General features: G+C 38.9%; 1 protein-coding gene and 1 long non-coding RNA gene across 2 annotated transcripts; one reads left to right on the top strand and one right to left on the bottom strand.

The window, feature by feature from the left end:
- The first annotated feature begins 12,987 nt into the window (after positions 1 to 12,987).
- LOC105446024 lies at positions 12,988 to 18,057 on the top strand. Its single transcript, XR_004065637.1, has 3 exons — positions 12,988 to 13,203; positions 13,766 to 13,931; positions 16,115 to 18,057. It is a non-coding gene; the product is annotated as an uncharacterized LOC105446024 (long non-coding RNA).
- Positions 18,058 to 26,582: 8,525 nt separating this feature from the next.
- On the bottom strand, positions 26,583 to 59,994 carry LOC115918884 (double-stranded RNA-specific adenosine deaminase-like). Its single transcript, XM_030993328.1, has 10 exons — positions 59,541 to 59,994; positions 36,212 to 37,771; positions 35,361 to 35,644; positions 33,848 to 34,004; positions 31,638 to 31,812; positions 30,552 to 30,645; positions 29,443 to 29,714; positions 28,602 to 28,784; positions 27,936 to 28,182; positions 26,583 to 27,555 (listed from the first exon to the last, which is right to left on the bottom strand). The coding sequence occupies exons 1-10, from the start codon at positions 59,541 to 59,543 to the stop codon at positions 27,321 to 27,323; spliced, it is 3,210 nt and encodes a 1,069-aa protein (XP_030849188.1). The 5' UTR covers positions 59,544 to 59,994; the 3' UTR covers positions 26,583 to 27,320.
- Between the last annotated feature and the right edge of the window lie 12,095 nt (positions 59,995 to 72,089).

Here is a 72,089-nt window from a genome sequence, read left to right as displayed (position 1 = left end):
GGAGAAAAAAATATTTTGATTTCATATGTCATGTCGATTGTATCTACAAAGGAATGTGGACTTCAAACAGCATTAAACTACTTAAATAATTATGTAAAGTGGAATTTATAAATTAATACGGGAATGACAAAGATAAATATTTTTAATAAGGCAGGAAGAACGTCTAATATTTTTTGTTTTAACTTGATTACACCCGAATAGAAACAACGAACGAATAGAAATTTGTAGGAATTATCCTCGAGCCATCAGGCACGTTTACACGCGCAATAGAACCTAATCAACAAAGCCATAACAGCCATATTTAGCCTACGAACATTCTTCACTAAAGAACGAATATCCATAATAACATACTTAAAATTGTCGATACCTGTATAGCAAAATCATTCTTTTTAATTCTAAAGTATGAGGGCTTGAATATTAGGTAAATGATACGAAAGAATGATACAAATGCTACAAACATTCCTACCCGAGTCCCAACAATTGAATGTTTGTGTAAAGGTCTCATTCTTACCAAAAGATCAGCAATGAATAGCGCCATCCTAGCGGAAACCGGGCGATTTTCCCCTTGCACTTTAGGATTAAAATATGTTGTTTACTGCTGGCATCCCTTGATAAACCCCTCTGAAAAAAGGCTTAGCAAATCATAAACATCAAATATTGCGTACACATACAATCCTTTATAAACTCATTAGCCTTCTCTCATCTGGTAAAACTATGATACATTTTCTATCAAAAGGTTAAAGAAAGCTTTACTTAACAAAAACCAAGATAGGTATATAAAAGCCTGTAAATATAGTCTATCTAATGAAGACCATACTGAATACTTTACACAATTTAGGACATAAAATCCTAAGATCAAATATCAATTTGAAAAATATATATTTAATACTCGATATTGACGATTCAAATATAGCTAAATAGTAATATTTTAAAATCCACTCCAAATTTTATTAAACCTAAAATGGAAATTCTTTTTGCCCAATTGATCGTGAGCCGGGCAGCCACTGAGCAGCGCCAGATCGACGTTGCTATATCCCTTATTGTTGAACGCCAAACAAGTTAGCAGCAACTCCCGTCTTTAATCTTTAAACGTCTTTTGGTATGCGGCCGGGGTTCGAACCCACGACCTCCCGTTTATGACGCGGACGCTCTACTGACTGAGCCAACACATCGGTTGACGAAATACACGATAATCAGAATAAGCACTAGTAACCTCATGACTGAGAGCAAGGGTCGGACATTGCAGGCCTTATGTAGCACATGAAACTGTTGCACAAAAGATTGATTCACTGTCAGATATATAAAGCCATATGAAATCTGACATTTCTCCACTCCTTCCTAGTAATTGGGCACAAATTAGTCTTATCTACATTGAAGTTTCAATACATAATTGATAAGGCAGGCTCCTGATCTTTTTTGTTAAATTTGATACATACAGAGATGGGGTCCAGGGATCCGCCTTATTATGGTCCATGTTCTGCAAAGGTGATGTGAGATTTTAGCAATTAAAGACGTTTAAGATAGAAACAAACTCTCTCGTAAGGATTAGTTTGTACAATAAAGGGTTGCCTTGGGAACTGCTTTCATCTTTACGGATGGGGTCCATTTAAACGCCCTTCGGTCCCCCGTGGGTTACAGAGTCAGAACCCCTTGCCGGCAATTTAGGGACGGAACCCCCGAATGCTCTCGAATTTCCCAAATAAGAGGGTGTATTTCACAAACATTACATCCGCTAATTGAGGATTAGGAATCGATTATTCACGAAAGTTCTTGCAACCGGAATACCCGATAAAACAAACTAATGTTCCTTCAATTTTTGGCAACTTCACCAGTCACATTTGATAACATATGGATAGATTTCGAAATGGTAGAGGAAAATCAAACACAGACTTTGGTATGAAATCAGGCATCCTTTTTCCTCTCACAAGGCAGTTATCCTGACATAGATTCAACGTCCAGAGGTCTTTTCTAGCCTGTAGGTTAAGTTTGCATCTCATAAGCAGATATTACTGGCATTCAAACACACATGATTGTACTTCAAAAGCGCATATATTTATTTGTCAACATCGCTTGTATTTTTATAACGCACATATTTCAAATAAACATCGAATATATTTTAATTGCGCGTATATATTGCTTTATAAACATTGAATATATTTTGATAATGACCCATATATTTTGGAAGGATCGAATATGCTTAGTTTTTCCCCTATGGCTTTCCATAGTAGACTGTCTGAGTCAAAATTCAGTCATGTTTGAGTTGTGTCCGCACTTTCCAGCATTTAATAGGAACGTTAGTGTTTCTATTAGAGGTATACGAATGACCGGAAGAACTTTTGCGCAAATGGCATCCTATGTTTCGGACCCTTTAGCTTTCATGGAAATCACATCCGTAACTTCAAGGAAAAGAGAACCACCGCTCTACATGCATATTCATGATAATTGAACTAAAGGTAACATATGACACCGACTAGAAATGTGTTTTTTATCGAACGGGTTAGAAATAAGGAAAATTAACTCAATAATATGTAATTTGGAAGATTAATTCGAAAAAAAGTTTGGCTTTGATTGATGGTTCATCATGAGAGCGTGCATTTGTTAATTTGTGTAAGGGGCCTGTTCCATATAAAATGAAACTATTATATGAGGGGATTTGCCTTTAATGGTAGCCAGGCAACCAGACAATTGAATACATATCTCTTGCCTAGTGAGACGGAGAAGGCATATATTATGTGCTTTGCAAATCATATATTTTGCGTGGGAATATTAGACTTATGGTACTGGGAATGTATGAGAGCAGGCGCGGATCCAGGATTTCTTAGGGGAGGGGGCCCAACTTTTTTTTTTTTTTGCTCCCGAAAATTTGAAAATCGCGCCGGCCGAAAAGTCGCTCAGTGGGGGGGGGGGGGGGCGGGTAAAGAGCAAATTTTTTTTTTTTTTTTTTTTTTTTTTTTTTTTTGCTCCCGAAAATTTGAAAATCGCGCCGGCCGAAAAGTCGCTCAGTGGGGGGGGGGGGGGGGGGGGGGGGGGGGGGGGGGGGGGGGGGGGGGGGGGGGGGGGGGGGGGGGGGGATTGGGGGGGGGGGGGGGGGGGGTAGTGAGCACATTTTTTTTTTGATCCTCAAAAAAAATTCAATTTGCACCCCCCTTTGAGCGCCAGGGGGGGGGGGGCCCAACCCCCAAAAAAGGTAAAAATCACGTGATTTTACATGATTTTTTTCTCAAGGGGGGGGGGGGGGCCGGGCCCCCCGGGCCCCCCCCCCCCCCTGGATCCGCCACTGTATGAGAGAGGGTGTGCATGGGCATGAAAAACAGTGTGGGAGAGTAAGTGTGTACGTGCGTGTGTGTGTGCGTGTGTGTGTGCGCGTGTGTGTGTGTGTGTGAGAGAGAGAGAAAGAGTTAGAGAGGGGAGTGATACCAGGAAGAGTGAGATAGAGAGAGAGAGCAATACATAAAAGGGAGAGTAAAAGAGAGATAGGAGAGAGAAAGAGAGAGAGACAGACATACAGAGAAAGAGGGAGATAAAAGGGGGAGGGGGAGAACAAGAAAGGGATGGGCTATGCCTGGACAAGCTTTCATTCCAATATGTGTGTGTGTGAGAGAGAGGGATACCAGGGAGAGATACAAGGCAAGGGAGAGTGAAATAGAGAGAGAGCCCGACATAAAGAGGGAGAGTAAAAGAGAGATAGGAGAGAAAGGAAGAGAGAAAGAAACAGAGACAGAGGGGGACAGAAGGGGAGAGGGTCGAGAGGGAGAGGGAGAGGGGAGAACAAGAAGGGGGTGGGGGCTATGTCTTTCATTCCAATACGTCTCTGGTATAGTCTATAAAAATATACCCATGCAATTATTGAAAGAAGTCATTGCAGGTTTCGAGTATAATGTAGTATAAAATTCTGGGGTGAAAACTACATCAAATCTGAGGATTTACAACTAAATGAAATCTGACAAATGAGTATGGAAGAAAGAAAATTAAAGCAGATATATTGTGGATTTAGGTCATTAGGGCATCAATTCTAATTTATACGATTTAGGAAAGTTTCTGTTTCCTAGATGATCTGCTCTATCTGTCGAGAAACACATTCTTAGAGGCTTTAAAAAAGATAAAGAAAATTACCTCCATAATAATGTTAGTTATAGCAAGATTGGTAAGAAAAAAGTTTGACTTTGATTTATGGTTCTATGTTAAAAAAGCTGGAGTCATGATAACTCCAGGAAGCTCTAACACCGGCGCTGGTGTTGGAACTTCCTGGAGTTAGAGTCATGAGAGCATGCGTGGGTGACTTTGTGTAATGGGCCTGTTTCATATGAAAAATAAACTATTATATGAGGGGATTTGAATACATCCATTTGAATTGAATACATACCTCTTGCCTAGTGAGACGGAAAAAATCGACGCTAATCATAAATTTTGCATGGGAATATTAGAGGAGTATTTATGATACTGGGGAGTGTATTAGGGTATGTTTATGCTCAACTTTTTCTGGCCAGAATTAGGCATCTGTTACGCTTTTAGTTCAAAACACGGTTGCGTCCTTTCTCATTTTTGTAGAATCACCGAAAAACGGCGATCACGATCGCCGATCGTAAACACACAAAAAGGTGCGTTTACGATCGGCGATTCTGGGAAGCATAAACGCACAATCATTTTGTAAACGCGTTTAAATGGGGTCAACGCACTGACCTCTACTGGGTCTTCGTAGGTTTGCGAATCCAGCTGCAGGCCACCCAGCCAGAATTGCCTGGAGGAGCCAGAAAAGTGAGCATAAACAGTACACCGTGGAACTGCGATTACGATGAGCGTTTACGGTGAGCGTTTCAGATCGCTCATTCTACTTTCAAAATCAAGCATAAACGCACCCAAAGAGAATGTGTGCATGGGCACGAAAGACAGTGTGAGAGAGTATGCGTGTGTGTGTGTGTGTCTGAGGGAGAGAGAGAGAGAGAGAGAGAGCAAGGAGAGAGCGACAGAGAGAGAGAGAGCAAAAAAGGAAAGGGGACAGTAATCGAGAGAAAGAGGAGAAAGAGAGATAGGAGTCAAAGGGAGAGAGAGAGGGAGAGAGAGAGAGAGAGAGAGAGAGAGATTTGGGCTATGTCTGGACATGCTTTCATTCCAATAGGTCTCTGGTATAGTTCTTGAGCACGTGCCCAGGGATTGAAAGAAGTCACACTAATTTTAGAACCACTGCTCTACGCTTTCAATATCATTAATGGTATGAAAGCATAATCATGAAAATCCCACTTAAGGTGACAGATGACACCGAATAGATTTTTAATGTTATTGAACGGGTTAGAAATAAAGAAATGAACTACACAATATGTAATTTAAAATATTAGTATAAAGAAATAGGGTTTGGCTTTTATTGATGGTTAATATATGCTCAAAGAGCTAGAGTCATGCGTTAGTTACTTTGTGTATTTAGGGCCTGTTCCATTTGAAAACGAAACTATTATATGAGGGGATTTGCCTTTAATGGTAGCCAGGAAACCATACAATAATAGAATACATATCTCTTGCCTAGTGAGACGGAGAAGGCATTATGTTTATCGCAAATTTTGGCATTGGAATATTAGAGGAATATATATGACACTGGGGAGTGTATTAGAGAGGGTGTGCATGGGCATGAAAGACAGTGTGAGAGGTAGGTGTGTGTATGTGTGTGTGTGTGAGAGAGAGAGAGAGAGCAAAAAAGGAAAGGGAATAGTAATCGAGAGAAAGAGAGATAGGAGTAAGAGAAAGAGAGAGAGAGAGAGGTTGGGCTATGTCTGAACACGCTTTCATTCCAAGAGGTCTCTGGTATAGTTCTTGAGAATGTGCCCAGGGATTAAAAGAAGTCACACTAATTTACAGGTTTAGATTGATAAAAAATGTATTCTACAATTTCGAGGAAGAAAACTACATCAAATATGAAGAACTACAACTAAATGGAATCTGCCAAATGCAGGCGCGCCGAAAGCAGTTTGGGATTGTAGGGGGGGAGGGGGGGTGGGGACATTCCAGGGGCTCACCTTCCAGGGGCAGTGACGTAATGAGCAAAAACGTTTGGAAATGGGGGGGGGGGGGGCAGAAGAAAAATCTGCATCACCACTACTCTTACACGTTACATGCAGTTCCGGCGCCTATGGCCAAATGAGTATAATAGAAAGGATAACAAAAGCTGAGATTGTATGGCATAAGGTCAATAGGGCATCAATTCTAATTCGCACGATTGAGGAGATTATGTTTGCTATATGATTTGCTCTATCTGACACGAAACCCAATATGATAGGATTTGCATGTAGCCAGAAAACTAGATAATTAATATCTCGTGCCCAGTGAGATGGGGAAATCATTGTTCATGTTTTAAATCATACATTTTGCATGACAGGGGTAACGAAGTGTCTTTCAAAGGGGTGAGAGTTACAGGCAAAAATGGGGCATTTCCTGGAAAATAAGGAGCCCCATAAAGGATAATCTCAAAGCGAAAAATTACAAATTTTAGATTTGTTATAATTTATACCTACATTATCATGGATGATCTTAAATATTTTTTCTTTGCGTGGTCTAAGACATTGCTTCAGCACCATGTGACGGTCTGAATATATTGGAAAAATCTGGATAATTATGGTCACAATGGGCGTCAAGGTCGATTTTGTGGTGGACACCCATTTTTGCTTAGAACGTGAAAATCTACCTGTGTGCACGATTGCTATGCCGCCGAACTAACTGTGATTTCCTTTTAATCTAAGTCAGCCATATCTGTAAACCCTCAATTATCACTCACCTCATTTATGTTATGACCTGAAAATACTTGGTATTTAATCAGCGTATCTATGCAGGGTTTAAATAATAATCATATGTGTCAAAGATTTATTGATTATATTTAATTTTTTGATCATCCTCACAATACAAAAAACAGATAAAAATTGTTGGAAATATCAATACTTATCTAGGAAAAAACATGAATGTCTGGTTCTGGTTCTGGTTCTGGTGGGCTACTGCATAAACTCCTCAGCTGGGATGTAACATGCAGGCGCAGTCGACTGAGGATATACTTAATTTCTGAAGTGGGCTCTACCAACTATTTCGCCCATGCTGAGCTTGTGTAAGTTATCTTTAAAGGCTCCAAGGGTGGGGATATATCTAACATGGGTCGGGAGAAAGTTCCATTCGGGGAATGTCCTAGGATATTGCATGGGATCGAGGTCAACGACACAGGACGGTAGTTATCTGGTTCCGAACGATTACCTTTCTTGTACAGGGGAGTGACATTTACTCGTAGCCAGTCTCTTGGAAGTTCACCAGTATATATTGATTTCTGATAAATATTGGTTAAGATATAGGTGCAATGCTACTGAATCATTCTGTTTCGGGACCTATTGTATGGAACAACCTTCTGAGTGATATGAGAAATAATACAAGCCGCAGAAGCTTTAACAGAGCATTACGAACATTTCTATTGAAGGATTATGTTTAACTGACTGACTGCAATACGGATTATTTGCGGCTATAAACTAAGGGGAATCATGGAAAGAAAATTAAACTATTTTGGACACGTTGTTAGGAGATCTGAAGGTGTTGAGAAGCAAATATTGCAAGGAGCAGTCGAAGGATAACGGGATAGAGGTCGTCCACCAATATCTTGAACTGATGATCAAGAAAGTGTCTGGACCAGGAATGAAAGGTACAACACAAATGGCAGGTGCAAGCGTTGCATGGCGTGCTCTCGTGAAGACCACAGCAGCGCTTTAAAGCGCCACATGAAGTTGATGATGATGATGAAACTAAGCTAAACGATTTAATTGTAATTTGTTGTAATTAGTGTATATACGTTCCTTGAAATAAATCAATATCAATTTGCATATAGACCTACTAACAAATGTCGTGACTGCATTCAAGTGAAATAATGAAAGATTTACTCTGGGTAACCTCCATTAGCATGTTGCTATTTGTTGGCTCCAGTTACCAAATAATATGTATGTTTATTTTATTGACTCTAGAATGAATGTGTAGGCTAGGCTAATTTGGTAATAAAAAGCTATTATCTGGATGACCATGCAGTAAATTTTGTCATCCTCCCTTCATCAGTATAATTTGAGATTTGGTTTATCATATTTATAAATGACAGTTTCGTGCTGCATCCACGTATAAATCCATGTTGACGTTTGTTAGTAGACCAGCCAAACATAACATAAAAGGCTCTAGAAAAACATTCCATGGTATTTGTGATAGAGCATGACACCTCATTGTGGGGATTGTGGGAGTATTATTTGGATGAGGTACCAAGTGGCAACTTCCCATGCTTTACGTACATGTATGTGTCATGCTGTAATCTTTAGGGATAAACAATATTAGCAACAATTGTTAATGACTTTGAGCAACGTTTTGCCGTTGGTGCTCTTTAATACAACCATAGCATGAAATGGCTAATCACTCTTTCGGGACTCAAAATGAGGGATCACTTCGTTTTAGAGTTGATTCTACTACACATGAAGTAGAATGCACGCAAAGTAGTTATTTAAAATACTCTTTTGAGAGTGAACTCCTATATTTTGAACGTGTTTTCCGCTTTAAAAAGGTGATTCTTAGTATAATGAAACAACATAAAACAGATGATTTGTTTATTTTTCCATAACGTCTTTTGGTTTCCACAATGTAACAATAAACACCAACAATAAGTATGATTACCTCAACGTGAACATGATTGGGAAGAAGAGAACATTTTCATGAACAAAATGTTGTCCGTTATCCTTATCAATTCTTTACGGCAACACTGAAAAAGAAATTTTCTTTAACCGTATTAACAGTGAAATGTAGGATGAGTCGATATCACATGAAAAACACGATGTACTGATAAAACAAAAAATAATTTGTAGTCATAGCGGTTGATACATCTGCATGCAGTTGTTATTTCTCCATAGTTGCCAGGTACATCTTGGTCGAGAGGGAATATGTAGGCAAAACACCTCTCCGAAGGATGTAAGCAGTATCAATGATATGGGGTGAAATCAGTAGCGTACGCATGTTTTTTTCAAGGGGGGGGGGTTAACATTTTAAAATCGGGCCGAAAATTTCGCAACGGCTCAGCCGGCCGCTGAATAAGCGGAGGGGGGGGGGGGGGTAATGAGCACTAATTTTTTTTGCCCCCTGGATCCGTCCCTGTTATCATTGTTATTGTGATGATAATATTAGTACTGATAATGATAATAATACTAATGACCATGATAATAATACAAATAATTATATCTTTTAATTAGTACTATTGTTTTTCATTTTCATTTTTGTCTCGTCTGCGTAGCAAAAAGCGAGACATAGGCGCCGCTTTACCGGTGACGGCGGCAGCGACGACGGCGGCGGCGTCAATATCGAAAAATTAACCTAAGGTTAAGTCTTTGAATTTATGGTATTATTTTGTGAGTATATGTTCTTAGTCAGTGAAACTTGGACTATAGGGTTATCAAGTATCCCCAATTATTTGTGTAGAATTTCAGGTCACGAAGTCCAGGTTAAAGGTCATTTCAGGTTAACAAACTAATTAGACTTTGTTGTGGTATCAACATCAAGATTTTGAATTGTTAGCATAGTTTCAAAAGCGTTTGCTCAAATTCAATGAAACTTGTAAGTTATCAAGTATCACAAATCATATGACACGAATTCCGGGTAACAAAGCCGAGGTCAAAGGTCATTTTAGGTCAGTAGATTTCATAACTTAAAACGAGAATCAATAAAAAATATATTTGTTCATATTTCATTAAAGTTATCAATCTTGGTACAATTATAGTAAACATTTCTTCTGGTGATTCTTAGTCAATATTCACTTCAAAATGCAGATTATACTCAACGTATTTCATTTTTTTTTTTTTTTTTTTTTTTTTTTTTTTTGGGGGGGGGCCTTCTAATATGGACCACCCTGCCTGTAAATAATGTCCCAACCTCAATAATGAAGGCGAGACCGCCGAGAGCCTTTCCACCAAGATATGAAAATGTATACTATACTCACGTCTTGTGTATAATCTACATGGGCCTTTAAGTGCAGGTAGATGACGTCATTCGCCGCCTTTAGTTAGGTGCACAATGAGTTGTTTCGATGCATATAGTGATTGAGGAATAATCAACTTTAAACTGCTGGTTAACAAGTCTAACGATATAGTTCTAAGTGCATGTAAACTGCTGAATAACAATTCCAGCTTCCAGCCGCATCTGTTGACTGTCCGGCTCCGATTGCATTGGTATCACCTAATTTGCCAAATCCGATACAACTTGCTCGAGTTGAGAAATTATATAGGAAAGTTCTCAAATGTCGACTCCCCGTTCTAGACCGACATGTAGGGCAAACAAGGAAGTAATAAAAAACATCGTCAGGATTCTATAGTTGAAGGTGATCAAGTTGAGTAAATAACAGAAATGAAAGAATGCCTCGCATGATCGCACGTATAGTTATCACATTATCACATTATAGTTGATATGTATTTGTGACGGGTTTCATTGTTGCAAGTGGGGTCTTTCTACTGGTTTTTTTATATAAATATTTTTTCAGAAAGAAAATGGTTTCGATCTACCCAGACAGAGAGAGAGAGAGAGAGAGAGAATAAGTGATTAGGTGGGCGAAGGAGAGAGAAAGAGATTGGATAAGTGGCCCGGGGGAGCCCCCCCCCCCCCCCCCCCCCCCCCCCCCCCCCCTCCGTGAACGGAGGGATACCATGCGTGTTACCAAAATGTCCGGTAAAGGGTTACTTTTTACGCACGAAAGTCTGGCTCGTATAGTACACAAAAAGCCCAGCCCGTATTGACTTTACACACCGGACTTAAGGGGTGTTTTCAAAAGGAGGGAACATGCATAATTATGCGTACCCTAAATAACATGAGTGGGGGGGGGGGGGGTGCCGGGGGTGCCGGGGGATGCCCGGGGGGGGGGGGGGAGTAGGCCTACTCAGATTTGGTTTCGACGGGGGTGTGCCGCTGTAGCCTCGAAACCCCTACCCATTTATTAGCGTCATTTTGGAGGATATTTTCCGAAGTAGGCTAGAGCCCATTTTTCGCAATTTTCCGGTGTTTGCCATGCAAATTTGCCATGCGAACACCCGAAAATGTTGATATTTTGAAAATAACGGACCCATGTTTAGGGATATTTTTGTTTAAAATGGGACCCATGTTAAGGGATTTTCGGTGTCAATAAAGTGACCCGTTAAAGCGGCACACTCCGTATGTCTTAATAATTATTTGAGTACCCCCGGCCGCCCCCAGGAAAGAATTGTGTCAGAGTGAGTGTGTGGGAAATAAAAATAGAGTGATCGAGTTGAGGAAAAGAATAGAGAGAGAGAGAGAGAGAGAGAAAGAGAGAGAAGAGAGAGAGAGAGGGGGAGGCGATCGAGGGGTATAGGGATGCACGTTATTAAGATAAAGAGGCATTGGGGGAATTAGTGTGGATATGAGCTAGAAAGGGTTATGAAGAGATCGAGAGTGAGATATATATATATATATATATATACAGTGGCGCAATGAGCAAAAACGTTTTTTTTTTTGGGGGGGGGGCAAAAAACAAATCTGCATCTTAACCACTCTAACTTTTTACATGGCGCCCCGCGGAACGTTTTTCAAATATTATTTACGATCAAGTAGAACGTAACAAGCGAAGCGAGTGGAGCGTAAATTTGAATGGGGTCAAAGGGCGGAGCCCCCAGAAGCTCAGGGGTTTTAGGCATTTAATTACGGTCAGATGAGCATATTTTGATACCTTATTTGTGACACCTGCGGAATGGGTCACAAATGCCATTACGAACTACGAACGCCGTACGAACATTGACAATGGAAATTCGGGAAGACAATTGAAAAACAGGGAGATTCGTACGAAATTATCGATCGTACGAAGCTTTGTTACCGTAGCATTACTAATTGGCTTGGGAGCACCCAGAAGTTCAGGGGTTTTAGGCAATAAATTACCGTCAAATGAGCATATTTTAATACCTCACTTGTGACACCGGCAGGTCACTATTCTTTCTTTCTATTTCTCTTTTTCAAAAAAGTGAGGGGGGCTCGGAGCCCCCCCCCCCCCGAGTTATGAATTTTATGAATTATAAAAAAGTGAGAAACAAATCTAGAAAATTATGCCCCCCCCCAAACAAAACAAAAAAAAACGCACCCCCCCCCCCCTCAAAAAAAAAAAGCAGTAAAGGGGTAAAGATGGTTTGTATTTTTAAAGGTAATACAAAGTTTTGGGAAATTTTGAGAATTGGGTGGATAATGATTGTTTGCAAATTTGATATATTTGGATGCCCCTGTGGTTGTATTGTAGCACTAGAAAATTTAGCCCCTAAAACAGTTCTGCTTTCGAGAAAAATTGAATACAAAAATTTACCGGTGCTCCCGGTAAATTTTGATGAATTTTGAATAGCGCCTAAGGTCAGGTCAGGGGTAAGGTCAGCTTTTTGGGGTCACCCAAATTTCGACAATTTTTTTTTTCTTTTGATTTTTTTTATAAATTAAAAAAGAAATTGAAGGCGGACTTTTCCCCTCTAAAACACACACATAAAACAAGGTTTAAGGGGGGGGTTCACCCCCCCCCCCCCCCCTGCTTCGTACGCGACTGTTTATATGTGTGATCACCACCTCCAGTCAAAACTCTTCTTCGGAGTATTTAGGAGGAAAACAATCCAATATCTAAGATCCAAGATCAGAGAGATATTTATGAGGGGACAAACTGAGAACTTCACACTTTCTAAGCTCAAACAGAAGTCGCAATATTATCTGCATTTATTAACAAAATTACCGATTTTCGAATCACCTTTCTTAGCTAGCTCCCTCTCCTCCTTCCCTTTCCGTAAAAACAATATTCAATTTTTGATTAGCACTCGAGCTCGAGCCTTTCGAATAAAGAATATCCAACAACAATTTGTTGCTTTTTTAAATTGCACTTAGATTGGCAACTCTGTCGGCCGCGTTAAACTAATTGACTTGAATATCTGGCTGCTAAAGTCAGCCCGTCTAGCTGCAGTGCTAGCTTTATATATACGTGTTTTATGTATGTGTAGCGCGCTAGATAGAAGTAGCACAATTAAAAGAAAAGGGCGTTGACCAAAATTTAGAACGAGAGATTTTGCATCATTTTTCGAAGGAAAACAAACTGAAAATGTCAGGTGGAGGTAGCGACATGACTCTTAGAAAGACTGTGGATCAGCTGAGAAGAGAAGCAAACATTGATAGATGTAAACTTTCCCAAGTAGCCGCTGAGTAAGTACGCTGAATTATTGTGATACAGAAACGAGAGAGTGGCGGTAGTGGTATGATGGACGCCGGGCTTACTCGGCCCAGCCGCCCACGGCACTCGCGTCGTTATCCACCGGCATTAGCCAACTAATTACGGTACGGGCGTAGGGGTACGGCATTTTGGGTTAAAAAAAAGAAGGAAGAAATTAAAGCCAAAGGTAAGGAAAGAAACTAAAGATAGAGAAATTGGAGAAGAGATAATGAATGAAGTGAATTTAAAGACAAGGAAAGAAAAAGGAAGGAGAGAAAAGGAAGCCAAGCGCAAGCCAAAGAAAGAAAAGAGTCGAGAGGAAGAACGAAGGAAATGGAAGAGGAAGATTCAAGAGTGATATGCATCCCCGACAGATGGCAATATTAAAAGAAAATTATGTGCTATTTATCTTTAAATTGGCTTAGATCTAATTGCAGAATACATGTATCCTACCATATTAACAAGTCTCTCTCTCTCTCTCTCTCGCTGTCTGTCTCTCTTTCTGTCTCTCTCTTTCTGTCTCTATCTCTCCTCTCTCTCTTTCTCTCACTACAGACTATTGAACTACTGTGAGCAGAATGTTGGCAATGACTACCTTCTGACGGGGATTCCCCTCCCTGGCGTGACTAACCCATATAAGGAGAAGAAGATTGGATGCAGCATCATTTGAGATTAAAAGAGACTGTTACCCTTTTCTACACTTTGATAGCCCACAGTCGAGGTACGTATGGTACATGTTTCTTTGTCTGAAAAGTGGTAAATGTTGCTCAGTCTCTGTTTCTAAGAAATCTCAATCTCCTTCCTCATTCTCTTGATGTTTTTTAAAATTATTTCTTTTCTTCCTCTATCAAGATGCGTGATCAAGGGTGCCACGTGGAGCTTGCGTAGTGCTGCACACAACTTGCGTAGCTGTTGCACCAAAATTGCATAGAGTAGAGTCTCCGGTTTGCGGCATAGCCCGGTTTGCGGCCAGGGGTATCACTTTTCAAAATAAAATAAAAATGACTCGATAATAATCATTGAAACCTACCGTGGATTCCCCGGTAAGTTCTGCGCTGCCGAAAACGTCCGTAGCAGATGCTCCTGTCGGTACGGAGTATCCGTCAGCGATGTCGGAAATCTACGGCACCAGTCGGCGATGAAAATTCCAGCAGGTGCTTACTTTTAAGTTAAGAGATCGAGGCATGACTAGATCAATATTGTAACTCTATTTGTCCGATATTTGTCCGATTGGAGGTGAAATTTGATGTTTTTGTGGAAGTATGATGGCTGTGGTCTGTCTCCTATCGCAGATATTTTGATTGTGCCACCGCATGGCCAGTTGCATGGGGTGGCCGCAAACCGGCACGTAATTACGTGATTTTCTGGTTTGCGGCGGGGGGTGTTAATACACACATAACATGCGGGATCGTGTATGATGGTATGTGTGCTGATGTGTGTACCCGCTGTGACCCAATAGTTTCTAGTAGTACGTACCCCCGTATGGGATGATCCATTCAGTAAAAAGGTGAAATTGTTTAAAACTTGAAAAATTTACCGTAGCAACAGATAAACATGAAAATTTGGGTTACCCGTAGTAATTTGGTATGCTTTGATCGTGACGTAGCGCATAAAGCTTTGTGACGTACGCGTGCCGCAAACCGGGTTACGCACGGCCGCCCACCGGGCAACTTTTACGTCTTCTAAAGTGGACAGTACTGACCACGCTGTGGGTCAGTTACGTTATTTGTGCCTTCTATTTAATAACTAAATATATGAACTCTCCATTGACGGTATTGAAGCATTCTGCGAGTAATTGCATAAAAAATAAAATCGGCAATTCGCACTGGACGGCCGCACACCGGAGCCGCTACTCTATGCGGGCGCAATGGAAAAACATATTAAAGCAAAAACGCATGACTTGAATAGAGGTTTGCCATTGCCTGCATTCTTGAACCAGTCTAATAATACCCTCCTGTTTTTATTGTGTAGATTGGTACCTGGTATTAATTGCTGGGGTATCAATAATTCTCGCTACTGCAACTATTGTATTTGGCCATAGAGGGCAGCACATGCCATGGGTATTTTGGCAAAGGCACTTACGATTCCCATACAAATACAATGGCCCAAATTCACAAAGGAGGTTTGTCAACAAACCTAGGTTTATGTGCGTCATATGACGTGTTTTGTTGCGTTTTGACGCGTTTTTACAAACCTTTGACTGAAACGCTTCAAAACACGTCATATGACGCACATAAACATACCGTAGGTTTATCTACAAACCTTCTTTTTGAATCCAGGCCATAGGGTTGAGACTTGAGAACTGGAAAGACCGATAGAAATCAGTTTCGGAACCAACACACTTTCCATATCATACTAAAAATTATTGAGGGAGTTCATGAAACCTGAACAATAGTTTAGTAATGTACGGAATCAGTTGACACTGCTGTACATTCTCTATGGAAGCCGTGAGAAACCGTGTCTTATCGTCTACCCCAATATTGTTTCTGCGCATGTGCTGACCTGCGCAGCATGGGTGGAAGGGCGCCATCTCCTGTCGAACATCGTATTCGCGGTACTAGTGTCAATAGCAGGGCCCTTGGGAAGAATAGCACCGAATCTGTTGGGGCTTCCTCGAATAAACACAATTATTATGGGTACCTGGCAGGAATTAATTCCTTGAAATGCTGGAGCGCTGTATAAACGGCAGCTAGGCTAAAGGGATAATAATAAATGCGCCTTGGAATAGAATTATCTAGATAGACGGCGCTATAGAAATGCCTATTATTATTATTATCATTTTTATGGATTAATTTCAGACACTAGACATTTGCACAGCATCCCGACTGAAATTTGATTGACGTTTTAAAACTTTTATACCAACCAGTCTTAATAATTTCTCTCCTCTTTCTTGTTCTTTTACAGTCTTATTTCGTTTTTTCTACGCTTTTCCTCTGCACGGAGCTAGGACAGAAGAATAGCGCTTGTACAACTCGCCCCACGTCTATGATGCTGCTAACCGTCTGAAGAATGAGTTATTTATTTCATATATAGACATTCCCTTGTGTAATCTATGGTTGTGTTCATACAGTTTGCTACTCATGTATGACTGCTCTCAAAGAAGAACTTGATTTATGTAGCTAGTTTAGTTCATATGAACGCTCCCATGTTTTATTTATGTCTGCGTTCATACAAGGTTTTGTATGGATGCTACCATTAATTTGTTGAAAGAATTGTTTGTTTGTTTTTAATATAAGAACTCCCATTTATAACTGGCTGTGTTCTTCATACAGATTATTTGTATGGGTTTTCTCACTACTTCTTAAGTGGAAGATTACGTTTATTCAAAGGATACGAACACTCCCTAAATGTCAATCTTTTTTTTACAATATGAATTAAGGTACTCTCACAATCCTTTAAACAAAATATGAACACTCCCATTTGCAATATGTGGCTGCGTTCAACTGGTGATCTCCCTACGGATACTCAAGGAAAGTTTGATGCGATAGACCCACACTTATTTTAGTCATCTATTGACCAACTCTTGCCACAAATAGACAAGCCCCAAGACTAGTTGAATGCAATATTTGTTTTAAGATGTCTCGTATTTGAGTGGAGAACTTTGGAGTTGTTTAGAAAGTCAAACCAATGTTTTTTTTTATGACATGATGGCTGTTATTTTACATCCAAAGACTTGTTCAGATAATTCACAATAAATTACCGCCCCAAAAATTGCCACAACTGTTCCAGGTGTCGATGAATGGCATCTGCACAACAAAGGATTTGGGCGTATTCACTGAGCTTTGTATAACTAGTATAATATACAGAAAAGGGAAGTCAATTACACCTTACGTTGTCATTAGAATAGACGCTGCGTTTTTTCCAAACGAGCCTCGAGTGTAATGTTTGGTCCAAAGATGATAAACATGCATGTACACCTGTGTGTGTGCATTGCCGAATAGTGCAATTTTTTTTACTTTTAATGTCAAGTTTAGTCAAATTCTTGTAGTTCTATTTTCCATAGACCGTTGTAAGTGTACAAAATGCAGTATCTGTTTTCTTCTGTTTACACAATACATGTGTTACTCAAAATATGTTCAAGTATAAAATAAAAAATGCCTAGTTTTGCCCAGAATCGCATGTACATGTATACTGTATTCACATTACAATGTAAATGTGTATAATTGCTTCTTTTCCTGACATGGTTTTCAAAATCAAAATCATTGTCAAAGAATACTATCTCAAAAATTCAATTTTATTGTGACGTATGATGTCTTAAAAAACTTTATGTTTACATACATTCCAGCATGTGCATGTAACAATCAGTGTTAACACAAAATTTACCTGTATACATTTACACACAAAGATCAAGTAAATTTGTTATACTTTGATGAATCCAAAACTTAAGACCATAATTCATTTTTTTCTAATGTAACCCTGCATGTCGATATAATTTTGTTCATTCACTTGTCAAAAATAATTGTGTTTCAAGAGTCAAAATGTTCGGTAGGGCAAGCCATGCGTGTCCTATCTAGCAACAATTAGTGTACATGCAATTCACATTGTGCGTACCTTAAAGGTAAAGACCAGTTTTGGAAATGCCCCCCTCTCAAAAAAAATGAAATGGAAGCTCTTATTACCAATCATGTGAAAGAATGCTTTGACTAATACGTGATGATACAAATTTGACCGGGGAACCGCCTACGTATTGATATACAGTGTGTATTTGGTAAATTATTATATCTATTTGGACCTGCTAGATATCGCGCACATGTCGCTTAGTCCCATATACATGCATACCGTATAATGTAGTATTTCGAGTATGTATATGTAAGGCTATAGGGGCCAGTTAAATCATGGTTTCGTTAATTTTCTGATATCTTATACAATGTAATCCTGTACATGAAACACTGCAAAACAATTCTATTCAATTCTATTAGTTTTCATTGGCTTATGTAATTCTAATTTTTTAAAGTGTTGATAGCAACCACATCCCTAACGATGGACATTTTGAATTACATGTATATTTGCACTTTTAGTTAATGTGTCACCTTTTTTGCAGTAAATATTAATATTAAACATGGTACATGTATTTGTGTTAGTTATAGCAATGTAATGATGCAGTGAACTCATTTTTGGCACTTGGACCTAAAAAGCATTTTCATGTTGTTTCACTGGCATGCGTTGTTAATTTGTTATGTAATATGATTTTGGTCAGGTTTGTAAGTGGGCCATGAATGAAAATCTTGTGATTACAGGCCCGTCAATAGGATTCTTTTTTGTATTTTTTAGAATTTTATTTACTGGTATAAACAATATCCTGTATATATATAATTTTTTTTTTTTTTTTTTTTAATTTATTTATTTTATTTATTTATTTTATTTTTATTTTATTTTTATGTATTTATTTATTTATTTTTATTTTTATTTATTTATTTTTTTGGGAGGGGGGGGGGGAGAGGGGGTTGCAGATATTATATGAGGTGGACCCTTTTGAGGGTGCAAAGTAACCAAAGGTTTGGGAGAGTTAAGGAAAAACTTGTAATTATTCTGTCTGAAAATGAACATTTAGGTACAATTTTCAACACCAAAATGGTTTCACTAAGAACCATGTCCTACATGTACCTACCGGTATGTTGTTTGCATCGTTTCCATCAAACAGGTTAAAGTTTGTCTTCGATTGTGATTACAGACCAATAAAAACACTGATAGGTCATTATGTAGAACTTGCAATTATACTGTATACTGTTTGTAGTATTTATGTATTATGACTTTTGAATTCATGTCATTAAATTTTACGAAACACAATAGTTTGGTTTTGAATTTTTGTTATATTTCTCTTTGTCTCTTGTTTCTCTTGTATAGTTTACCTTCTCCCCTGTCTTCTATTCATTGTTTCACTTTCTTAATCCCTTTCTCTGATTTTTGTTTCTATCTCTCTCTCTCTTTCTCTTTCTTTCTTTCTCTTGCTCTCTTTCCCTCTCTCCTTTCTTTCTCTCACTCTTTCAATCATTCTCATTCTTTCTCTCTCTCTCTCTCTCTTTTGGTCCTCTTCTTTCTTTCCTCTCTCTCTATCTTTCACTCTCGACCTCCACCCAGGTGAAGTAAATGGGTACCTGGTAGGAACTTATTCCTTGAAATGCTAGAGCGCCAGGAGAGTCAAATCTGACTGACATGAGCGCTATACAAGAACCAATTATTATTATCATTCTTATTATTAACAATGATCATGTACATGTATTAAGAAAAATCATTGGATTGATAGGCCCGTTCTCTTTCTCAATTTCTTCCTTTCTCCATGCTCTCACTCTCTCTTTCTCCCTCTCCCTCTCTTCACCATCTCAGAATTTACTGTTCCTTAGTTTCCCTCTCCCCTCTCTCTCTTTCTCTGTCTCTGTCTCTCTCCTGCTCTCCCACTCGCCGTTCACTTTCACTTCCAAACTTTTTGGTCTTTTTCCCTCTTTTTGTATATCTCTTCATCGGTCGATTTCTTTCTTTCGTCTCTTCTCATTTCCTACTCTGTTTCGATCCTTTTTTCTCTCTTTCTTTCTTTCTCTTGCTCTTTCCCTCTCTCCTTTCTTTCTCTCACTCTTTCAATAATACTCACTCTTTCTCTCTCTATCATCCTCATTCTCCCTCTCTTTCTCTCTCTCTCTTTCTCTCTCTCTCTCTCTCTCCCTCTCTGAAGAAAAGCCATCCAACACAGAGCATGGCATTCTTTATACATATATTTTATTACTTTTTTGTCACACTTCATTGTTTCAAATCTTACATTCAACTTTCACAGATTATTCCATACACTGGCCGTTCACTTGAACTTGTAATATATACCACACATAGGACCAGTAAGTGTCTACATGTTGTACTATTATCTTGTACACAGAAGATATTAAGTTAATACATGTCCAAGTAAATGTACATACCTACAATACACTGTCAGTATGGTATCTCCAAATACTTAATAACAAATGAAAACCTGGGACGTTCTTAAACCAGCAAATAAAACAATAAAAAGTATTATGACTACTTTCAAAACATCAATTTTTTTTCCTACTAATACATCTACACACTGATTCAAAACAAAACATTCTCTTGCTAATTTTCAATGAGTAAAATGAACAAGTCTGGCGATTCTACTAACATAAAAATGCTCCACAAATTTCAGATAAATGTATCACGATTTCTGGAGAAGAAAGAAAATTGCATTTCATCTATCTTGCTCATTTACAACCACAGGTGTAATTCTTAACCCGTTGCTTGCCGGAACCGGTTCATCCCTGTGTTACGCCTATAGGGATTTTAGACAATTCGGTAGTTAACTGGTTAATACATTTCCAGGTAATAATAAAGTGAGACAAGCATGACATTTAAAACACCATCAAACACCTGGGCCCCATTTCACAAAACTTGTCATCAGTGACAAATGACAGTTTTTGTTATAAGCTACTGAAATCCTTGCTTCTGATTGGTCATCAGCAGATTTGTCACCGACTATTCTAATTTGTCATTGAAAAAAGTCTTTGTGAAACGGGCCCCAGATTAATCAAATACAAGCCTTGATTATAGATTAGAATCACAAAGTTATCATCGACACGTAAATATATTCTTCAAAACACATTATGATGTAAAAATATTACACTGTAGGTAACTTGTTGACTGCTGTATTTAGTAGTACTTTGCATATATTGTTCAAACTGCTGGTTCATCATACACAGTATCAATTAAAGGTACTACTTAATGTATATACATTATTTCAAAGATTCTATGTGTAATGAATAGCGAGATATACTTAGAAAAGAAAGAAGAAACCGTCTGTTTGGAGCCAGAAGGTCGTTGACCCCTGGAACCCGGTATCCCATGTATTAAGCCTATGGCAATGGATGAGTTAACCAACCCCCTCTGGCTTCAGACAGACGTAATAGCAAATTAAATATTTCTCCACAAAATGCAATTTGCAGATACTTCAAGACATCAAGAGACTTTGAAAATGAAAAATATTTTCTATACATGAAGTATTAAAGGTATAGACCAGTTTTGGAAATCTCCCCCTCTCGAAAAATGAAATGGAAGCTCTTATTACCAATCATGTGAAAGAATATGTTTTGACTAATACATGATACAAATTTTGCCGGGAAACCGCCTACTATTTGATATATTAGGTAAACTATCATATCGATCCGGCCTGGATAGATATCACGTAGTCCCATATACATCTTTCTGTGTACAGTGCTTGTAACTTTACCAAGACTGGGCCAAATTTCTTATCATGTGATGATTCCAGAACCTTGCAGTACACACCAATACTTACATGCTTGATGATCAACCTTTTCTGATCAATTCCATGTTTCTTTCACAATGCAATTGCATGACCAGAACTGGTCTATACCTTTAATCACTATACTTTCAACCCCCTCCACTTGTTTTTCAAGCTCTGTGGAAAAGACAATTCTACTATCAAAAGTAATATATTTTTCACTATTAAATATTAAATAGTACCTTTAAGCATTCATGTTTTTTCTACTATTAACAGTGTTTCATTCATACTTTTGAACCATCAAATATAAACACATATAACAAGGGATCAACAAGTAAATAGTACTTTGATATTTCATGATTAAATTCACTATGACCCCTTTTTCAAAATAGAAGATACACTTGGTCATGAGGAAAAGTCTTGCACAATAATAAATGTCTAAAACTCACGATTCATGATTACATCCCTGCCTGATAAAGGCTCTAAAATACATGTATATGAGCCCTGACAATATCATATGCTATTAATATTTTCCTTTTTTTAATCATTCTATAAAAAAATGATGGTCAGTCAATCTTCTGCTCGTACTGTTTGGCAGCAAGGAAATATTCAACCGAGTTTAGAAAGTAATACCTACATCTCCATAGGAATGGTGTTGAATCACAAAATCATTTCAACAAAAACAAAATGACTCATGATCCTCCAAAGTAGGCGCAACTTCATCAGCTCGAGATTGCCAAATAGCCTGCTATTTCTGATTTGGGAAATAATCCTGAAGTTACAAATCGCATCTTCATCAGCTCGAGATTCAACCTTGAGACTTGAAACTTGACCTTGAGAAATTAGCTCGAGATATTTTGCTCAGCGTTCGCGCATAGTGCGAGTCTTCGGTCTGGTGAAGACGCACCGGACAAACAGCTGGATATTTTGCAAACTATCCCAAGATATCTTGGGATAACAATCCCGACTAAATATCCCGCTAATTGCAACTTCGGGCTGATGAAGACGCAAATTAGCTGAATCTTACATGAATCTATCCATCGAGTGGAGGATGAACACCACACGCAATGCACCTGGTGGGGACTTGAACCCTAAGTCTTTTGATTGAAAGTCCAGTGCACGAACCACTGAACTAGAGTCATTACATGAATCTATCCAGTCAAAGAAACGGTCATCTGCCGTTGTATGAAAGATGAACACCACATATATGCATCAGATGGGGACTTGAACCCTTAATATCCAGACTGAAAGTCCAGTGCACGAACCACTAAACTACAGTCAAACATGTACCTCTTCAGTCAGATAATATAATCAAATTAACCCTGTTCCTACTGATTTCTTTAATTTTCATTTGATTATAACATGATCTACGCAGTTCCCTTGCGCAAAGGGTTAATCAACAGGATTGAATATAACAAATTCACAGTCTGAGTGAGTATACTTGGTTTTCAATATAACACACAACGTTCTATATTCTACTCGTATCATGTACCCTGTAAGATGAGACTGATTGATAAAAATAGATGTAATCATAAAGAGAAAGAACATAGCTGATCGTAGTATTCAAATATAATCAAATATAATCAAATATAATCATATATAATCATATATAATCAAATATAATTACGATATATTGATTATTCAAAGTCATAAATATAGATCTCCTTTTATTCACACAACGCAGCAAATGTTACAATTTTTTGTTAATGATTTTGATGCCTCAACTTGAAATAAGAAGAAGGTTACTCAATGTTAATCTATGCTTAGTCCAAGTAAATACAACATTGAAAGCTACTCTATCATTGCCCTTTATAGCATACTCTGTTTTACATCATGTACACTTCCTGTTCCTAAGGGTAGATTTGATGCAATCGTGTTGGCTGAAATGCAACGTTCATTCTGTTCTTACTCTCACAACCCAAGAGGGGGTCAAAAGGGTGATTTAATCTTATCTTATCTTACTTTTGAGATTAACTATGAACCGCATTTTACTTTTCTTTTCTTCTTCTAAGTTCTAATGGTCTTTTGGCTTAACCTAAATATTAGGCCTTTTCAAATATTTGCATGTTTGGAGTCAAGACTTAAGTTAACATCATAAACATTTACAAGAGAGTGAATTGATGATATGATTCCATTAAACTCTAAGCATCAAATGAAACATTTATCTACTGACTATCCACAAAGTGTTTAGTACTCTAATACCGTGATCGATTTCAGACAAAACATATTGCATAGTCGTCTGGCAAATTTTGCCTTTTTAAAAGATCTTTGTCAATCTCACCTCATTATCTCTCCCTCTCTCTCTCTCTCTCTCTCTCTCTCTCTTTCCCTCCATTTCTATCTTCCTCTCTCTTTCCAAATCTCACTCTCAGTATCTCTTTCTTTGAGGCTGTCATCCCGCTTCTCTCTCTCTCTCTCCCTCCCTCCCTCTCTCTCTATTTCTCTTTCTCTCACCCTCTCTCTCTTTCTCTTTCTCTCACCCTCTCTCTCTCTAGACCCTATTGGAACTGAACATCCAGTTGTGACTATATTATTATTACTACACAACTATAACTACACTACCGTCTTTCCTTACTAATATCAAGTAGAGTTGGCTACATCAACATATCCAAGGAACTCTGATTAACATTGACATCCAATATTCATCTAGTCATTATACAATGATAAAATATAGTACCATGGCATCGCTTTTTGAATAATCGTTTTTACATCAAATGGGGAGAGAATAACAATTGCGCAATAACACAGCGCAGGCAAGCTGTAGCATTCTAAGGAGTTAAGGAGTGCAACTGTGCCGCAGAATAGTGCGCCCTCTCTAGCCAAAGTTTCACCAGTCATACTGATAGGACCTTAAAGAAATATAGTACCAAGTTTTTTGAAAAATCATTTTCCATCAAACGGATAGAAAATCAAGAACACAGGAGTGGCAAGTTTTACAGTCAGGACTCAACTCACACTGAGATGCAAAAAGGGGTTTTCAGGTGATGGCCCTGTTCATACGTTACTATAATTATCACAATTACTTTCCACATGACAGGTTCCAAATGGCTATTCTTGCGCGTACGCAGGGCATGGCAAGCTTGACAGCCATCGGAGACCAACTTAACCATTGAGCTGCGGTCAGGGCAATTACATTGTTGCCATATATAATATGGCATAATATGGCATAAAATGGCAAAGTTCCCCATATAGATTCATAGCATCAATAGGACAAACCTTTAAGAAAACAAAATCATTTCTTAATTCCACAGGGTAAATTTTTACAGAAACTAAAAATATAAATCAAGCTACATAAAGCATTATGACATGTACAACTTGAATTAAAAACACGGATACAAACTAAACCTTTTACTGCAGGAATAAACGGAAATGAATAAAACAATTGAATACTGCATGTTACATAATTCTCTTTGTATACAGCAATAATTATCTTCTCACTGATTAAAATACAGTACATGGAGAAATATTAAAAATGGAAATATTTGCACATACCCCAGGCGAATATATAAAGAGCAAAAAAAAAAAAAACCCAAACTCTCTTTCATACAGTTTAATGTAGAGGTACAAAACAGGGGCATTTCGAAGACGGAATATTTACATCTAGGTATTTGGCTTTGTATGCCAGTTATCTACAAAATTTCAATTTCACCTGCACGAATGGAAATTTAAGAACTAAGCAATAAGAAAAGGAAAGGTACACACTCTGTCAGTAGAGATACATGATTCCAATCTCTTTCTTTCAGAGACCATATCATTTGAATAAACACCAATGATATGCCGTTAACAACTGAATTATTTATAACCTTGCCAAGTTATGTCATTTTTAAAGCATGTGAAAAATTAAGTTGTTCTAATTCATGTTTCTTGAGAATGTGACATGTTAAAGCTTATATCTAAAAGTAAGTACTGTATGGCCTTAATTCAACCAGTCCTCATTCGCGAGTTACTAAAAAATACCAAAACACATGAAATTTACAAGAGGTATGAATAATTTAGTTGTTAACTGTACTACCGGTATGTATTTTGAAAGAAAAACAACATATGGTATGTATGGTTTAAAATAACAAATAATAAAATCAACAAAATGGCGTTTCTAGTTCTCTGTTAAAAAAACCTAGTCTGATCAGTTGAACTAGAGAATAAATGGAAGTCAAAATATTTTATCAGACATCCTCATTGTGTACTCATTTAATTTCCATTGTAAGTACCAACATTGATTGACCCGTACCTGATGAAAAGGGTTTTGGTTTCGTTTTCATTTTAACAGGAAGTGAAAATAGTATTCATCTAATTTCCATTTCCAGTACCTACATTGTAACCCTGACCTGGTTCAACAGGTTTCGTTTTCGTCTTAAAAGGAAATAAGCTTCAAGGGAGCAGTCAAGAGGAAATAGTTTGCTGATTGCATATATCCTACATTTGCTGAAGTTATCTTGGTACACCAACACTAATGCCAGGCGAGGAAAAATGTCATTATATGCTATTACTAGTTCCTCATGTACCAGTGTACCTTTTATTTAGAATAAATGTATGATGGGGGGTTGGGTGTCGGGACACCTAACCAACATCAAGACTTCTCTTTTGCCTTTGGATTGAACAAGAAATATCAATAAAATATCACTAAAACCATCATTAATGTTATACAGTAGGCTTGCGGGTGCACCATGTGAGAGGTGCACCCGCAAGCCTACTGTATATCTACATCACCATGCAAGCCGACACTTACAAGCAGTTGTTGTTCTTTATAATATTGTCCCACATAGGTCTTAGAAAATTTATGAAATATTGCTTGTAAACTTCTTCAAATTGCTGTTTTATATCAACTGCCCAGACACAAATCGTCTGGGTATATACTAAAGCCTCAGGGAGTAACAGCGGGTGTCAAAGAGTGACAAGCGCGCTATACAGGAACCTACCTTATTTTTATTGATATTATCATTATTGCATCTCCATTTCTTCCTTAATATGAAAGAAAGAAGAATCATTAAAGTAGAGTATGCCAAAGGAAACACAAGACATCAAATAAGTATGACCTGGCTCTCCGTAGCTTACTTCGATCGCAAAACAGAGATCAAATCTATCCCTTTGTGTTATTATATATGAATCAAACATGGTCATGTAAAATAAGAACTCAATATACTGCCTGGCAATTTAAGGTACATGGCACATACCAACTTAAAGGTTGTAAAAATAAACTTCTTCAATCAAAATTGCACTCTTATTGATGTTTGTCGGAGCTGTTGTATAGGGACAAGATAAAATAAAAATCAGGTGAGTTGTTTACGTATTTTAAAGAAGATTTGTAACCATTTCTGGACAGTTTGCGGAAGAGGTAGAAGAAGAAGAAGGAGAAGTAGAAGAAGCAGCAGAAGGAGGAGGAGAAGAAAAAATTTCAGTTGGCAAACAGCTCCTCCTCATTAAAATGAAAGCTTTTCCTCCATCAGACGGACGTGGGTCAGAGTTCAGAGGTCGTTTGGCAAAAAGAGCTATTCCTTAATCGACTGAATGAATGTCGGTCAAACTTGAGGTTCAATTGGTAACAAAGTTTTCCTAAATCGAAAGGATGATTTGTAGGTCAAAGTTGAAAGTTTAATTGGCAAATAGCTCTCCTTCTATCGGCCTCTCCATTAAAATGGATGAGTTGTAGGTCAAAGTTGAAAGTTAAGTTGGCAAATAGCTCTTCTTATATTGGCCTCTCCATTAAAATGGATGAGTTGTAGGTCCAAGTTGAAAGTTCAGTTGGCAAATAGCTCTTCTTCTATTGGCCTCTGCATAAATGGATGATTTGTAGGTCAAAGTTGAAAGTTCAGTTGGCAAATAGCTCTTTTTCTATCGGCTTCTCCATAAATGGATGAGTTGTAGGTCAAAGTTGAAAGTTCAGTTGGCAAAGAGCTCTTCTTCTATTGGCTTCTCCATCCACGACCCATAGTTTGCTTGGTGGAGGATACACTTGAGATATTGCTTTGCCGTGTAGTAGCTCTCCGCGCTGAGCTTGGCGTCATGGTAGGTGCGCGACTCCAGAAGGTCGGTCCGGTCAAAGAGGCGGCATGTCTGCTGGTACTCGCTGAACATCTCCGCCTTGCACAGCTGGGAGTGAAGCACACCCTGAATTCTATGGTGGAGGAAAGCAGACAAATGAAGAGAGAGAAAGATAAGAGGACTTGGTATCATGGTTTTATTTTAGCAAAGGAAAAAGATAAAGGTACGGTCAAACCTGTCTATAGCAACTGCCCAAGGGAAACACAAAAAGTGGTCTTTGAAGACAGGTGGTCTTTGTAGACAGGTTCCTTTGGTACATGTTTCGATGAGAAACCATTTTTAAGGGAAACAAAAATGTGGTCTTTGTAGACAAGTGGTCACTAAAGCAGGTTTAACTGTATGATGTGAGGTGATGAGATGTGTTGACGAGGTGGCATCTCTGCTTGTACTCACTGTTATAAGTTGCTGCACTTCAAAGAACCCACAATCAACTGAATGATCCATTTGACCTACCTTCCTTTGGTGCCGTCGGTGACCTCTGGTTTCTCGCACCCCCGGTACCAGTTGATACTGAGTGACTTGGTCTTCTCCGTACCCCTTGGGGGATCGATGGCCCGGACACACCCAAGCTGCGGATGGTTGACGTGGTACTCCGCAGGAAGGGACAGGTTGTCCAGCTCGGTCGGGGTGAAGTTGTCGTGGGCGGATGATACGCGGCAGCACACCGCCCTCGCGAGGTGGCCGTGGTGGTATAATGAACCTGCATGAGCAAGGAGAAAAAGAGATATTTAGGCCTCGTATTGGATAACGTAATTAAGCACATGTCTGTGATCCTTAGACATTCATATAAATATAAATATACACGAACATACCTTCTCTGTGTATTTTTTGGTTGTTTTTTTGCTGACTCCGTAGGTAGCAAGTCAGGTCCATGTTCTAAAACCCACGCGGGAAAGGACCTTCATTTTACTGCAAGGTGCAGTTGAAGGCGCCAATTTGTGCTTGTAAAATTGTTACAAATATCAGCAACAATGTCGTTTTTAAAACTAAAGATGACAGACAAATTTTCCTCAAAGTGTGATTAAGTTATGATAAGATAATTCTCGGTTTCGTTTTTTCTGGGACGCACTGTGGATTTGTTTCCTGAAAGATTTTTAAATACTTTGTATTAATTCCTACCTAGTGATATTGAGCTCAAGTACATGGGCTCGATGAAATGAGACAACAGCGCCCCCTGGAGGCCAAGCAGGTTCCAGCTGGCTACTTTATCACTGCATGACATGGTCCGTAGCCTCTCTCCTCTCATGATGCCGTCCCAAGTCTGAACTGACTCTCGGGTGGTCACTGGAATAGTGCCTTCCCCTATGAAAGAATAAGACACAGATCCAACATTTATTTCAATATGTGGGGCAGTGCAGGTGAGAAATTAAGAAGAAAGAATAAGACATGAATCCCCTCTTCATCTGAAAAAAGGAGACATATCCAACATTTTTTAAATATCTGTATATGCCAGCAATGCATTATAATGCAATCTCCAAAATTGGCACAGAGGATAGAAATAACACAACACATATTTGTGTGTACAAATTGGACAATTTTGGTTGCATTTTTAAAACTTTCATCCACAATGGTTCATGGTTAACTTGTCTTAAAGCCCCCACTGCCCTACTTATAGCTACTTGTGCCCTCTTTATACCAAACAATTCCTAAATGGTGAACGTTGGTCCCCCATGGTCCCCTTTGTCTTATGTTAATTCAGAGCTGATTTGATGATATAACCACCTGCCAGTGACCCCGCAGGAGGGGTCTAATCCCTCCTGGCCAAACTAGTGCAGATAGGCTTTAAAATATGTCAGAGTGAAACATGGAAATAATTTGTGAAAATTTGGGAGGCAAAGCTGATTCATTTGTAAAGCGCTTAGAGACATCTGTAATAAGCGCTATATAAAAGCTAAATATTATTATTATTATTATTATTTAGACCAAAGTAGAAAATTGTGAGCTGCATTTTTTTTTGTACCTTGTTCCATTTTGGTCCTGAGTAACCCCTGACTGGTTTTGCCAAACGTTGGTAGATGTTTGGCAAAGCCGCAGAAATCAATCCCGTTTGGCCCCTCCTCGTTCTCGCCCGCGTCCGTCCGCGAGAACTGCGCCCCGTCTCCGCAGGGGGCAGTGCTGATGTAGAGATGAAGGCTCACGTCCGGTAGGAGGCGGAGCTTCCCGTTGGTTCCCTGAGTGAGGATGGTTTCGTTGGGGGTCTTAGCGTAAGCCTGGAGTTGATTGTACAGATACCTACAAGACAAACATGAAGGATGTCACCGTCATAGAGGGCGGTGTACATGAAATACAAAAACACCAGGGGAGTGTTTCACAAGGACTAATATCGACTATCAGTTGGACTTATAACTATGGCAGGCCGTTCATGCCACTGGTTGCTCTCACCATTATGATCTTTACATAAATTATTTTCCTTCAATAATAAATTATAAAATATGTAAATTCTGTCGATTTGTGACTATGATTTGTACATCCCATGAGATACCAATGCCAGCAAATGGTGAGAGCAAAACATTGGCATTAAGGGCCTGCCGTAGTTAAGTCCAATTTACAGTCGATCTTAGCCTTTGTGAAACACCTCCAGAGGTATCAAATTTCAACATTCTTAATTATACTCATTAAAAAGGTTTTGATTTTGATACATCAAACATATGACAGGGGCTACCAAACAAATTTTAGTACCGGTACATTAAAGGCTTGATCAGATATGACACAACGAAATCGCATTTGTAGGGCACAATATTTTACCTTGGGAAGTGGTCTTACTAGGCCTGATAACCCACTATTTTCAGAGTCTACTATTATCCCGAAGCTCAAAATTGCATCTTTACCAGACCGATACACTCGTCACAAACTAGCTCAGACGGGCGCAAATTAGCCCGCTATTTCCCAAATACCGGGATATTTTGGAAACAAGACCAAGATTTCTCAGGATAGTTTTTCTACCAAATATCCCGCTAATTGCAACTGCTGGCTGATGAAGACGTCAATTAGCTGGATAATTTGCCATCGGGTTAGTTAAAATAGCGGGTTTTGGGGCAAACTCGAGCTGATGAGGACAGGCCTACTTACCTCAAGAAAGCCCTTCTGGTGATAATCTCAGCATGAGAGTCGTTCACTGTTCGTCCTTCCATGCTCAGTTTGTCGCCTGTCACACACCGATTCCCTGAAATATTAAAAGATTACACATCGTTAAAGGTAATGCAAAATTTGGGGAAATTTTGAAAATTGGATGAATAGTAATTCTTTAAAATGTTGATACATGTATATTTGGATGCCCCTGTGGATGTATTATACGCACAAGAAAATTTAGCCCCTAAAACAGTTTGAGAAATTGAATAATCAAAAATCCATTGGTGCTCCCGTTAAATTTCAAATATTTCAAAACTGAAAATCATGAAAATCTCAGAATATGCAGTTCTGATATATAATTTCCAAACAGGAATATCAAATCAATCGATTTTAGTCATCACTACTTATATCATCATTACCACCACAATCATCTCATCATCATCAGCAGCAGCAGCAGCAGCATCATCAGCAGCATCAGCAGCATCATCATTATCACCACAACACTCATCATCTTCATCATCATCATCATTATCATCATCATCACCATCTCCTTCATCACCATAATGTCCAATATCACCATTCTCATTCTCACCATCACCATCATCATCATCATCATCATCACCACCATCACTGAAGTCATCACCATCACCATCTTCATCACCACCACCACCACACTCATCATCTTCTTCATCATCATCATCATCATCATCATCATCATCATCATCATCATCATCATCATCATCATCCTCATCACTATCAACGTTATCATCATCATCATCAGCACCATCACCATCACCATCACCATCAATGTCATCATAATCATCATCATCACAATCATCACCATGACCATCACCATCATCACCATCATCATCACCATCACCATCGCCATTATCATTATCACCATCGCCATCACCATCATCATCCTCATCACCACCACCACCAATACCATCACCATCATCCTCATTAACATCATCTTCATCACCACCACCACCATCACCACCACCACCATCACCATCACAGTCACCACCATCACCATCATCACCATCATCTCCACCAGCGTCCTCACTACCACCAACATCTAATTACCTGTTCCTAAACTTATGACCATTCCCTCATCATCCTCTCCCTGCTTCATGATGAGTGCTGCAAGAACCTTTCTACCGCTGATGGAGTCCGGAATGCTGGCAGCCAGAGAGTTGAACGTCTGGTGACTTAAGGCAGCGATGCGGTCATAGAACGTTGTTTCACCGTTGGATGAAGTCTGATCATACAGAAAACAAAAGACGGAAAATAATATACAACTTTCAATGCTAAATTGCTCCTATGTGTAAATTGTACATTTGATTATAAGTTAACCCCTCTAATATCGATCATACTTGACTTTCCACATTAAAGGGAGTTATCAATTAAGAGGAATGGAAGACCTTAAAATAAGTATATAAAAACAAATTAATTATTATAAATTTACATTGTGCATTTTCTACACAACTATACCGGTACTCAACTGAGCATACCAATTTAATTCCCTGGAGTATAATCATGCATAATTTTCGGTCAATTCTGATTTTTCTGTACAAATATCAAATTTTCACTCACCTTTGACCCATACACAAGTAACAATGCCCTATTAAATCATGGGGGGGGGGGATATCACTGACATATTTCTGACTACTGTTTTTCAATAGGTCTTCTTATTTCTTTCATGTTTTAATCCTTGTTTACATTTTTTGATTCACGATGACATCCTTTTCCACTTTTGTGATCTTTCCTCTTTTCCTTCCTAAATGTATCACCTAAAAACACATTTACAAAGAGCACATGCATGTGCATGTACAACCACCCACTACAGAGATTAGGCAATTGGACAAGTGGCACCATTCATGTGGAAGAGACTGCCCAGTGACTTTAGAAACATTGATTGTCTTTAGAGTATATTTCAAAGGAGAAACAAGCATCTCCTTTTCACCCAGAGCATTCATCCTAGGAACATTATTTATTATGTGTCTGATATTTTTTTCCCTCAATTTTCTTGTTTAAATAACACTTGATGATTAGTATTATAGTACATTGTATCACATTGAGTGGTACTCAAGCTATCAGAAAGTGAGCAGTAAAAATATCTATTCTCATTATCTGACAAACAAGCAACACTTTTTGTTTTGATCATAATTGCATGGTTAATATATAGATGTATAGCTCTGCTGTGCATTAGAAATGGATAACTGCCACAATTGGCAGCCTGTTTACATTTTGAATTTTTCTCATGCTTTGGGGCTTAAAGTTTCATTTCCTTAATGGCCTTTCTCCAAGCCTTTCAGTTTTCACCATCCATCCGGGGAGAGGCAACATACTCTAAAAAAAATTTCTTCTCATATCTCCTTTTAAGATCTTCCCTTTGGTAAGATATATATAAGGTTTTAGCAAGTCCCTCGGAGAGGATGTAAAATATGTTGGTCCCCTTGTTGCCGTTTACAAGCTTTCTTAACAGTCAGGTTAAACAACCACCACCACACCATCCATATAAGTCCTCATATAAATGATTATTGACTTGATATCTTCATGTGAAACAGGTCACTGAAACCATTGTCACATTTTCCCACGCTGTAGAGCTGAACATTTCATTTCCTTGATGGCCTTTCTCCAAGCCTTCCGGGTTTCAACATTCATCCGAGAGAGGCACAACACTCTCATATCTTTTCTCTAATATCTCCAGGGGGGTGTTTCACAAAGACTAAGATCGACTTTTAATAAGTTGGACTTAAATATGGTAGGCCGTTCATGCCACTGTTTGCTCTCACCATTGGTTTCTCAATTATGATCTTTAGGTAATATTTTTTCCTTCAATAATGAACCACCAAAAAAGGTAAATTCTGTCGATTGGCGGCCACGATTTATACCTCCCTTGAGAAACCAATGCCAGGTATGGTTAGAGGAACCAGTGGCATGAACGGCCTGCCATAATTTGGTCCAACTTAAAGTCGATCTTAGTCTTTGTGAAACACCCCCCCTGTTAAGCTCTCCAAGGTCTGTCTGCCCCAAGGCTTTGAGAGTCACTCACTAGGATATTCATTGCCTTCTTTAGCCCTCCTCTCTCATGTCCATAACCCCAATCTCTAAAAGGACACCAACTGGGGGGCGTTTCACAAAGTCTTTTTTCAATGGCAAATAACCAAAATCAGTGACAAATCTGTTGATACCCAATCAGAAGCAAGGATTTCAGTAGCTTATAACACAAATTGCCATTTGTCACTGATGTCAAGTTTTGTGAAACACCCCCCTGATGTAACTGTACTTACATGGACAATGGGCATGGGTGTTAGCTTCGGTTGAAGGGAGCCCTCAGCCACCAGGGTACGGAGAGCCATGTCAGCTGCTTCTCTCCTTCCGTCCTTCTTGCTGCGACTCGTGACGTGTTGGAACCTCCTGCCTCCAACGCAGGCCGCAAACACAAACCTGGTCAAATTTAAATAATAATAATAATAATAATAGTGGGTTCTTGTATAGCGCTCATGTCTGTCAGTCTTGACACCTCCTGGCACTCTCAATTACCTTGGCTTTAGCAGGGCTGCCATTACAGCGCTCTAGCATTTCAAGGAATTAATTCCTGCCAGGTACCCATTTACATCACCTGGGTGGAGTGTGGCAAATGTAGATCAATGTCTTGCCGAAGGACATAAACAGCAATCACTTTACATACATGTATTGATCAAGATATATTTACAGTTTCAGACCCCTTTTCTCTCCCCCCCCCCCCCCCCAACAGCCAGACTGCACCCTCCTCCCATTCATCGCAACGCCCCTTTCAACACTCCCTCCCACTCCTAAACAGACTACTGTAAACCAGGGCTGTTTCATAAAACGTGTTATCGATAACAAGTTTTAGGAAACAGGGTCCAGGACATCTCAAGCACATGTCTGGGGGGCGTTTCACAAAACTTGTCATCAGTGACAAATGACAGTTTTTGTTATAAGCTACCGAAATCCTTGCTTCTGATTGGTTATCAGCAGATTTGTCACTGATTTTTGTCATTTGTCATTGAGAGAAGGCTTTGTGAAATGGGTCCTTGGACTACAAGGATACACTGACAACAAGATGGCTTGTTTTTCAAGAGAGCAAGAATGATGATCTATAGGGTTCTCTCCCTACAGACTAATCCCTAAACCCTCCTTCCCCTATCCCTACACCCATATTAATCCACTGTAATACCTCTTTGGTACCTACCATGGGTAATGGAGGACTGGATTGCTGTAGAAGATCAATGGAAACCAGTAGATACCGGATCCCCTTTCTGCCTACCCTCTAATCCCTAAAACCCCCTTCCCCATCCCTACACCCATATTAATCCACTGTAATACCTCTTTGGTACCCACTATGGGTAATGGAGGACTGGATTGCTGTAGAAGATCAATGGAAACCAGTAGATACCGGATCCCCTTTCTGCCTACCCTCTTATGCCTAAAACCTCCTTCCCCCATATTAATCCACTGTAATACCTCGTTGGTACCCACCATGGATAAATGGGGGACTGGATTGCTGTAGAAGATCAATGGAAACCAGTAGATACCGGATCCCCTTTCTGCCTACCCTCTGATCCCTAAACCCTCCTTCCCCCATCCCTACACCCATATTAATCCACTGTGATACCTCTTTGGTACCTACCATGGGTAATGGGGGACTGGATTGTTGTAGAAGATCAATGGAAACCAGTTTATGCCTAACCCCCTTCTCCCTACCCACTAATTCCTAAAACCTCCTACCCCCATCCCTACACCCATATTAATCCCTTCATTACCCCCTTTAGTACCCACCTTGGGTTATGTGGAGGACCAGACTGCTGCAGTAGATCAATGGAAACGGGTAGATGCCTGGCTTGGGCATACTCGGTCAATGCACTCACTGGGTTCTTATTGATAGCAGCAAACATCTCGTTACTGATTGTCTGACCTGTCGACGACCCGATGACCGGTGCATTGTGGGAAGACTGTGGCTGGGGAGCTGGTGATGCTGGGATAGGGGCGCTGTTTACGGAGGCAGGGTTGGCGAAGGAGTTCGGGGGCATGTAAGGCATGGTGGTAGCACGGATAGGGGCAACCTGTGAAAGATTAGAAGAGTGTACTTGAGAAAAAAAGTTGTTTGCATGCATGAACTTTCAAGCTATAACTTGAACTCTGATTCTATATTTCATTTCATTGATAACATCAGTTTTTAATCATCTCCCCTGAAAATATACTTAGAAATGGAGGTACCTATGTACGTTATATATATATTTCAGGAACAAAGTTCTTGTCCAAATAGATTTTGTAAAGCCAATCTGTACTAGTTTACAAAAGGGATTCAACCATCCTGCAAGGTCACTGACATGTGGTTATTTCATCAAATCAGCTCTCAATTAACATAAGAAAAAGGGGATCATGGAGGACCAACAGGCACCGATTAGCCATTGTTTGCTATATAGAGGGCGCAAGTAGCTATAAGTGGTGCAGTGGGGCTTTAAATCATCGTCCTTGAGAATAAACTTAGAAATGGAGGTAGCTATATCTTTTTCAGGAACAAATATATGTCCAAATAGATTTTTCACCGAATAACTATTTGGTGTGATTTGATGCCCTCTGCATTGAGGGGAAGGGAAGGGTAAAATGGACAGCAAAGTGAGACATACCTGAGTTGGAATGGTTGGTGTGAATGATGAGACAGGGATGAAACCAGGGCCGGGTCTTCCTTGATCCCAATTCTGCAGAACTGTCCTAGGATCTGGAGGAAGAATGCCACCCTGGTGGTTAGGGGAACTCATTGGCTGTGGCATGAGCACTCCAGGTGCCCCCGTCACCATGTTGACATGGTTAGGAATCTCCATCGGTTTGGTCGCACCGTTCATCTCGATCGGTTTCTTCTCCTTGTTGATCAGCTCGACCCCTTTCTCGTTGATGTGCCATGTTGGAGGGCTGTCCGTGACCTTAGTGATGTTTCCTCGTTTTGCAAGGCCATAGAGCGAGGGGTTAACATCTTTAGCCTTGCCTCTGTTCAGACCTACATTGTGGACGATCTCCACAGTTCCTTGGGTTTGTTGATTGCTCAAAGCACACAAGACCTTGATCTCCATGTCGGGCGAGGCGAACATCAATGTGGCGAACTCCATGGGTATCCCGGCTTTAATGGCTGCTTGTAAATTGAGCCTTTCATTGTAGATGGACTGCCTGTCGTCGTTGGAGCCTAGGAGGGGTTGAGGACTCTGTGGGACATGGTGGAACATCTGTCCAGGAACCCCCTGGAGCTGCTCTATGTGTGGTCCAAAGTTCACTATGTGAGGAGCAGTACCTGGCATAGGAGAACTCATCATTACAGGAAACTGTCCAGATTTCTGCTGCGACTGCTCTGGCGATTGCTGCTGCTGATCAGTCTCTAGAATTTGTCTCCCATACGGGGTGATGACCCACATAGGGGGAGACTCACACACTTTTCTTACAAGTCCTTTCTTTTGCATACTAAACAAAGTTGGGTTGATCTCCTTCTTGGTACGGTAACCAAGTTGCTTGGCAAGATCGTTGGAATGGATTGACTCTACCTTTTCACTTAACGCCACCAGTAACCTATGGTCCATGCCGTTTGGTGTGTATGGCTTTGCAAAACTTTGTTGAAGTTCGTGTGGTGGAGGTGGCGGCTTTGCGAAAATGACAGGTTGTTCGGAAGTCTCTGAGTCGTCGCTCGAGCTGGAAATGTTGGTCGGCGAAGGCATGGGGTCAACGCCTGGCACGGAATGAGTGCCATTGTAGCTGGAGAGAGGGGGTGGGTAGAGCTGCCCTGCGTCTATGGATGCGGAATGGTTGACAGGATGACCAAAGGGCTCAGCAACAGGAACATCGCCACCACTGCCTTCATCCATGAAGTCATCTCGCTCCATCCCACCACTGCCACCAGAAAGTGCTTCTTCAGCCGTCTCTTCCGCTTCCTGCAGGTTGTCCCCATCCTCTGCAGTCGCGCCATGCAGAGGGCCAACAGTCACCTCGTTCTTCAAGCCCCATTTTGGAGGTGAAGCAGACACCTTCAAGATAAGGCCGTTCTTCTGCATCCGATATAAGGTCGGGTTGACGTCCTTGCGGGAGCGTCGTCCCAGAGATCGTGCCAATTCAAGAGTTTCCATGGATCCATTGCTTTCTTTTAGTTTGTTGAGGATGCCGTTGGCCAGTTCTGTGTTTGAGCCCATTTTTCGCTTAGAAGAACCCTGAAGAAAACAAGAAAAGAAAAAAATTGTTAAAACGATGTTGAATACAACAATAAAAGGCCTGTTCCACTTACGGTGATAAAACATGTTTAATTCATTTATTCCCTCATTTGCGGTACATAGCAGAGGTCTCTGAATACTACATAGTCATGTTTAAATATTTATTTCATCATGAATCATGTTGAATGAAATGCATGTAGTACAGGTGATCCTGGAAACATGTTTCTACATGCCGGAGTGGGTGTGCATTAGTCTTTAATTTGCAGACCCTTTATGAAATCATTACACATGAATACAAATACAAACATATACATGTAGAAACCCTACATGAGAATGCTACATAAACCCTTTCAGGAAATTTTATTTTAGGGCTAAATTGATCAAATATCATTCTTTAAATTGGCAACAATTATATTTTCCTTATACCACTGCAGTGATAAAATAAAATGCAACGTCTATGAAAACAACATACACATGCGAGAATGTTCTCTAAAAGTTTTTAAATAGCCGGGTTTTTATCTCTAATCTCTAATAGTGCTGCCAATTAAAGGAGTTGAAAACTTATTTTCTTTTTCGAAATTCCTATTAGGAAAATAAACATCAAATGCAATACAGTCATGAAACAAAGAGAGATGCGGTGTGCGCAGAATCTTTGCCTTTTCTACTCCTGTATCTGGTTGTTTTTTGTTTTTTTTTTTTTTTGGGGGGGGGGGGGGCTCTAAATCAAGAGTTATTGAGCCAAACCACAGACGTTGATTAATTTTCGCAAATGAAATGCAACTTTTAAAATGAATGAGTTATGATAGTTAGTACAAACAATGGGCAGTTTTGTATGGCCGATGCACATGCATTATGAATGAAAAACAATGAAGGCTGCAAAATGTTTAATGAAGACTATACATTCTCTGCAACGGCACAAAGAAAGATACATGTAAATTAAGCAACATGAAACCAGCTTTATTCAATCACTCGTTCCCAATTTAATGTGGCATTTTCATAATGAAGAGGCCCACATTGGTTTAAACATAAGAGACCATGGGAAGGACGAATCTCCTCGACAGCCACTTATTGCTGTGACGTCGGCATCGGAGTTAATTTCCTCAGGGGCCATACACACACAGATGTAAATGCATGGGACTGGGGGCGGGACAGTCATCCTGCACAGTCAATTATTCCCATGACGTCTGCATGATAGCTTGGTCAATAAAACATGGCTCTCATTCGCATGAATATTTCATTCGCTAACCAGGTGGAATTAAAGAGGTCAACATTAATTCAAATGCTGATAGAGTAAGCCATAACAAGGGTATCCCTTAGGGTATTATGAAAATTCACATGAATAAACTAGGGTTAATTCATTACAAGTTCCTCAGATGTTTGAAATTTTCATACAGAGGGCATGATGAAAAATGCCAGGCATATAAGCCTTGTCTTTAGTCTTGGGGGGACCATATATGTCACTAATTTGGGAATACATGCCCAATCATATATTTACACAAGGACACTCACAAAAACAAATGATATCGGGAGAATGTCTATAATAGGTTTCATGTTTTCAAAGGAACAGCCTTGGGTTATATATTAAATCTGTCGCAGACATTCTAACACTTAATAGATTGACATCTACTTTAGATAACAGTTCATGGAGTGTACAGAAAGCAAGGATGTGAGTGTTTAAATACACTGACTGTAGTACTGTACTGATCTGTACATGTATTACATAAGTAATACATGTAGCATGTAGGCATGCATGTCATACATGGCTGTCCATACACATATGTGTGCGTACATTGAATGGCCATATTAGGAATGAAAACGTAGGGATGTAATGATAATATTTTGTTTAAACGTACAATAATATCTTAATTGAATGACTTTTCAACATTTCAATAACATTCTGGCGTAGGTTTATATTGTTGTCTGAGACATTTAAAGGTAAAGACCAGTTATGGTCAGGTGATTGCATCGTGAAAGAAACGTTGTGGAATCGATCAGAAAAGCTTGATCATCTAGCATCTAACATCTGCAAGGTTCTGGAATCATCAAAATGATAAGAAATGTGGCCCATTCTTCGTAAAGTTACAAGCACTATACACAGAAAGATGTATATGGGACTACCCTATATCTCTCACAGACCATGAGAGAAACAAATTTACCAAATATATGAATTAGTAGGCGGTTTCCCGGTAAATTTGTTATCATCATGTATTAGTCAAAACATATTCTTTCACATGATTGGTAATGAGAGCTTCCATTTCATTTTTTGAAATTGGGGCATTTCCAATACTGGTCTTTACCTTTAATTTCATTGTGACAATGTAGTAATTATAAAACATTATTGTTGCCAATTTGAAGAATGATATGTGATCAAAGTCAGCCCTAATATAGATCCTGCCCTGAAATAGTTGAAATAATATTTTTTTTTTGTCTAAGGGTTATCTCCTATTAGAGTCAGTATGCTGTCAACTCAAGTCTACATGATGTCCTGTTATTTAATGATGGTATGCTCATAACACACTGTTCTGGACTGTGCTGAGGTCAGTGACTGGTGACCTCTTCTTGTCTGTATAATGGCTGCTTACTGTGTGCCAATGCTACTGATCTATACATAGCATGGGGTTGCAGACTGGTGAACATGCTTCCTGACAAGCCAATATGCATGTACTTATCATGAAAGAATGTATGTGACATACTAATAAGTGGTTTCTCATTAAAGAGAGACTGTCATAGATTTCTTGCCTGAATAAATAACCTGTGAATGCATAGTTGTGAGAGGGGGTTTGGCACCATGCACTCACATGGCCTGTCAATACAGAATGGTGACCATCTCTTCTTCCCATAATCAATATTGATAATGCAAATATGACGGTGAGAAGAGGCAAACACCATTCAAAATGAGAGTGGCATATAAATATATAGACACATTAACTGTAAGACCCTCAAGGAACCTCCATATGTTCAATATGACAGAAATATCATTTTAATTGCATTCCTTAGTACAGAGGTCTTACTTTTAATGCCATTTAATTCATATACATCATACATGTATTACTCGTGACAAATAGTCATTTTTATTGTTTCAGCTGGACAATGTTCGATTGCTTTAGGAGAAACAAAATCAGGTTGTGTGAAATCCTCACTACACGCATTAAGAAAGGCCAAATATATTTCCATTTCCCCCCAATTTTTTCATCTTAATTGATTTTAAGAAATTACAACTATTAAAAGAAGGGAGAAATGATCCTTGCTAATGATTGGTTATCAGCAGATTTGTCACTGATTATTGTCATTTGTCATTGAAAAAAAGGCTTTGTGAAACGGGTCCCAGAAGCCCGTTGATACAAGTCAACGCCCTTTTTGCTCCAACCCAACGATATGTATGGTGATGTCTAGAGACAAACATAAAAGGAAATGAATAACCTGGTCAGTGGTATTCAATATATAATGACCTTTGCTTTCTCCACACATCAGTATGGAAATGAGAAACACTTAGCAGCTAGCCTACGGCTATACCACTAGTCTAACAAGTCTCTACAGAGATGGAGAGAGATGATCATTCTCGGAATATGACGGACAGGCCTTGTCCGAACGTTTCCCTTGCCATGAAAGACGTTTCCTTTGCTATGAAAGACGTTTCCCTTGCCATGAAAGGCATTTTCCATAATGATTGAAAGCTTTTTGAAGGTTCAAAACTGAACAGGCAAGGAGGGGTTGGGTTGGTAGGTCTAGGGGTATCATGCCTGCCGTCTCCCATCCCATTTAACCCCCTCCTCCCCTCCCCCCCCCCCCCCCTCCTCCAACCTCTTGGCCTATAAAATATTAAAATATTATGCAAAGAAAAAAACAGCATCATTAATCCATCATCCTGGTTTACATCATCTATTTTCCACATGCTGTGGGGGTGGACATTTAATTTCCTGTATCACTCTAATTCATTTTTGAAATATAGTTCAGTCTGTATAATTATATGCATATTCTTGTCACGATTAAAAACTACTTGTATAAAAGTACAACAATATCTATCATTTCAATTTATATGATAATTGTAAACTACACTGATAAATCATGTAAACATCACTTCAGTTTGCACTAGTGAGCAAACTAGCTGGCATTAATCAAATTGTACAAATGCATTTATATTTGCATACACATGTATCTAAAAATAATTCTCAAGGCTCTTTTAAACAGACCCAAATTGAACCGATTTATCTTCACGTTCTGTTCATCTGCACAATAACATATTATGTGTGCAGCATACTACTTTACACAGTCAAGTAATTCATCTTCTCGCAGCGTGACTGTGCTTGACATAATTATTAGCTCCAATAAATACTCTGTACACTCTAATTAAAGTGCCTGTCAGAAGCAAAAAAGGAAATAAGATTAATGATATATCAACGGAAGGCTAATAAGCCTTAGATTACAATAATATCAATTACAGTCAAACTGGTCTATAGCGACCACCCAAGGGAAACACAAAAAGTGGTCTTTGTAGACAGGATGTGTGTGTAGACAGGTTCATTTAGTACATGCTTCAAAGAGATACCATATTCGAGGGGGAAAAAATGTGGTCATTGTAGACAGGTGGTCACTAAAGCAGGTTTGAATGATATGCCATTTTAGTGTCTGTCAAAGGAGTAACAGCTCGCTCTCTGAAACTTGAAATCGTAATGCTTGAAAATTTTAAGTTTTTGACCAAAAGAACTACCTTTTGATCTGATGATATTATCTGATGTGGAGTACGCACAATGATTTGCATTAATTAAACTCGGCTCACCACTTCAGCTTAATAGGTGAGCCGTAAGGCTCCACATGTTACGACATCAACTAAACTGCGAAAAATTTGACCCCTGTTGACCTGTAATTTGGATGGGTGGGGAAAATGAGGTTTTAGTGTGCTATTGCGCAATACTGAAAGCAAATGTATTTGTTATTCCTTTACATTTGTGTTCTATTCAGCCTTCCATTGATTATTAAGTTGTGTTTTAATTGGATAGGGTCTTTAAATTTGACAGCTCTAGATATCCGTTACACTTTGTACTCTGGTAACAAAGGCAAACCCTTTTTTCCAAAAAATCATTGAAAGCTTTTCATCCATGTCTAGCTTTAGCTTCTGTCTCTTTCTCTGTAATATTTGACATGAGTAAATACACTAATACAGAACCAATTACAAGTGATCAGCAGGTGGGTTATATGTTCTATTTTTTTTCTTTTTTTGTGTACATCATGCAAACAAGACACTTCAAAGAGGGGTGTGGAGCTGATCTATGATAAAACTTTATTTACAAAAAGCTTTGTCAGTTTGTGCAGAAAATCTCAACGTTTCTGACCTTTTTTTCCTTCTTTTTTGTAGAAAATTATTTTATTACAACTTCAAAATGATCAAATTAAGATTTTAATTGATTTGACAGAGTTGAAGCAGTAATTAATTTTTATTGGAAATCAGGCTAGCCCTATCCAAACAAGATTGAGCAGAAAGCCAAGATCAGCCAATGCGCGTCCAATTATCCACACAGTATAATAACAAGATGTAGGGCTATTTTTGTTACATGTGCCGTGATATCATAATACATGCTCAACAGTGTGATGTCTCAAGGGATCATTTGCATCCCCCGCCCCCCTCTTCCCCTCCCCTCTCTCTCTCTCTATCTCTCTCTGACATGTAATTTTCTTGTAATTCAGGGTTACCTGATAGCCAATGATGTAGGCGACGTAGCAAATCCCATTTGCTAATTAAGGCTACATGAATGTTCTCCATCCCCAAATAATTATGCTAATTGCATTTGTGCGAATGTACATGTATATTGACTATTCATGTAACCCTACCATGCGAAAATGTGAATATTTTTCTCCAAATCCATGGCTACCGGTATATACATGTATATGCATGGACAATGAAAAGAAACTGTATGAGCCCTATGAACCGAGCCGATTAGTTGCATATTCGTAAAAGAGTGTAATTACTTTAAGGACATAAATTGATGCCAAACATAGAATTCTGCTTTGTATGAGAAGTAGATGAGTGTCTTAAAGGTAAAGATCAGTTTTGGAAACGCCCTCCTCCAAAAAAATAGAATGGAAGCTCTTATTACCAATCATGTGAAAGATTATGTTTTGACTAATACGTGATGATACAAATTTTGCTGAGAAATCGCCTACTAATTGATATATTTGGTAAATTATTATATCTATTTGGACCTGATAGATATCGCGCACGTGTCGGGCACGTGTCGCATAGTCCCATATACATCTTTCTGTGTACAGTGCTTGTAACTTTAGCAAGACTCTGCCAAATGTCTTATCATTTTGATGATTCCAGAACCTAGCAGTACACACCAATACTTATATGCTAGCTGATGATCAACATTTCTGATCAATTCCACAACGTTTCTTTCACCATACGTCTATGCTTTCACAATGCAATCGCATGACCAGAACTGGTCTTTACCTTTAAAACTTAGCCCTATTAAAGGTAAAGACCAGTATTGGAAATGCCCCAATTTCAAAAAATGAAATGGAAGCTCTCATTACCAATCATGTGAAAGAATATGTTTTGACTAATACATGATGATAAAAAATTTGCCGGGAAACCGCCTACTAATTCATATATTTGGTAAATTTGTTTCTCTCATGGTCTGTGAGAGATATAGGGTAGTCCCATATACATCTTTCTGTGTATAGTGCTTGTAACTTTACAAAGAATGGGCCAAATTTCTAATCATTTTGATGATTCCAGAACCTTGCAGATGCTAGATGCTAGATGATCAACCTTTCTGATCAATTCCACAACGTTTCTTTCACAATGCAATCGCATGACCAGAACGGGTCTTTACCTTTAAAACTTGGCCCTATGAACCCGTTGACAACTGAATGCTCTCATTGCCCATAGACTTAATACAGGTACTACCCGGTTCCAGAAAGCAATGGGTTAAGTCTAAAATGAGATAATAATTTTAATAACTTTGCTTCTGAAAAGGAAAAAATAAAGGTGTTTCTTCTTGAATGATAATGGTATAATTTCATGCCTATGATTACTTGTACAGTGAACTGTAAATTGCATAAATATTGTATGAAAGCGATATGTGCAGGCACATGAATAATACAACACATGGTGGACTGCAATCAAATTGTGTCTGATTAATGCTTCGGTTGCTTCGGTCGCCTCTCTGCGCGGCCACATGTTTGCCACATATGCACTTTTGCACAAAAACAATGCTATTTGTATTGCACAGTTTGTAGCATTTTAGGGAAAGGTAGGAGCTGGGTATTAAAGAGCTATTGTAATGTGTTTTTTATACACTCATTCTATCGTGAGAGACATGCTACTGTAACATGAGTGTGTTTACATAGAGATGTGACATTTTATGAAAGATTATGAGCTGGTGGTGAGAACATGCTTTTTGTACACCCTCTCGATGGTGAGAGACTGTATGTTACGACAGCATGGTGTGTTTACATAGAGATGGAACATTTTTATGGAAAGGTATGAACTGGCTATTGAAACATGCTTTTCATTCACTTCTGCTATTGTGAGAGACTGCATGTTATTACTGCATAGTGTGTTTACATAGATATACCGGTATATCATTTGGGGGGATGAGCTGGTGGTGGGAACATGCTTTTTGAACACTCATTCTATTATAGGATACTGTATGTTACAACAGCATATAGTGTTTACACAGAGATGTAGCGTCTTGGGGAAAGGTATATGCTGATAGTGGAAACATAGTTTTCATATACCGGTACTCATTCTACTATGGGAGACTGTATGTTATGACAGCATAGAGTGTTCACACAGAGATGTAGCGTCTCAGGGAAAGGTGTGAGCTGGCTGTGGGAACATGCTTTTGTGAGAGCGAGGGAATGTTTGCGTTAGGATGTGATATGTGAGGAGAGGCTGAATATAGCAAACAACGTTGTTTCACTTTCGAATTCCATTTCATAGAATTATGATAATCATATGGACACCCATATGTATCTCCTGTATCTTTAAATCACCCCCTTTCTATTCCTGTTTCCACCTCTCTCTTCATCATTCTCATTTGTCTATCTGTCTTTCCGTCTCCCTAAACATTATGTTTATCTTTTCGTCTAGACTTGCCTACAGCTGTCTGCCTATTGCCCCCCTCTCTCTCTCTCTCTCTCTCTCTCTCTCTTTCTCTCTCTCTCTATCTCACCCCTCCCCTTCTCCCACCCACTCTCTCTCTCTCTCTCTCTCTCTCCCTCCTTCTCTATCAACTCCCAGTCTCTATCTTTCCTATCTCTCTCTCTCTCTCTCTCTCTCTCTCTTCTGTTTTTTTTTTTTTTTGGGGGGGGGTGGGGTGGGGAGCCTGTCTCTGTCATATTCCACCCTCCCTCTCCTCTCTCTCCCACCCTCTATGTGTATATCACCCCTCTCTTCCCCTTCCAGTCTCTCTCTCTACCTTTCTGTCCTTATTCAATACTCTCACTATATCTAAGTCCTACACCCCCTGTCTCTCTCTCTCTACCTCTATATATCACACCCTCTCGCTTGCCCCCTCTCTCTTCCCCCCTCTCGTTCTCTCTCTCCCTCTATATCTTTCTATGTCACCCTCTCTCTTTCTCTATCTATCTATAGCTCTTCTTCTCACACCCTCTCCCCATCTCTCTCTCTCTCTCTCACAAACACATACCGGTATACACACAGTCCCTCTTTATCCCTCTGTTCTCATTCAGTCTCAATACATCTATCAACGTCTCTCTCTCTCTCTCTCTCTCTCTCTCTCTCTATCCCTCCTCCCACGGTCTACTCCCACCACACTGCCATGTTGCAGCATGTACTCAATAGAATAAATTGTCTCCTGCATTATTAAACAAGATTAATGAAATTGCATCAACTAATTCACATTATTCAATTATGATACGTGTGGTGCAGAGAATCCCATTGTTAAAGCATATCACCTTAATCAGTTGTGCTGCACGAATCGCTCAGTGCCAGGATACATTGTGTGGTTTAGATGTGGGAAACTGTCAAAAGAGCTCCGGTAGAATACAGTGATGACATTAAACTTGCCACAACGCTATCGCACTTTCACTGTGCTGCCAAATTCCCAATGAGCCTTCGCAAATAACCATATTCTCACACTGCTCTAAATTCAGTAGAGTGATTTTTCTGGGGATTTGGAGGTGCCGGGAGAGGGTTGTCTGTCCTTTATCACTACATGTACATGTGACAATAAATTCATGATCAGTTCTCAAATACATGCAGTATAATAGCTTTTGTTTTTATAATTTAACATTACTTCCTAACAATATATTAGTTGATGTACTTTGTTGATAGTAGCGCTGGACTATAATTGTATCAAGAGTGCTCACGGTTTGAAAAGAAAATCCTTGTAGTACGTCATTACACTGCTGACATCATTACATTGAGTGACTATGGACTTCATGTCCTCAAGTTGAATGCATACATTAATTAACATGTAAGTTGATAATTACAAGAGCTATCGGGAGAAGGATAAGTGCTTTTCAATCATTTCTCTTCATGATCGTGTCTAATGGTATATCCCATGTAACCGGGTACCAGCATGTTACATCCATCACACGGCCACTCCGGAAAGAAACTGTGTTTCCCGATCACCCCGAATGCTTCACTTGATCCAAGGGTGCGTTCATTCAACACTTTTTCTACCTAGAAACACGGTTTTTAAAGACGTTTAGTTTAAAACACGGTTGCGTTCAAGCGATTTTTTGTGTGAATGAGCAGTGGCTAGGCTTGAAATGAGCGAGAATCAGCATTGATGAAAAATCACTTGAACGCACCTATATACAATCCAAAGCGGGAATTTACAGAGCACCACTATCTAGTTGCCCAATCAAAGGTGCTGATTATCGAGACTGACAAATTACAGAATTATCTGTTCATGTTTCATCAGGGAAAGACGAGTAGTGACTAATTGTAAGCAAGGTGGATTAGGGATGTCATTAGTAATTGGGTTTTGAAAGTAGATCGCAATAGGTCACAACAGGAAAGATACCCCTGCAGAGCTGCCAACCCTGTGCGTCCGAAAAAAGGAACCATGATGGCAAAAAAAAAAAGGAATTTCAAGCCAAATAAAGGAAATCATTAAAATGAAACTTACAACCAGGCGCGACATCATCTATTTTTATTTATTTTTTAAATTTTGAACAAGAGTCTTCTAGAGCATGATTTTGCACGTTTAAGAGCTCATCTTTGAGCTTTTCTAGAGCTAAACCTCCCTCTCTCTAGTCCTCCGATTTATCTTCACCAATCTCTTCTGACCATGCGTGTAATTATACGAGCCATATTTTGACCCTCATGCATGCATCGCACCCCGGCCGGTCGGTCGGTCGAGCGGAGTTCTTATTCAGCCCGTGAGCGTGGTGTAGGCTTAATTAGCATTTGGATGCTTACTGAAGGTCGCATCGACAAGCACTTGATCAGAAAATGCGTCATTCGAGTCATCCATCACTTTACACATCAACGATCCACTAGACATTTGCAGATGTGAGAGAATATCAGGTGGTCCAGTGGTTTGCTCACTGACTCTCAGTTGAGAAGGGGTGGGTTCAAATCTCACTGTCAGATGGCACTTGATGAGAGAGGATGCAAGGTGGTCCAGTGGTTTGCTCACTCTCAGTTGAGAAGGGGTGGGTTCAAATCTCACTGTCAAATCTCACTGTCAGATGGCACTGATGAGAGAGGATGGTCCAGTGGTTCGCTCACTGACTCTCAATTGAGAAGGGATGGGTTCATATCTCACTGTCAGATGGCACTTGATGAGCGAGGATGGTCCAGTGGTTCGCTCACTGACTCTCAATTGAGAAGGGATGGGATCAAATCTCACTGTCAGATGGCACTTGATGAGAGAGGATGGTCCAGTAGTTTCCTCACTGACTTTTAGTTGAGAAGGTGTGGGTTCAAATCTCCATGTCACATGGTAATTGATGAGAGAGAATGTAAGGTGGTCCAGTGGTTTGCTCACTGACTCTCAGTTGAGAAGGGGTGGGATCAAATCTCACAGTCAGATCGCACTTGATGAGACAGAATGTAAGGTGGTCCAGTGGTTTGCTCACTGACTCTCAATTGAGAAGGAGTGGGTTCAAATCATGTTGTCAGATGGCACTTGATGAGACAGAATGTAAGGTGGTCCAGTGGTTTGCTGACTCACAGTTGAGGAGGGATGGGTTCAAATCTCAGTGTCAGGTGGTACTTACAAGGTATCCATTGATCAATATGCATCAACATTGGGCTACCAGTAGACATAATCACCTGACATTAATGAGAAAGGATGTCTTTACCCATCATAATGTGCATCAGCAATTCATATGCATTAAATTGCATTTGCATTCATTTGCACTTGCATTCATTTGCACTTGCATTCATTTGCACTTGCATTCATTTGCACTTGCATTCATTTGCACTTGCATTCATTTGCAGTCATTCATTTGTCTTCAGTAGCAGATGAGAATGAATGTTGTGGGTTTGTCTAGTGGTTCATTCCCTTGACACTCAATGGAAAGTTTGAAGATTCAAATCTCACAGGTAGCATAACGTGCATTATAATATGAGCCATCCTTCACAAGACACATCTACTATTCCCTGGACATGGTTTCTAGACATTCACAAATGTGAGAGGGTTTTGTGTTTTGGTTGAGTGGTCCATTAACTTGACATATAATCAGGGTCTTTGTTGAATCCTTTTAGATGTAAGCTTTAATATGTCACATTCTCAATAAAACATAAATCGGGACAAATAAATTTGTCACATGCTTCAAAATTACAAACCTTGGTATGGTAAAGGTATCTTTAAGAGAACAGTCATTTTACCATGTCTTTTGGGTTGACCTGTACCTTTAAGTACTATGCAGACATGATATGATAACTAATACATCAGCCTAATGCTATGCAAATCAGATCGTACTTTCCATAGGTCAGCTCTGTGTTAGACCTGCAATATTAGCATGCTATATAGGGGATCGGGGCTTGCATTAACGGCATTGGCTGTAAATTGGCATCGCCACCATCTAATACATGGCATCAATCATTTTGATTCTATCAAAAAGCTTTGCATACCAACATAATAACAACATTTAAAAAACAGCATTGGATGGATACATAATAGAAGTATTGAGTGAATTTGGAAATTAACTGGAAAAGCGTTTGACAGAATTTCTTTCCATGAAAAGAACTGAACATTTTCATTTCTTATTTAATTTTTCCTTTTTTTTTTAAACGAGAGGGAGGGTAGGGGGTATAAAGCCACTGCTGGAATAAAGGATGTAATTTCTCCAAAAAAATTCTCTATTCCTATGATTTTACGTGTATTTCCACTGTGAAAATAATAATTGTTTTTATCTCTGAATGTAGAAATTAATAAATGAAATGAAATGAAATAAAAAGAAGCTATACAAATAGATTCCTCCGCGCTATATTCAAAGGAAACAAAATGAGAATTATCCATGTATTTGCAAACACTGCTATAGAAATGAATATGAAAATATGAATCCTTCCACATTTTTGTTTTTTACAATTAGAAATATGAACAAATCACAGCAAGGGTACCTTTAATAATCTGACGCAGATTAAAGCAGGGAAGCGAAACGCGTCGGCCCAGCGTGTGAAATCAATTAAGATGCTATATTGCGAGCGACGACACGTGTATCTAGTTATTACCTTCCAAGCTATAGAGGATACATACATTAAATCCCTCAAACACTGATCATGTATGCAAACGATGCATACTTCAGTGTGTGAATATTATTTTTCATGTTTTCGTAAAATGATTGAAAGCGTGAAGATGATGCGGCTGATTTCTTTCTGCTGTTAACTGCTAATATGTATTAATTGATTAAAAAATATGATTATGTCACTTCAACCATCAGAGAAGAAATCAATATTTTATTAACTTGTATGCATGTTTGGACCCCCCCCCCCCCCCTCCCCCTCACTCTCCCCATCATATACTTTCCTTGCCAGCTAATTCATGGCAAATCATCAACTTTTTGTTGTATTATTATTATCATTTTCAACGTTGTTATTATTATTATTAGTAGTAGTAGTAGTAGTAAAAGTAGAAGTATTAGAGAAATATAGAATAAACTTAATCAAATCAACAACAAAAAAACACAACTATTTATCATGAGAATATTTATCATACCAGGAACTATATCTAGGGATATCAATTCTTGAAATGAAATCCAAGATAGCAGAGAAAAACAAACAGGAAGCATTAAAGACCTAGCCAAATCCAAACAGGATATTCACGTTGAAATATATAAAAACAAAAACAACTACAAGAAGCCAAGAAACTAGCAGTCCTTGCCACATACATCTTAACATCTTACGACTTGTTTCTGGCAGAGCTATTGTGCTTTAAGGGGGAAGTCCATCCTGATATTAAGTTGGTTTTAGAAGCAAAAAAATGAGAGGAACCGGTGAGTGGAAGCTTGAGCAAAATCCAGTATAAAAAAAAGAAAGTTATGAATTGTTTAAGTTGTCATCATGGAAACACAAATAAGCAACACTGTGACGTATCTTGCGAGCTCCTCTCCGAAATGTCCTAAACTTTACGATTCTTAGTTTTCGATGACGGAATAGATTTGATTCATACAGGGGTTCTATAAAAATATATTTGCAATAACTTTATTCAAAGTGCATCCATTTCTGAATTTAAAAAAAAGAAGGAAATTAGCCTTTTCTGATTTTCTTCTGTTAGAAGAGAGTCAAAGAGACCATAGATGCTAGGAGGTATAAGGGGGGCATCTTTATTTGCTGATATCAGAGGTGAAAGTCTGACATTGAACTTGGATTAAGGGGTCAGCCAAGTTGGGAAGCGGCAAAAAAGCAATGCCAAGGGAACGAATAATGGTTTCGACGTGACAAGTACGAGGCTCTGTGGCAAACAAGAAAGGAAAAGAAAAACATCCCCTCTTGGAAATATCTGACTTTCATGAGAAAATCTGGAATGAGATGAACACAAAAGGACATTTTGATACTGGTGCTTACAGCCTTAGAGGGATTGAGACAGACTGGGAAGCGTGATAGAGAGAGAGAGAGAGAGAGAGAAAGGGGGAGGGAGGGAGGGGGAAAAAGGGAGGCAAGAGGAAGGGAGGGGGGAGAGAGAGGGGAAGGGAGGGGAGAGAGAGAGATAGAGAGGGAGAGAGAGGGGGGAGGAGAGGAGGTGGCAAATTGAGAGAACAAAAAAATACAGGGAAGATGGGTTGGGTTTTAAAAGGAAGATGAAGAAGACAGTGATAATAAGCAAAGAAAGGGATAGTAAACTATTAAGAATCTGATACATATATAATCATAAATCATCCAGAGAAAGTGAAAGATGTCTATATAAACAACAAGACAGGGACAAGGAGAAAGTGATAGAGAGAGAGAGAGAGAGAGATAGTGACATAGAGACAGACAGAGAGGGTCAGAGAGAGACAGAGAAAGAGAAAGAGAGAGAGAGAGGAATAAATAGAGAGGCATTCATGAAATCTTGGAAAAAGTGTAAGAGTGCAAAAAGATATAGGGGGTGATACAAGAAAATATTCAGAAGAAATTCAAGAAAGCAGAGTACTTCAAAAATGTCCCTCCTCGGCCTCTCACTAGAGGTAAATCTCCCAAAACATTAAAAAATTGCAAAACATGAATAAGATATCACCTACATGTATACATTGCAAAATGATGCCCATTTTTAGTCCAAGTACTCCGAAACCAAATCCCCTTTCCAAGGAAGTAGATAAGACGGATAAAAGTTAACATGATATGCCCATGAGATTCTGATATTATGCTCACGTTCTGGTCTCCTACATGATAGTATGTGACACGTGATTGGACCAACATGGTGGAATAAATATATTAAAGGATACCTATCAACATCAAAATAATTACAACATAATTTCCATATTTTTGGAAGAAATATTTTGATTGATTAAAAGGCTTCGTTTATTTCTTTTAAAAAACACAAATGTATTCATAGGACTGACGATCGCCTGTCTGATTATCAAGATATTTATGATTGGAATTTGATTCAAAAATCGTTTTCCCGACTGTTTTATACCACTACAATCTATTGGGGAAAGTGAGTATGGTAAAACCGGTCACTCAAAGATGTTTACTTTTATGAGGCACTTCATGATAATTTTTGCAATGATTATCATCGCAGCATGAGCTAAATCCAGGATTTTGTTTCAGAATCTGAGACAAAGTTACCAGATCCCTTTAAGAGCCAATGATCTTTTTTAAGGTGATCCTTTAACTGCTGTAAAATGATATCCTGTATGAAATGCACCTGCCTGTGGGAGCATTAAGATCAGGCACTTGTGAGAAACATTGCTATGTCAAGAACACAGGTGTAATGTAAACACACAGGGGTCGCTGTAAGGTCAAGGGGAAGAATAGGGGTCAAAGGTCACATCAGGTGTACTTGAATGTTGAGATGAATCAGACCCCCGTTATTATGACATGACTGATCTAGGGAAAACTAACAGAATTAAAAGGAATGCGGATGTATGTAAAGTTTCTCTCCTACGAAATCAAATGATAATAAGTTGATAGATTGGTACAAGGATTGTTCAAATTATAGTTCATACCTTTTTTCAGAACCACACTGGGTTGCACTCTTGGTCAATATGTCTTCTCTATCCCCACCCCCCCCCCCCCCCCCCCAACCAAACAAAAGCACATGTATACCCATACCCATTCTCTCTCTCTCTCTCTCTCTCTCTCTCTCTACTCCTCCCTCTTGCAAATGCCCTTCTTCTCCATTTATCACACCTGTTATCTCACTCTCCACCTCCTGTTCTGTCTCTGCATCTCTCCCTCCCTCTCTCTTTCTCTATCTATCTCTCTCTCCGTTTATTACAGGTATACCCATCCTCCACGAACAGCATCATCACCTTCTCCTCAGCTCCGATTTCCCGAGGGATACCCGCCCCAATTTGTAGAGATGATGTTGAGGTAAGAGTTCTCTTCCTCTTCCATCTTCTCTATCCCCCCCTCCTCCCCCCGCCCCTGACTCTGTCTGTCTTTCCATTTTCCATATCTTCTCTCCACACATAAACCCCGTTCTCACTCACTTCGTTGGAGCGCTCTGGAGCGCTCTAACTAAGACCCGCTCCTCAGGAGCGGTTCTTAGGTGAGTGAGAACGCTCAAAGTGGTCCAGGAAGCGGACTTCTGGACCGCTCCAGAAGTCCACCTTCCGAGGTGGTCTTGAGGAGCGGGTCTTATTAAGAGCGCTCCAGAGCGCTCTAACGTGCAATGTGAACGGAAAGCGTACTTTGAACGGAAGTGACGTTCCGCGCGATGAGCGATCGGGCAGGCACTACACATATACATGTATACGGGGCGCGTCGCGAACGGGACATCAGGTGACATAGGGTTTGGATTCCGCGCGCGAAAAAATTGACCCACCTACCTGAGCTGCCATAGCAACAAGACCACTTTGACTCGTGGAGCGGTTTGAGCCATAAAAACTGCTCGGAGTGTGAACGCTCGCAAACCGTTCCTCAAGACCCGTTCCTCTGGAGCGGTCTGGAGCGGTCTAACTAAGACCACTTTCAAAGTGAGTGAGAACGGGGTCTTAGAGCATCAACTTCCTTTTCTACCCCTCCTCCTCTGTATCTCCTGGTTTCCATTCCCTATCCTCCATCTCCCCCCCCCCCCCCCCCCCCCACCCCACTCCCACCTCTGTCTCTCTCTCTCTCTCTCTCTCTCACCATCTCTCTCTCTCTCTCTACCTTTCTAATTCTTTCTACACATAGAGCATCATCTCCTCCTCTGTATCTCCTGGTTTCCACTCCCTATCCTCCATCCCCCCCCCCTCCATCTCCCCCACCCTCTCTCTCTGTCTCTGTCTCTGTCTCTCCCTCTCTCTCTCTCTCTCTTTATATATATCTCTCTCTCCCTCTCTCTCACCATCTCTCTCTCTCTCTCTACCTTTCTAATTCTTTCTACACATAGAGCATCATCTCCTCCTCTGCATCTCCTGGTTTCCACTCCCTATCCTCCATCTCCCCCCCCCCCCTCTCTCTCTCTCTCTCTCTCTCTGTCTGTCTGTCTCTCTGTGTCTCTCTTGCTCTCTCTCTCTCTCTCACACCATCTGTATCTCTCTCTCTACCTTTCTAATTCTTTCTACACATAGAGCATCAACTCCTCCTCTGCATCTCCTGGTTTCCACTCCCTATCCACCATCTCCCCACCCCCCCCCCTCTCTCTCTCTCTGTCTGTCTGTCTCTCTGTCTCTCTGTGTCTCTCTTGCTCTCTCTCTCTCACACCATTTCTCTACTTTTCTAATCGCACATGCATCTATCTTCACCCCTCCCTTCTCATCATTTCACCTTCTCTCCCTCTCCTCTGTATCTCCTGTCTTTCCTTGCCCATTTGGATCGCGCACGCGCGCTCTCACTCTCTCTCTCTCTCTCTCTCTCTCTCTCTCTCTCACACACCATCTCTCGACCTTTCTTAGTGCACATATCGTCCTTGTTTTCACGAAGTGACGGTAGTGAGGAAAATCGTAACGCAAAGTGAATGCAATTTTTTTTCACTACCGTCACTTTGTGAAAACAGCGACGATATATATATATATATATATATATATATATATATATTGCTTTATCACTCTCCTCTTATCGTTTCACCTTCTCTTCCCTCTCCTCTGTATCTCCTGACTTTGCTTGGATCGCGCACTCTCTCTCTCTCTCTCTCTCTCTCTGTGTCTCACTGTCTCTTTTCTCATCTCTCTTGTCACCATCCCACTATCATCTGATTTCCCTCGGGTCCCCCATCCCACTTTGCAGAGATGATGCAGAGGTGTCAGAGTGATGACTGGCGTACTATCGTCATGGTAACCACCGGTAAACTTGATACCTCCCATGTAATAAGTGACCCAGAATGAGCGATATGCGAATATATTAATATCTTCCTTTTGTATTATCATCTCTTATCTTCCCTTTCTACCCCACCCCCCTCTCTCTTTCTCTCCCTTACTCGTTCTCTTTTTATTTTTCTTATTTTCTCTCTCTCTCTATCTCTCTCTCTCTCTCTCTCAATTTTGTGTGTATGTATATTCCTAAATGGTAATCCTACATGGTAATAAGAGACCACATATAAGAGATACATCAACACACAAATACCTGACTTGTGTATTATCCTCTTTTATTTCTCCTTTCCATCTCTTCTGCTTACCTCTTTCTCTCTCTCTCTTCCATAGGTGTATGACATACATGTAGGCCTAATTGTTTCTATTTTCTCTGTATCCACCATTAAAAGATCTTTGTCTTATATCCTGCTCTCCCCCTCTATCTCTCCCTCTTGCTGCTTCCCTCCCACTCTCCATCCCTGTCTCCACATGTCTCTCCATCTCACTTTGCCTATTATTCCTTCACCTAATTTACAACCATCAATCATAAATTCAGAATTTCATTATAATTTTTCTATTTTCAGACTTCAAAATTGATGTTACCCTCATAGAATTCAAAGGAAACAAAAGGCTGTAGTAAAACATTAACAGTAATATTTTACCGCCGGTCCACCCGTAGAGTATAAAACACGCTTGCTTACAATATATTTTATCACCTGAAGTGTAGCAGCGGCACACGAAACGTCCCTTGATGACTATACAATTGCGAGACAAACAAATGTCACTAGCAATATTATTTTCGAAACAGTAATATTGTTAATAACTATGAACAAGACAATAATACCTAAAATGCATTCATAAACAAATGGTAAAACGATACTATGTTCAACATTAATTATGATTGGGAAGCCCATATTAACAATGCCTTTTACTGAAAATTGGTATAAGGCATCGCAAAAGAGTAAAATAGCATCCAAGCTGGGTATAGTGTATGGCACTACCATCTGTGATATCATGTACAATAATGGATGCATCCATTACTAGAGAGAGTCCATGCACCTTACAGGTGATCAATTACTATAAGGCAGTGACGTAGTTACATCTGGGTATGAGAGCCCCCCCCCCCCACCACCACCACCATGACACCAGCCCCCCCCCCCCCTCAATCATAGAACCCATGTGCAATGTTATTGATATGAGGTGCTCTTAGAAAAAGAGAAATTTGATAACATTTCTACACTGCCACTGTGATGAGGGATGCCTTCTGATTTGAGACTCTAATGTTAACTGCCTCCTCCCTTTCTTCTTCTTTCTCCATCTTATTCTCATTCTTCTCAACCTCCCCATTTGCTACATCTTGTTCTTCTCTTTTTTATTCTTATTCTCCTCCTCTACTTCCTTCCCTTCTCCATTTTCGTCTCCCTTTTCTTTGTCTGTTCTTCTTCTCCCTTTCCTTCTTTTTCTTTCTTGTTCTCCTCCTCCTCCTCCTCCTTCTCCTCCTCCTCCTCCTCCATCTTCTTCTTCTCCTCCATCTTCTGTCCTCTTCTTCATCATCTTCTTCTTCTTTCCTTCTCCACATTTTCTCGAAAAATAGTAATGTCTTTCTCTTGAAGCATCTTTCTGTTCATCTTCCCCCATTCACTTTGAATAGATGCATGTCTGTAATTTTGTTCTCCTGTCCATTTCTCTTCACCTCACTGTAGCTCTCTTTCCTTCTCTTTCTCTCTCTCTCTCTGTCTGTCTCTCTCTCTTTCTCTGTCTCCCTTCCATAGTCTCTCATTCTCTCTTTTTTTTTACCCTTCCAATCGCATCTTACCCACTCCTCTCCTGTTATGTTGTCCATCTCTCTTCCCTTCTCCCTCTCTCATCCACCCCATCTCGGTCTGTCTGTCTCTGTCTCTCTCTGTCTCTCTCTCTCTCTCTCTCTCTCTCTCTCTCTCTCTCTCTCTCTTTCTCATTCCATCTTTGTATCCACTCTCTCTCTCTGTTTATACATGTCCCCCTTCCATAGTCTCACGTTCTTTCTCTCTTTTCTTACCATTCCAATCGCATCTTACCCACTCCCCTCCCAATACCTCACGCAGACAAGAATGCCCTTCAGAGGATGACTAAAGATCCTCGAGAAATGCGAGAAATATGAGGAAATGGGTCCGTGAGATTCAGAGAATGTGCCTGCGTTGAGAGATGCTCTCTACACTCACTTCAGCCGTCCAAACACTTTCACTCTGCCCATCTCAAGAATATGTGGACTATAGTCGTTCAGACACAAGGAAGAAACAAAATGCAGGAGCAGCATGGAATGCAGCTCCCTCTGCCCCCTTGCATAAAACTTACCATTAATGGTTACATTGCTGATAATGGTAACTACCATTGTGGCAACATCACTCAACCTAAACAGCCAATCAAAATAATATTTCCACGGAAGTTACCATTAATGGCAAAGTTATCCTTCAATGGTTTTACGTTTTATGCAAAAAGGGCATTATAAGAGACACTAGCTCAACAAAAGTAAAATAGACCTCGGGAGGAAAATAAACAAACTAACAAACAAAGAAACAATTTCATAACATTTTCACAAGAAACTGAAAGTATTAAAGTAACATATTTTCTACAGGACTAGAAAACTAAAGAAAGCAAAGTGGTATGCTGTGTGTTGATATAGTTGTAATCACTGTAAGAAGAACATTTTCTTTGAAGGAAGTTGCAAATACTTCATTTCTCTGAATTCTAAACTTCAAATTAGTCTGCTCTAACACCAGCAATTAATACACACACCAAACAAATTATTGGAACATTAGAAACAAATTACTTTTGACATTTACTACACAAGGTTGTAGGTTTCAAATACATGTATTAGCTAAAGGCTTATATCCTTAACTACTATCAAGAGTTATCTCTATCAAATTCACCCCATATTGAAACTTGATATTTAAACAAATCATTCTATCTTCCAGCAAAGTCAAAGTCAAATATTATGTCATAATTTTAAGACTAAGTCTTGAATATGTAAAGACATGGCCTTTATTATTTTAATACCTGTCAGTACTTAACTACATCTTTAATACATTTTTCTAAATCTTTTATCCTATTGCTGTGTGATGTTAGCATTGTCATTTAGTTATAATGCTTTTGGATTTTGCTGTTTGGATTATAATGTTAATATCTGAATACTTCGTAAAAAAGACAATATAAACCTTGAGCTGCATGCCATGTTTTTTTTTTAATGAACCAGTTCAAAAGTCTAAAGTAGCGCTCACTATCCAACTGTTGCATATGTGTATCTTATGAGTGTTTCACGATCCATTTCATCAATATGCATCGCCAAGCGAGGGACATTGATTTTTGTCTACCAACTGGTGAGGGGGGAGGGGCATTTCTTACCGTCGTGTTGCAGACAGTCATCATGAGTCACACTAAGGATTCTCTCCTTCGTTATACACTCTTAAAGAGCTCATGTCACATTTAATTTGCCTGCTAAACTAAACCAGGTTAAACTCTATGAATTTAATCAATCCTTATTTTGTTATTTCCACGCTCAATATGTACATTTTTTCCTTTTTCTTTGCTACGTCCCCCTCCCCCTCTTTCTCTCTCTCTCTCTCTCTCTCTCTCTCTCTCTCCCTCTGCCTAACAACAAAACCCTGCATCACTTAAAGGAGAAGACCACCATAATAAATGACTGGTTTTTTGTACAGATTTACCATAATAATGTATTTCCAAATTGTGATTTAATATAGTAACCCATGCATCAAACTTAACCAGTAGAACCATTTACCCGTCCATAATACATTTCTAAATTGTGTGATTGCATCTAAAAAGCCATAATAATCCCTGTATACAATAATGACCAGTACAACTGCATACCACAATTCCAACCCGTGTTATAGCTAGCACAGCTTGTGCATCATATTAAACTGGTAAATCCACTTACCATAATATGATGTCAAACTGTGTCTTAAAAATAATCCTTGTATTCCTCTGCAACTCACAGATGACACCACTCCAGCATCAAATCAAATACCTCCTCTTTAGGAACATCTACAGGTCTCCTCCTCCCCTCCTCTCAGATAACCTAACCCAGCGAGTAGCAACCACAGTTCTCTCCAATCTCCTGCTCACGACCCCCTCATCCGTTCACTCCTGCAACGCACTCCTAGTTACCAGCAGTGGTTAGGAGCGATGCACGTACGTACGCTCTGTGACACTATGTAATGCTGTAATGCTATTACTCCCTATCCTACCGGCTACTTGCTGTATTGGCTGAGTGCACAACTGTGCGCTGTCTAGCTAGTCTCCTTCCCAGTATGCAGCCGTTTTTATCTTCATAGACTTACTTCAGGAGTTTTGTTCTCTCTCTCTCTCTCTCTCTCTATCTATCTCTCTCTCTCTACCCCTCTCTCTCTACCTCACTCTCTCTCTCTCGGTCTGTCTCTCTATCTACCTCTTTCTATCTCTCTCCATTTCTCTCTCTGTCTGTTGTCTGTAAATGGTTTCCCTCTTCATGTCGGGTGAGCAGATGAAATTCATACTTATTATGTAGCCTTGTATTCTCCACTCTCCAACCTTCATATTTTTATATTTTTGTTTTTTCCATTCCCCTTTCTCTCTCTCCATCTCTTTCTCCTTCTCTCTTTAATTTTTCTCTTTTTTAAATCTGTCTCTTTCTCTCGTTTCCTTTCTCTTTCTCTCTTTTTTCTTTCTATTTCTATCTCATCCTTTTCTTCTCTGTCTGTCAGTCTGTCTGGGTTTTATTTTCTCTCTCTCTCTCTGGCTCTCTTTCTCTTTCTCTCACTCTCTCTCTCTCTCTGTCTCTCTCTCTCTCTCCCTCCCTCTTTCTAATTCTGGCTCAAAACAATTAGCCTACATGTAATATGTCTGTCTCCATCTAGACTGCTTCACAGTCATATCTTATACCAAACAAAATATCAAAATGGGCTAATACATGTATTTATTAATATTGATAATGTGCCCAAAAGCCTACACTTCATTAGGTCCGTGGGAACATAGCACAGGCCGAGACTTGAATCTGCGATCTATATATTTGCTCAATGGGTGAAATGAACCTTGAAATCATGTACAACGTTCAATCATTTTACACAATCATAATGGGGAAATGCTTCAGAGATCCGCAATGTACACAGAGACACAGATCATGAATCTATTTCTATTATTACATTGCAGAATCCTGTGTATTTGAACTTGTGAAGACAGGATAGGGTTGAAAAGGACCAGGGGGGGGGTGTTTCACAAAAATCCCAAGTTGAACTTTGATCTCCAAGTTGGACTTAACAATTATGGAAAGCCGTTAGCACCTTTGAAAATATTTGTCTAGAATTATTCTAAAAGGCATAACATGTTGATTCAAATCATTCATATTTTCAAATATCATGGGAAAGTTCATGTTCTTGATGTGAAATTTAAGTCTAAAATACTTGAATTTTCACTTTTGAATATATTTTATTTTAAGGCTACAAATGGCTCTCCATAATTTTTAAGTCCAACTTAGAGATAAGTTCAACTTAGGATCTTTGTGAAACACCCCCCTGTATACAGACAGAGAAAGAGGGTAGAGTGTGCTATGGAAATCAAAATTCAGGACAATGTTCGGATATTTACACAATATTACAGGGTAAATGCCAGAGAGACCTATTATGAACACAGTATACATAAATGCACATAAATTTGTGTCCACTATACCAGGGAGCATATGACTCCTGTACAGTACTGGTACATTTTAGAGGGAGAGGGTCGTGTTTATTACATTAATCAGAGGGATCCAAGTTAATAAGTGGATAAAGCAGTCCTGAAACTAGTCTTAGGCCTATTTAAGAGGGACTTACAGGTACTACTGTGCATACACAAAGAGTCAATGTATATACAAATTATGTAAGTACAGATTTAGATTTAATAAGTAGTTACAGCTGCCAGCTGTAATACAGTCAAACCACCTATCTACAAAGACCACCTGTCTACAAAAGCAACATTTATTGTTTCCCTTGAAAAAGGTTTCTCATTGAATCATGTACCAAAGGAACCTGTCTACAAAGACCAACTGTCTACAAAGGCCACTTTTTGTGTTTCCCTTGAACGGTTGTTATAGACAGGTTTGACTGTTTATATATTTTCTGTCAATTTAGACTATCAATAGACTACACTCGATTTGATACAAGTTTAGAAGCTTAATCTGCATTTAGGCCTATAACACATAACACTGTGTAAGACATTCACTATGAATATGACTGACAAAAAAAGAGGACAAAATATACAGTTCCTCATTCTACCCTCAACAATTGCTGTGGTAGACAAAGGAACATCCCTTCACTGCTATTATGTAAAAATGTGTAAAACAGGTGAATATGCATGTGATCGACACCTGTTCTACACATTTGTACATAATAGCAGTGAAGGGATGTTCCTTTGTCTACCACAGCAATTGTCGAGGGTAGAATGAGGAACTATATATTTTGTCCTCTTTCTTTGTCTGTCATGTTCATAGTGATTTGAACTATGAAGACACAACTCAGAAGCACTAGAAGCCTGTACAGACAAAAGTACACATTGAAAATAGAAAGTAATTTGTATCTCCAAGACTCATGCCAGCTGCATCAAAGTGGAGAAGGAAAAACAGACCGTCAATATCCGAGAAGTGAAATCTCATTTTGGGTGAATTACAACTAATGACATTTATAGAAGGGGAAACCAATTTGAGGTTGTGTTTTGTTATAGATCCACTGCCCAGTTATCACTCTCACTGGCTTTAAAAAAATATAGGACAGATGGACTTGGTCTTGGAATGCAGACCCTGAAGGGAAGTAGATGAGAAATATTTTTTTTATTTTTTTTTATTGTGGAATAATCCAAGGCTTGTTTGCCAATGTCTGGTAGAAACAAGGTACCCAGCAAGCAAGCAATACGAGGCTACATATTGACCCTAAATTTGTTTTATTTTGTTTTTGTTTTGCTCTTTTGATCCATTCTGGGTTTTTTCTTCAGCTCTTCTTTCATCTTCTACATTCAATGTAGCCTTTAAGACTGTATCCACAAGAAGTATAATAACAAACAAAAGAGAAGAGGTGCAGAGATGCAGGAAGATAAATAATAAATATAACAAATAAAATAATAAACAGGAATGCAAATAAAAGAAGGAAGGAAATTATATATTTTCAAGAGGATGTTTCATAGGAAAGGGGAAGAAATGCTTCAAAATATGGTCAACTGCTCATATGGGATATATGTGCACATGAACATATAATCCACATAATATGTGCAAATATTCTTTGCGTTGATGCAAGAAAGTCAATTACGAAGTAAATGTGCCATCCCCGAACTTCCCCATCCCACTCACCATTAAAAATACATGTATCGCATCAAGAGTTTATGAGCTTGAATTTGCCTATTAAAATTCACTCTTTGTTCCCTTGTGGTGTACAACACAAGTAATCTTTTTTCCTGATCCAATGCAATGCTGTCTCAGTTGTTTCTAATAGTTGTTATTTATTAAAGGCATCATTTAACAGTGTTAAATGTTATCAGTGTCTGTGATATGGTGAAATACTGAAGCCCTAAAAAAATTGCACTCCAAAATGATTATGAAGTGCCTCAAAAAAGTAAAAATCTTTGAATGACCGGTTTTACCTTACTCATTTATCCCAATAGACTGCAGTGTTATAAAAAACGTTTTGAAAACGAAAAATGAAATTCGGATTTCCAATCATAAATATCTTGATAATCAGACAGGTGATCGGCTTGTAAAAGTCATTGGTTTTCTGACTGACCTAACAGTTTGTAATTATGATTGCAGTATGAGCTAAATCCAGGATTTTGTTACAGGAAAGTTACAGGATCCCTTAAAGATCCATTATCATGCGGTCTGTTCCTAAGACTAAGAGAGTTGAAGATGTGCTTTATTTCACTTTCACCTCCCATTGTGACATCATTGAAGAGTGTCATGTTGTTCCCATAGTAACATCTGTCCCAGTTTATTACATGCGAAGAAAATCAACCCCTTCTGGGACACGAGGATTCAGAACAATTATCCTTAAAGAACAAGACCAGTTATGGTCACGCGATTGCATTGTGAAAGAAACGTTGTAGAATCGATCAGAAAAGGTTGATCATCTAGCATAGAAGTATTGGTGTGTACTGCAAGGTTCTGGAATCATCTAAATGATAAGAAATTTGGCCCAGTCTTGGTAAAGTTACAAGCACTGTACACAGAAAGATGTATATGGGACTATGCACACCTTTTTTGACACATTCGTTTTATCTATCAGGTCCAAATAGTTATTTACCAAATATATCAATTAGTAGGCGGTTTCTGAGCAAAATTTGTATGATCACGTATTAGTAAAAGCATGATTGGTAATAATTAAGAGCTTCCATTTCATTTTTTGAGAGGGGGCGTTTCCAAAACTGGTCTACACCTTTAAGTAACTCTCAAGAGTCAAATTTCACAGCTTTTAAAAGTCTTTGTCTCATTGTTATATTCAACTTTGGACACATGCACTCCTCAAGGAAACAGTCATCACAGTGATCCCAGTTGAGAACAAAACACAAAGTCAAAGCCATTTTCCTTCTAAATCTTCATGTAATTATAGTGGAACATCAATGGTGTTGGACAGGATTTCCTGCTCTGGCCCAGTGTTTGCAAGGGATTCAAAATCCATTCCTTTGCTCTTGTTCCTCCTAATTAGTTTTTAATCAACTTTTGTCTTCCTTCTTGTTATGATTGCGCTTCCAAACTGGAATGTACTTCATCAAGCGGTAGAGACAAAATAACTGACGGTAGGTAAGAGGCAGGTAACCATGGTAACCAGAAAATGTGCCACAAAAATCTAACATGAAACCATGGGCTTACTAGCTGTTCTCCATCTTATAAGCACATTGGCAGGTGCAGCCGGCACTTAACACAATCAGTCAACAAACAAAATTTTGTACAACCTTAATACCAAGCTTTGTAATTTCATGCAAACAAAATAATTCCCCCCAATTTCGGTTTCTTGAGAATGTGACATTTGTGGCAGTTTCAGCACCATATCTGAATACAAATAGGATTTACATGTTACATGTGAACCAGACCTTGGTATGTACGTGTTAGCCTTTGTTATGGTCTGCTAAGAATTATTTTCTATCCCTATACCACTCCTCCTGCTAGTCAATGGCCTTGGCTCAGTTTCAAAAACAATCTCTGGGCCCTTTCATATTGCAGAAAAACCAATTTGACCAACATCTTTCTCTTGTTTTACTTAAACTACTATTTACACTACTTGAAGAAAAAAAACACATTACAAATCCATAATTTACATGTGACTGCAAAAAACTGGTGGACTTTCGACCATTCTTTAAAAAAATACACAATCCAGATTCCAGAGATAGGTATTTCCATTCAAGTTTTGTTTGTGTTCATGTGTAGTTGCCTGGCAACATCTGACAAAACTCTGCAACGTGATTAAACCAATGGTTTTTGCTTGAGGTGTGAATGACCCCTTCATCAATAAGGCATTGAACCCAGGGATCAAGAAAATATCACAATCTGTTCAGAGATTACTACAAAATCCTGTTTCATAAAACTTGTCATCAATAACAAGTTACAATAACTGTTATAAGCTACTGAAACCGCAGCATCTAATTGGCTGAGAGTAAGTTTGTCATAGAAATTTAGCATCTGTTATTGATAATAAGTTTTATGAAAGAGGGCCCCCTGTTCAGAGATTATTACAGGAATACACTTTCATCTAGTTCATGTAGGCAAAACAAGAAAGCAGCATCATATGTAATACACCAGGGGTGTTCCACAAAGATCTTAAGTTTAAATTATCTCTAAGTTGGACTTAACAATTATGGAAAGCCATTAGCATCTTTGAAAATATTTTGTCAAAGTTATTGTAAAAGGCATAACATGTTAATTTAAATCATTCATATTTTCTATTATCAAGGATATTTCATGTTCTTGATGCGGAATTTGTGAAAAGTCTAAAATACTTGAATTTTTACTTTTGGATATATTTTGTTTTAAGGCTACAAATGGCTCTCCATAATTTTTAAGTCCAACTTAGAGTTAAGTTCGACTTAGGATCTTTGTGAAACACCCCCCAGGTACCATATTCTGAAAACCATGTATACTTCATGTTGGGGAGAAATGATGCTACTAGCAAGCTGCGATAGCATGAAAAAGTCGGAATAAGCACTTATCGTTTATGCCTGTGCAAACACACCTTTTAATCTTACATGAACGCAACCACCTTGGTGCAGACATTAACCAATGAATTTGTCATACTTTTGATTTGTGATGTAAATTCATATTGTGCTACTAACAAAAAAGATCATTTTGAGAGTAGCACTCCAGGGGATAATACATTTAGCTGTCCTACACATGTGGCGATAGTGACATGAGAATTTGGTCCGAACCTTTCAGCTATTTTTCTTCATAATTAAAATATGAGGCCATTTGAAGAGCAATCTCTTCTTTTTTTTGCAGGGGACATATCTATAAAGATATTCCTCCCAATGATGTTCAAAGAAAAAGCTTAGAACACATCTTTCCACATACACATTCTTCTCTTTAAAGATAAAGTTGAGTTATGGTCATGTGATTGCATTGTGAAAGAAATGGTGTGGAATCAATCAGAAAAAGTTGATCATGTAGCAAATAAGTATTGGTGTGTACTGCAAGGTTCTGGAATCATCAAAATGATAAGAAATTTGGCCCAGTCTTGGTCAGGTAACCAGCACTGTACACACCAAGATGTATATGGGACTACACAAACGGTGTCAGGGCTACTATACCTTGATTTCTTTATCTTTTTATGCCCATTACTCAGCCAGTATACATTTCCTTCCAAAATTGTTTGGCACATGACATTTATTTGTAATGTTGAACATTCATTTAGTTAATTCTGTGATAATTCATTTTCTTTTTTACCAGAACTCTAGTTTTTCTTTAAGTACAAAGAAAGCTCAGAACTCATCTTTCATCTTTCCACAAACTCATCCTTCTCTTTAACTCGACAAAGTTCCACCGCGCACGATCCGGCATCCCCGTCCTAATGGTTTTGTCCATCAGCACGCAGCTAAGAAGGTATTGGATAATAAGGCTATGCGTGCCATCTTAAATTCTTCATCCATCCCGACTGACAACAATCCCTCACAGTCAAAGAGAGGACGTGTATGCTCTATCTGTGTATAATGCATGTATGCCAATGGATGCACAGTCAATAACATACACCCATTACATAGGTGTATAGATGGGGACCTCTCTCTCTTGCTCTGGTAACACAGCAATACAAGAAGTGTTACTTATGCAGCCTGAATAGGGGATACTACTACCAAACATTGGATCCCTATATGTGTTGTATATATTTGAACACTTTGTGTAATATATTATCATAGTTGAGTTTCTGTTTTGCTGAAACTTTACCCCTCCAGTATAGTACCTGCATGATATATTCATTACTATTCCATTTAGTCATGTAACTAACTGTAATAACGATCTCCTTCCAAAAGAGGCATTTCATTGAAAAGAAGACATATAAATGATTAAAGTTGAGCTTTGCTCTGTTTTGCTGACACACACTGTACCATACACACACAGTAACACAACAAATACGGTTATATTCCATCGAGCCAATCAGAACCAACTTCATAATCTATCTATCTCCTTCCGAGAGAGGCATTTCATTGGAAAGAAGATATACAAATGATCAAAGTTGAGCTTTGTTCTATTTTGCTGACACACACTGTACCACACATTACCACACCAAATAAATTCATATGCCATCGAACCAATCATAACAAATCCTTCCGAGAGAGGAATAACTGTTTGGTTTTTTTCTTCATACACCCTGTACATGACCAGTACATAATGGATAGTCATTATTATTCCATTTCACTGCAGGCTCCCCCTTGAGAGATATTTCTACATATATCGAGTAAATTGATCACAGAAAGTAAATTGATCTTGGAAAGGGAAGAATAATTCAGGAATCAAATTGCTTTGGAGTTCACCTCATTAGCTACCACTTCTACTTAAAAGGATAACGATAATATTTTGTCCTACAATGTCTGCGAGGGTATTAGGTAGAATCTACGTAAAGGAACATATTACGTCTGCTTTTCATGTGGCAGTTCATTTATTTCAGCTACGATGACATTTGCCTGAGGCTTGATGTCAACAAAGATATAGGTTAAACATTCGGATGTTAGGATTGCCGCAGGTAAACTGGACTTCAGGTTAGGGTTAGGGTATGTGTGTGGTACAGGTTTTACTTTAGCCTTTTAGGCATAAGAGAAGAGCAGCATTTTTCAACCAGGGTGCCGCAATTGAAATTGATTAAACATCTATTTTGGGATCCCCTATGAAGTACAAGGACGTTAAACAAACAACATATCAAGGACTTTAAAAGGTCACTTATCTAAACATTTTTGTTGTAATCATTAAAGGCATTGTTTAACAATGTTAAATCCGAGATACACGGCCCTACGTGTTATCAGTGTCTGAAGAAGAAAAAGAAGAACTGAATACATGTATTTACTAGTTTTCAATACTTAATATTATTCATTTATCACATTACTAAGTTGGCTACCTAATCTGCATATTATGTTGAATTTTAATGATTTGTATCTTTGAACGCCACCTGCATGGACCATTATTCAGGTCAAGTCCAAGGCTCTTCTCATTATGTTCTCTGTACAAGTATGTCTTTGTCATAATATCTCTGTTCCTCTATAACTGCTGAAATATCAATGAAATAAAAAACCTCTGACATTTATGAGACTGAACTTTACACTTTACCTCATGATACCCACAATCAATCTACAATTATTCTTCTCATTTCCTTCCATAAATTCACAGACTGTGTAAATATGTTCACAACGCTTATATAGACATAGTTACAGATACAGTGTAAATACTGATGCTTATTCAAGTGCCCTCTATTCATACTATTCATCATAGGGCTCGCTTTCGGCGGGAATAAATGTGCTAGTCCGTCAGATGTATTCATGTGAAATAATTGAATACATAATAATATATGCGCATGTATCATGTATTAAAAGGCTCCCAGCAAAGTTCATTGAAGTCCCCCTTTAAAATAATTTTTACAAAATATTTTCATAGATGCTAATGGCTTTCCATAATTGTTAAGTCCAACTTAGAGATAAGTTCAACTTAGCATCTTTGTGAAACACCCTCCAGATGACATACATATTTAGACGTCACAAGAGACGTACCTTCATCCATGCAGGAGTATCATTCTCTATCACCATGAAGGTATTGAATGTGAAAGTAGCCTAGGTGACAGCACACATCCTTGGGGAAATCACAGGCCTTGTACACTATCACCACTGGAGTCAAGCTACCCTACAGTACATGTATCCAATATATTTTCCGGATAACTTCATTCGCGAAATTCTTCCAAAAGTTAGCCAGTGTCCATTACTGCCATTCATTTACCACTTTTGTTTAAACCTCTCATAGCTTAATTGTATTATTTTCACACAATAATACTGCTACTGATAAAACAAAATAATGGGTTTTAAAGCGCAATTTTCTGACACAAATGTCACTCAAGGCACTACAATATCACTGCAACAAACAAAACAGTCTATACATGTCTATTCAAAGGTTGAGGAATTAATTGCCATAGTGTATGATGAACGTATATATATATACATATATAGCTCTGTGTAAACAGAACTACAATGTATTAAAGTTCAACTCTTAACCTTTTTAGATAGTCAAATCAAGCTCATCAATTTCAAGTTACTTCCAGGAAAATGTTTGCTGATTGAAGAGTATGAAGTGGAACCTGGTAAACAAAGTACATGATTCAAGTCCATAGGTCTATTATCCTTCAAATAGATTATTCTATGAACTATTATAATATCTCTCTTTTCAGGCTGTTTCAGTGTCAGACACGTGTATGGTCTCCTCTTGAACCTGGGCCCCATTTCACAAAACATGTCATCAGTGCATGACAAATGACAGTTTTTGTTATAAGCTAGTGAATTTCTTGCTTCTGATTGGTTATCAGCTGATTTGTCACTGGTTTTTGCTATTGGTTATTGAAAAAAGGCTTTGTGAAACAGGTCCCTGTTCTTTGTTATGAGCTAGTCTGCAGACCTAGACTCTCGTTTGAAACTTAAAAGAGGGACCAGTTTCGCAAAGCCTTTTATCAAAGAAAAATTACAAAAATCAGTGACAAATCTGCTGATAACCAATCAGAAGCAAGGATTTCAGTAGCTTATAACAAATACTGTCATTTGCCACTGATGACAAGTTTTGTGAAATGGGGCCCTGGGCTTGACGTGCCCGGAACATGAAACCAGAACCGGACCCCTAATTCCTGAAAAAGAATTTGCATAGCTCCATGACAACCCCTTTCGAACACCAATATATATAGGCTAATCTTGCCCTGGAAACAGAAAAATAATCTTGGAGCCTTTGGTATATATCTATCCTATGATATTAAAGTACAATGGTACAGCGAGATTATTTCTGTGGCATATACAATGAGTTAAATGTAATCGTTGTGGCATATAATGACTTAAATGTAATCGTTGTGGCATATATGAGGTTAGGCATGCAGTGTGGGCTGAAAGGCCGCACTATTCATATGTCAAAGTCAATAACACTTCACTATAAGTAACCGTTCATATCAGCCACATTGTGCAAACTGTTTCTATGTCTACATTAACACAAATCGCTCACACAAATCCATATCAAGATTCAATATCAAATTTCCATGTCTTACAGTATATTACCTTGGTCACACTACCTCGTGAAATATCCCTTACAGTAGCTGGCAAAGCAAATTGAAATTATAAATATGTGCATTGTCCTTGCACAGACTGAGAAGATTCGATTCTGTTTGCAAGATAATCTATAAATGGGGCCTGTTATCACGGAGATAATTGATAGCATTATCCCGGTAAATACTGCATGATGCAAATTTAATGTGGGAATTCATACAAAGTTACAAACATGATATATTGAAACAATGGTTTCTAAAATATGGTATATAGAAAGAAACTTTAGTACTGTGAAATTTCATTTGTTTTATCCTGTAACAAAAAATTTATATTCTGTTCCTTTTTTTTCAGGGGAGGGGGGAAAAGGGTCCTCCTTACAATGAACTCCATTTTCAATTATGTATTTTCCTAACGCACAACATTTTCTCTAATTTCTCATTTAACGTATTACCTACGAGAACTGTGTAATCCCTGTAGTGCCACGTTGGGAATGAGATAATTCAATAGTCAACTGATTAATACATTGCCTACATTAAATGGATGATTCTGTATTAAGCCTATGGGAATTAAAGACTGCAGTAGTCAATGAGTTAACACGTTGCCTGCATCAAACAAGTGATCCATGTATTAAGCCTATGGGAATTAGAGACTCCAGTAGCCAACTGATTAACTCGTTGCCTACATGGAACGAGTGATCTCTACATTAAGCCTATGGGAATTAGAGACTTTGGTAATCAATTGCTTAATACATTGCCTGCATCAAACAAGTGATCCCTGCAGTAAGCCTGTGGTAATTAGAGAACCCAGGAGTCAATGGCTTAAGCCTTCTCTCACTTATGCTACAATTGATTAGAGATCAATTATCTTCAGCCCACTGCATAATTTATGTCTGCAAACTCTTCTGCACGGATAGCCGTCACATGTAATTAAATTTTTTAATAGAAGCCCTATACAATGGAAGCTCATCAAATTCTCAACTATGTGTAGCCACTAATTTGCATTGCAGAAGTCTAGTCTATTGGTTAAAGAGAAGGTTCAGTTCTGGGAAGAGGTGAACAATAATTTGTGAGCGTTATCTTTGTATTATGCAAATGTGGAAGAACATCAGATAAAAAATGTTCCCTGAAAAGTATGGCTCTTAAAATGCCTTAATACTCTAGATATGGCATGTAAGACCATAACAATCTGGACGGATTTTTATGCCACATGTTTGTGTAATCCCATATACATGCTATTACAGTGCTTGTAACTTTACCAAGACTGGGCGAAATTACTTATCATTTTGATGATTCCAGAACCTTGCAGTACACACCAATACTCATATGCTAGTTGATCAACCTATTCTGATTGATTCCACAATGTTTTTTTCACAATGCAATCACATGACCAGAACTCAACTTTATCTTTAATGAATTTGCCAGTAATAGCAGATACTGGAAATTGATACCACTTATTTAATTTCAAAAGAACTGTGTGTACACTTTCGAGAGTAAAACAAATTAGGTTTGATTGTTTTTTTCAGGTTTCATGTCCTGCTTTGGCAGTTATGAGCCATTACCTGGACTAGTATTATGAGTCTGTTACTGTGCAATTCTTTTATGTTAAAACTATGTTTCTTTATTGAAGATTGACAATAAAGTGATACCAAATCCACACACACACAAAAAAAAATCTGTTTAAATTAAATTTTAAACTGTTCTCTTCCCAGTCCATCCTTGTAAGTTGTAAAAGA

The sequence above is a fragment of the Strongylocentrotus purpuratus genome, unplaced genomic scaffold, assembly GCF_000002235.5.
Source record: "Strongylocentrotus purpuratus isolate Spur 01 unplaced genomic scaffold, Spur_5.0 spur5_scaffold_20, whole genome shotgun sequence".
NCBI classification, from domain to species: domain Eukaryota; kingdom Metazoa; phylum Echinodermata; class Echinoidea; order Camarodonta; family Strongylocentrotidae; genus Strongylocentrotus; species Strongylocentrotus purpuratus.
Note: the sequence above shows the minus strand (reverse complement) of the source record. Positions and strands in the feature narration are given on the sequence as shown.

Excerpts from the sequence above, each read along its gene's own strand:
- LOC115918884 (XM_030993328.1), bottom strand. Across the intron at positions 34,005-35,360 it reads GGTCCTCCACATAACCCAAG|GTTTGTGTTTGCGGCCTGCG; the intron begins GTGGGTACTAAA and ends AAATTTGACCAG. Across the intron at positions 31,813-33,847 it reads CACCCATGCCCATTGTCCAT|ACTTCATCCAACGGTGAAAC; the intron begins GTAAGTACAGTT and ends CTGTATGATCAG.